This window comes from Ursus americanus, chromosome 9 (assembly GCF_024610735.1).
Source record: "Ursus americanus isolate L20-20 chromosome 9, mUrsAme1.1.p, whole genome shotgun sequence".
NCBI classification, from domain to species: Eukaryota; Metazoa; Chordata; class Mammalia; order Carnivora; family Ursidae; genus Ursus; species Ursus americanus.
In genome coordinates, this window is record NC_142135.1 from 81121015 (window position 1) to 81193103 (window position 72089).

Below are 72089 nucleotides of genomic sequence, written 5' to 3' on the forward strand. Positions count from 1 at the left end.
CATGCTGTCTTGGTGATCACAGCTTTGTAATATACCTTGAAATCAGGCAACATGATGCTCCCAGGTTTGGTTTTCTTTTTCATCATTTCCTTGGCTATTTGGGGTCTTTTCTGCTTCTGTACAACTTTTAGGATTGTTTATTCCAGCACTGTGAAAAATGCCATTGGTATTTTGATTGGGATGACGTTGAAGGTATAGATTGCCCTGGGCACCATAGACATTTTAACAATGTTTAATCTTCTGATCTGAGCATGGATTGTTTTTCCATCTCTTTCTGTTTTCAGTTCCTTTCATAAGTGTTCTCTAGTTTCTAGAGTATAGACCCTTTACCTCTTTGGTTAGGTTTATTTCTAGTTATCTTATGGTTTTTGGTGCTATGTAAATTGAGTCAATTCCCTAATTCCTCTTTCTACTGTTACATTGTTAGTTTATAGGAAAGAAAATAATTTTTGTGTGTTGATTTTGTATCCTGCCACATCATTGAATTTCTGTATGAGTTCTAGTATTTTGGGAGTAGAGTCTTTTGTGTTTTCCATATAATGTATCATGTCATCTATGCTGAGAGAGAGATCAGTGCATCATTTAAGTATCTGTTCAACACATCTAGTAAGAAGTGATCCAAACCTGCTGTATGATTATTACAGAATAGCCATTAGTTCCATTAGCAGAAACAACACTGAGATCAATGTGTCTTTACTTTCTTTTTTATATTTTTTTATTACATTATGTTAGTCACCATACAGTACATCCCTGGTTTCTGATGCAAGGTTTGATGATTCATTAGTTGCGTATAACACCCAGTGCACCATGCAATATGTGCCCTCCTTACTACCCATCACCAGTCTATCCCATTCCCCCACCCCCCTCCCTTTGAAGCCCTCAGTTTGTTTATCAGAGTGCACAGTCTCCCATGCTTCACTCCCCCTTCTGATTACCTCCCTTTCTTTATCCCTTTCTTCCCCTACCAATCTTCCTAGTTCTTATGTTCCATAGATGAGAGAAATCATATGATAATTGTCTTTCTCTGCTTGACTTATTTCATTTAGCATTATGTCCTCCAGTACCGTCCATGTTGCAGCAAATGTTGAGAACTCGCTCTTTCTGATAGCTGAGTAATAATCCATTGTATATATGGACCACAGCTTCTTAATCCAGTCATCTGTTGAAGGGCATCTCGGTTCCTTCCATGATTTAGCTATTGTGGACAATGCTGCTATGAACATTGGGGTGCATATGGCCCTTCTCTTCACTACGTCTGTATCTTTGGGGTAAATACCCAGTATTGCAATGGCTGGGTCATAGGGTAGCTCAATTTTTAACTTTTTAAGGGACCTCCACACTGTTTTCCAGAGTGGCTGCACCAACCTGCATTCCCACCAACAATGTAGGAGGGATCCCCTTTCTCCACATCCTCTCCAGCAATTGTTGTTCCCTGCCTTGTTGATTTTTGCCATTCTAACTGGCGTATGGTGGTATCTTAGTGCGGTTTTGATTTGAATTTCCCTGATGGCTAATGATTTTGAACATTTTTATGTGTCTGTTAGCCATTTGTATGTCCTCATTGGAAAAGTGTCTGTTCATATCTTCTGCCCATTTTATGATTTGTTTATTTGTTTCTTGCGTATCGAGTTTGAGAAGTTCTTTGTAGATCTTGGATACCAGTCTTTTATCTGTGGCATCATTTGCAAGTATCTTCTCCTATTCTGTGGGCTGCCTCTTAGTTTTTTTTATTGTTTCCTTGGCTGTGCAGAAGCTTTTTATTTTGATGAAGTCCCACAAGTTCATTTTTTTCTTTTGTTTCTCTTGCCTTTGGAAATGTGTCATGAAAAAGGTTGCTTTGGCCAATGTCGTAGAGGTTGTTGCCTAAGTTGTCCTCCAGGATTTTGATGAATTCCTGTCTCACATCAAGGTCTTTCATCCATTTGGAGTTTATTTTTGTATATGGTGTGAGAGAGTGGTCAAGTTTCATTCTTTTGCATGTAGCTGTCCAATTTTCCCAGCACCATTTATTGAAGAGACTGTCTTTTTTCCACTGGATGTTTTTTCCTGCTTTATCAAAGATTAGTTGCCCACGAGCCAAGGGTCCATTACTGGGTTCTCTATTCTGTTCCATTGGTCTATGTGTCTGTTTTTGTGCCAGTACCATGCTGTCTTTGTGATCACAGCTTTGTAGTACCAGCTCGAAATCTGGCATTGTGATGGCCCCAGCTTTGTTTTTCCTTTTCAATAGTCCCTTGGCAATTCGGGGCCTTTTCCAGTTCCATACAAATTTAAAGACTATTTGTTCCAGCTCCTTGAAAAATGTCATTGGTATTTAGATCGGGATAGCATTGAAAGTGTAGATTGCTCTGGGTAGCATGGACCTTTTAACTATGTTAATTCTTCCGATCCATGAGCATGGAATATTTTTCCATCTTTTTGTGTCTTCTTCAATGTCTTTCAAGAGTGATTTATAGGTTCTAGAATATAGGTCCTTTACATCTCGGGTTACGTTTATTCCAAGGTAACGTATGGTTTTTGGTGCTATTATAAATGGGATGGACTCCCTAACTTCTCTTTCTTCAGTCTCATTATTCGTGTATAGAAATGCAACTGATTTCTCAGCATTGATTTTGTATCCTGCCACATTACTGAATTGCTCTATAACTTCTAATAGCTTGGGAGTGGATTCTTTTGAGTTTTCCATCTAGAGTATTATGTCATCTGCGAAGAGAGACAGTTTGACTTCTTCTTTGCCAATTTGGATATCTTTTATCCCTTTTTGTTGTCTGATTGCTGTTGCAAGGACATCTAGTACTATGTTGAATAATAGTGGCGAGAGTGGGCATCCTTGCTGTGTTCCTGATCTTAAGGGAAAGGCTTCTAGCTTTTCCCCATTGAGAATGATATTTGCTGTAGGCTTTTCATAGATGGCTTTTATGAGCTTGAGAAATCAACCCTCTATTCCTACACTGTGAAGGGTTTTAATCAGAAAAGGATGTTGTATTTTGTCAAATGCTTTTTCTGCATCTGTTGAGAGAATCATATGATTTCTGAATTTTTGTTTCTGAATAAAATCTAAGACACTGATACATTTGCGAATGTTGTTCCACCCCTGCATCCCAGGGATGAATCCCACTTGGTAATGATGGCTAATCCTTTTAATGTACAGTTGGATTCTATTAGCCAGGATCTTGTTGAGGATTTTGGCGTCCATATTCATTCGGGAAATAGGTCCGTAATTCTCCTTTTTGATGGGGTCTTTGCCTGGTTTGGGGATCAAGGTAATATTGGCCTCATAGAATGAGTTTGGTAGCTTTCCTTCTGTTTTTTTTTTAAGCAGTAGTATTTTTTTTAAAGATTTTATTTATTTATTTATTTATTTATTTATTTATTTATTTATTTATTTGACAGAGACAGCCAGCGAGAGAGGGAACACAAGCAGGGGGAGTGGGAGAGGAAGAAGCAGGCTCATAGCAGAGGAGACTGACTCAGGGCTCGATCCTATAACGCCGGGATCACGCCTTGAGCGTGAAGGCAGACACTTAACCACTGTGCCACCCAGGCGCCCCATTTCCTTCTGTTTCTATTTTTGAAATAGCTTTAGGAGAATAGGTATTATTTCTTCTTTGAATGCTTGGTAGAATTCCCCCAGGAAAACCGTCTGGGCTGGAGTTTTATTTTTTGGAAACTTGTTTATCACTGACTCAATCTCTTCATAATTAATTGGCCTGTTTAAAAAATCAATTTCTTCCTGTTTCAGTTTTGGTACTTTATGGGTTTCCAGGAAGGCCTCCATCTTTTCCAGATTGCTTAATTTATTGGCATAAAACTGTTGATAAAAGTGTCTAATAATCCTTCCAATTTCATTGGTGTTGGTTGTGACCTCTCCTTTTTCATTCATAATTTTATTAATTTGAGTCCTTTCTCTATTCTTTTGGATAAGTCTTGCCAGAGGTCTGTCAATTTTATTAATTCTCTCAAAGAACCAGCTTCTAGTTCTGTTGATGTGCTCTACTGTACTCCTGGTTTCTAATTCATTGATTTCTGCTCTAATCTTGGTCAACTGCTTCCTCGTGCATGGATTAGGCCTGTCCCTCTGTTGCTGTTCCAGCTTCTTGAGGTGAGAATATAAAAACTGCATTTTAAATTTTTCTATTCTTTTGAGTGAGGCTTCGATGGCTATGTATTTGCCCCTTAGGACTGCCTTTGCTGTATCCCATAGGTTTTGGACCATTGTGTTTTCATTCTCTTTGGTCTCCATAAATTGATTAATTTGATTTTTGATTTCCTGGTTTATCGAGTCATTCCTGAGCAGGATGGTTCTTAGTCTCCAAGTGTTTGAGTTTCTTCCAAATTTTTCCTTGTGGTTGAGTTCCACTTTCAAAGCGTTGTGGTCTGAGAATATGCAGGGAATCGGTTGAGACCCGTTTTGTGTCCCAGAACATGGTCTGTTCTTGAGAATGTCCCATGGGCATTAGAATAGAATGAGTATTCTTTGGTTCTGGGGTATAATATTCTAGGTATGTCTGTGAGGTCCAACTCGTCGAGTATGGCATTCAAAGCCTTTGATTCTTTCCTTAGTTTTTGCCATGGTGTTTTGTCTATTTCTGATAGTGGGGTAGTGAGGTCCCCTACTATTAATGTATTTTTATCTATATGTCTCTTTATTCTGGTTAAGAGTTGGCTTGTGTATCTTGCTGCTACCCTGTTGGGGGCATATACATTTATAATCGTCATATCCACTTGTTGAATACTTCCTTTAAGAATAATATAGTGCCCTTCTGCATCTCTAACTATAGTCTCTAGTTTAAAATCCAGTTTATCTGATATGAGAATTGCTACCCCAGCTTTCTTTTGAGGTCCATTTGTGTGAAAGATGGTACTCCATCCCTTTACTAACAGTCTGAGTGTATCTTTAGGTTCAAAATGAGTCTCTTGTAGACAGCAAATGGATGGGTCATGTCTTTTTATCCAATCTGCAATGCTGTGTAATTTTATGGGAGCATTTAAGCCATTCATATTGAGACTGAATACTGAGAGATATGATTTTAATGATGCCATATTGCCAGTAAAGTCTTTGTTTGTATCGGTTGTGACTTTCTGTTCTGTATCACTCTTGGGCATTTTTACCTTTATAGAACCCCCCTTAATATCTCCTGTAGGGCTGGTTTCGTGGTTATGAAATTGGTTAATGACTGGCGATTCTGGAAGGTCTTCATTTCTCCATCAATTCTGAATGACAGCCTTGCTGGATAAAGGATCCTTGGCTGCATGTTTTTCTCTGAAAGGGTTTTTTAAATGCCCCCCTCAACCCTTTCTCTCATTCCAGGTCTGTGTAGACAGGTCTGACGTAATTCTGATACCTTTGCCTTGGTACGTGAGAAATTTCTTTGCCCTGGCTGCTTTCAATGCTGTATCCTTGGCTTTAATATTTGCGAATGGCACTATGACGTGACGTGGCGTAGGTTTGTCGTGGTTGAGCTTGGGAGGGGTCCTCTCTGCCTCTTGGACACGAATGTTTGTTTCCCTCGCTAGATTAGGGAAGTTTTCAGCCACAATTTGCTCAAATATCTCTTCTAGACCTCTGTTTTTCTCCACCCCCTCGGGGATGCCAATGATTCTGACCTTGGATCGTTTCGTTAAGTCAGTAATCTCCCGTAACCTACATTCGTGGGTGTGGTTTTTTTTAAGTCCAGCTTCTATTTTCGTTTTTTCTTCTACTAACCCATCCTCCAATTCACTAATACGTCTTCTGCCTCATTCACCCTGGCTGTCAGAGCCTCTAGTTTTGACTGCATTTGGCTCATAGACTTTTTAATTTCTGCCGGATTCGCTTTCATTTCCACCCTTAGAGATTCTATATTCTCATTAACATTTTCCTTAATACTTTTTTCAAGTCTTCACATCATCTTGACCATTGTTACTCTGAATTCGTTTTCTGATAATTTGGTTACATCCATATCCATTAGTTCTGTGGCAGAGGCCACAGACTCATTGTCTTTTCTTTTTGGGGGACATTTCTCCTTCTTGTCATTCTGATGAGGAGATGTTGCGGGGTTGTCCAGAGCCCAAATTATTGACCAGAAACCAGGCCGTGCACCCTTGTTTTATAGGGATCTTAGGGATGTGGGCTTCTTGATTTTTCAGCCTGCCTTCATTGGGAGGGGCCTGCCGCGCCGATACTCAGGCAACCCTGTTTGGGTAGAGTCTCCGTGTCCCCTGCGAGGGAGATGGGGATGGGAACCCTGTGAGCCGGTGTTTCCAGGCTTTTGTTCTCCGGTGGCTTTCCCTGGAGGTCTGCTGTGCCTCTTCTGAGAGACAGAGCAAGAGTGGCCGAATCTCAGCCTCTGTCACAGAACAGAGGGGATCGCGCACCATTCTCCACTGATGATCTGGCCACTTTAACTCTGTTTCTGTTGGTGCTGCTCAACCCTGCAGCGTCCCGGGATGTGCGCCCCACACCCTGCGTCCCAGCCCTCACTTCCAGGGCCGGCCCGTCTCTGTCCTTTGTGTTTCTAACACCGCCAGCCGCCAGCCGCCCCCATGCGCTCCCAGAGCTCCCTGTCTCAGTCTGGATCCAGTGAGCACTCAGGAGTTCCATGAGAAGTCTGGTGGCACACGCTCCCCGCTCACGGTCACAGTCTGTTTTCTCGCGGGTGCCGGTCTTAGAGTCCGCCAGCTCCCCCGTGCAGGTGGCTACAGCTTCCCGGCGCCCGAACGCAGCGGCTCCCTCCCCCTTCCGTTTATCTTCCAATATCTGTGCGCCCTTTCATGGCTCCCCAATTCGTACCTCAATACTCAGCGCTGGAGATGTTCATTTGTACAGATCCAGATGTATCTTCCTGCGTCTCAGGCTGATTCAGTGGATGTTCAGGCTAGTCTGGTACCTATCCAGTTCGACTCAGGGGACCAGCTAAAAAAGGGGTCCCCTACTCCTCTGCCATCTTAACCCTCCCCCAAGAAATATTTTTAACATTATTCTGATAGAATTTTTAAACCAATAGTTAAAATCTGATTAGATGACATATCAAATCAGTAATATAAGAAGGAAGGCTGTAGTACTGTTTCAATCATATGATATAGTCAAGATGATGAAATCAAATAATATTACTGAAAGGAAGGTAGCAAAATATATTCATTCACAAATCACACAATTGTCTACCTCAAAAACTTAAGACAAATATTAAGAAATATTAAATTTAATGAGATCCATTTAATTAATGTAGTGTCAGTAATAACCTGTTAAATACAAGAGAAACCTTATTTATAAATGAACCAAATGTTCAGTGTATGAATTCTACTGAAAAAACATAAATTTTTCTGAAATATTTGAAACCCTGTATGATATAGGAAATGAAACCATGCAAATGGAAGGAAAAGACTCCAAGTAATAGAAATATCAATTCTCACTGACCAATCTGTGCAGTAACTGCAATGCTCATTAAAAGTCCAGTGAAAATCTTTTAAAACATTAAAAACTAATTCCAATGTCCATTTTAAAGCTTGGAAAATTTTGCAAAGGAAATGAAATGGAAATTGGAGAAGAAATGATAATGCTTTTTATGAAGGATATTACAATATATCCTAAACCTATACATATTAAACTGATTAATTTGACCAAAGTTGAACAGATAGATATAACAAAACACAGTTAAGATTGTGATACAAATAGAGTATTTAGTATATGATAGAAAGTCATCACAATTATGTAGGTAATGAAGAGTTATTCAATCTAATACAGCACTCTATGTTAAAATACACTGGAATTAAAACAATAATAAATTGAGAATATTCGATAGTTGTTAAACATGTACCTCAACATTGGGAATATAAAATTTAAAGTATCTTATCATACATTTTATAGAAAGTTTGAAGTAAGTTCTGGATGATTAGAAGACTTAAATGTACAAGTAAAAGTATACAATTTTAATAAAATATGTATGAATTAATTTTAAAACTTGAGGTTAAAGAGGTCTTTCTAGATTTACTCCAAATTCAGAAAGTAGATTCCATTTTTGTATTTTCTCCTCAACAGAATGAATAAGCCTGTTGCTGCTATAGAATTGGGGAAGCAGTGCTACTCATTCTCAGCCTATGGGAAATGTGAAGTGGTACAGTCATTCCAAAAGGCAGTTGAGTCATAAAAGTAAAAACAAACAAACAAAAAGCCTCAGTAATCCTATTGGAATGATTTTGAAAGGAATTAGACAAATGAGCACAATGTATTTGTAACATTATTTTACTTATGAGCATTTTGAATAATATGAACTAATTGGAAACATATTGTTTAAGAATAACAGTGATTAAGTAAGTGGATACATTCATATAAAGCAAGTTGAAAAATGAACATTAAATCTACTGTAACTAGTGTGAAAAGATATCAAGAAGTCAAGGAAACGTTTATAGAGAAAAAAAAATCCTCTTATTTTGGGGGGAGTGGCATTTTCCATGAGTAAATGTGTCAGACTCTTTCCAAATTTCTACATGTGGTGGGATTTTAAATAACCTTATGCTTGTTTCTTTATCCCCAACTTGATTTGCTCTATTTTTAGAGGTAATACTGATTTTTTAAATTTGAAAATAAATGTGTCAAAATAAATTGAGGGGATGGAAACCTTTATATAGGAGCCATTTCCAATACACAGTAAAACACAGTGTTTAAGGGCACAGACACAAGGTCCAAATGGTTTCCATCCCCAGATCCCCCATTTACCTGCTGTGTGTTCTCTGTGAGTTTCTCAGCTGCCAGAAGCGTTCGTTTCTTCATCTGTTAAAGGCAGATACTAATAGTCACTATCTCCTATAGGTGTTTTGAGGACGAAACGAGTTGAAACAAGAAAACATCAGAAAGTGCTTGGACATACACTAAGTGCTAAATAAGTGTTATCTATTACAATAATTTTGACGATTTTCAGGAAACAGACCTAGAGTTTTCAGACTGGCAACAGTGGTTGAATAAATCTGGCAGACAGAAAGCTAGCATGCTTTTATCATGTTGTTTCAGTAGGAATAGAAGAGCAAAGATATGATATTGCTTTTTGTTTTTCTGATCTCAATATTCAGAGAAAAAGGAGATGGGAGACCCAATATACTTCACATACTATTTTCAAAAAGGTACTAGAGCTTTGAGGAATATTTTATGTTCATCTATCATACAGTTTTAAGTCTGAGAATAAGATCAGAAGGATAGAAAACAACATGAATGAAAATCATTCAAATAAAGTGAGTTAACAAAGGAAAAGGGTGACTGGAAGAGAAGTAGATGGTGGGGAACATAAAAAAGGAGGTGATTATGGAACCAGATGCTGGAGAATTAAAGATGGGGTTTCTACCTTCCTGCACAGGCTCTGGTTTTCACCCTCAGCAGCTTCAAGGGATTGAGAACCACAGAGAGATTCACTTCCTTTTAGATTCATCATTATTAATTAATACATATAGTTATAAATAGTTCTTACCATTAGGAATGAAACCAATTACAATACTGGGTATTAATAACTAATATCTATTCCATTATTGGCTGTCTATAGACATTAGGAGTTTTAGGAACATTGGCTTTTTTTTCCAAGGGTCAAGTTACCTGAGAGGGAGAACAGAGTAACAGAGAAATTGAACAATCTGGTGCGATGAGTAGCAATTGTGTGGTTTTGACAGTATTTTTTTCAAATTTGAGGTTAGAGATGTTATGCATTACAGATGTTTTATAAATTATAGAATTGTTGAAAGTTATCATTATCATGAATCTCTGTTTATATCTGTTTGGCATCAATATCATGTAACAAAATAAATACCACTATACTCTTTTTTTTTTAAAGATTTTATTTATTTATTCGACAGAGATAGAGACAGCCAGCGAGAGAGGGAACACAAGCAGGGGGAGTGGGAGAGGAAGAAGCAGGCTCATAGCGGAGGAGCCTGATGTGGGGCTCGATCCCAGAACGTCAGTATCACGCCCTGAGCTGAAGGCAGACGCTTAACCACTGTGCCACACAGGCGCCCCACCACTATGCACTCTTAATTGCTAATTCCACTTAGAATTTTAAGAAATAATAAGTTGGCATTTCAAAAAATATGAAAGCTTAAAGGATAAGCTCAAAAATGTCACTTGGAGTTTTAATACCTAAAATTATTCTATATAGAGTTCTAGAGACAAAGAAATTTTTGTTTTTTGGAAAAAATTTTGTTCATGTGTTAAATATACCTAAATGCTGCTTTCCAGTCTTCACAAACCACTTAATAAGCAAACAGAGTATCCTACCTAGGGCTTCACTGTAGGGTTGCTTGGATTTCCATCTGTACAGCTATTACTTGGGATCGCTTTTGTGAAGAAATTATTTTCTGTTTAAAGGAGACCCAGAAGCTGTTTAATTAAGGTGAATCTATTTTCTAGAGGGATTAGCTCCAGAACACCAGTCGTTTTTAGCTAAAGTTGCAAAGCTTTTTATAGCAAATATATTGGCTAAGTCCCTATACATAGAGCTCGAAAAATAGCAGATAACAAAATAAGGAGAACATAATGAGTCTGAGAATAATAAGAATACAGTCTAGTTTATGAAGTGTGAATTGCGTAGATGAGGAAGGATCAAGACAAGGTAACAGTGCAGAAACAACTTGCAAAAGCCTGAGGATCTTTTTTCTGCAAAATTGAATCCATAAATATTTATTGTTTCAGGCAGGACTGATTGAAGAGTGGGAAGGCAATAGGTTCAACATTAAAGAATTAAGGATATAGTCCCTAGTGACTACTTGTTCTCCTCCTCATCTCAGCAATATAAACTACAAGGAAAGGGGAGGCATTGTGACTATGCAATGGCATGATGTATTATCTGTACTGACTTGACGAAAGTCTGAAGAAGTGATCCATTTTGTGGCCAGTTGTTTAGAAATATCAGTATTTTGGTTCATATATTATTAATAAATAAAAATCCCAACTTGCCTTATCATTTTACCTTTTATTCTTAATTTCATAGTATTGACTTTCCCAGGATAATAATTTACCTTACTTACAATACATTTTATCATCATAGTATTATAATGGGAGCGAAGTAGGTGATTTGGTGTCTGAGGCAAACTTGTTTGCTACCTGACTGGGCAGTTTTGGGTGGTAACCCTTAAAGTCTGGTATTTAGAATTTTGATCACAGACACTTCAGTGTTCAAAACCAAGTGTTAGTGTCAGTTCTGGTGCTCTGTGAAGCAGGGACCATGACAGAATTATATGATACTTCTTGGCGGAAATGTCCGTAAAGGGGAAGAAGAGCAGTAGTGGTAGGGAAAGGCTTCCTAGCAAAATGCCATGTGGCTCTTGTTTTTGTTTTGTTTTGTTTTAATTTAAATTTTATTGTTATGTTAGTCACCATACAGTATATCATTAGTTTTTGATAGTGTTCTCTGATTCATTGTTTGCAGGTAACACCCAGTGCTCCATGCAATACGTGCCCTCCTTAATACCCATCACCAGGCTAACTCATCCGTCCCCTCCTCCCTGAAACCCTCGGTTTGTTGCCCAGAGTCCATAGACTCTCATGAATTGTTTCTCTCTCTGATTCCCCCCCTTCGTTTTTCCCTTCCTTCTCCTAATGTCCTCAATGCTGTTCTTTATGTTCCACATATGAGTGAAACCATATGATAATTATCTTTCTCTGCTTGTCTTATTTCACTTAGCATAATCTCCTCCAGTTCTATCCATGTTGATGCAAACAGTGGGTATTCATCCTTTCTGATGGCTGAGTAATATTCCATTGTATATATGGACCACAGCTTCCTTATCCATTCATCTGTTGAAGGGTATCTCAGCTCCTTCCACAGTTTGGCTGTTGTGGACATTGCTGCTATGAAAATTGGGGTGCATGTCCCCCTTCTTTTCACTACATTTGTATCTTTGGGGTAAATACCCAGTAGTGCAATTGCTGGATCATAGGGTAGCTCTATTTCTAATTTTTTGAGGAACTTCCACACTGTTTTCGAAAGTGGCTGTACCAACTTGCATTCCCACCAACAGTGTAAGAGGGTTCCCCTTCCCCACATCCTCTCCAACATTTGTTTTTTCTTTCCTTGTCAATTTTTGCCATTCTAACTTGTGTAAGGTTGTATCTCAGTGTAGTTTTGATTTGAGTTTCCCTGATGGCTAATGATGTTGAACAGTTTTTCAGGTGTCTGTTAGCCATTCGTATGTTTTCTTTGGAGAAGTGTCTGTTCATGTCTTCTGCCCATTTTTTGCCTTGATTTTTTTTTGGGGGGTGTTTTCTCTTTTCTTTTGGTTAAGTGTAGCCAGTGGTTTATCGATCTTATTAACTCTTTCAAAGAACCATCTTCTAGTTTCATTGTTCTGCTCTACTATATTTCTGGTTTCTAATTCATTGGTCTCTGCTCTAATCTTAAGTATTTCTCTTTTCTGTATAGCTTAGGGTTTATTTGTTGTTCTTTCTCTAGTTTTTTAAGGTGTAAAGTTAGTTTGTGCATCAGGATTTTTCAATTTTTTTGAGCGAGGCTTGGATGGCTATGTATTTCCCCCTTAGGACTGCCTTTGCAGTATCCCACGGATTTTGGACCAATGTGCTTTCATTCTCATTGGTTTCCATGAATTGTTTAAGTTTGTCTTTGATTTCCTGATTGACCCAAGATGGTCTTTGGCTTTCAAGTGTTTGAATTTCTTCCAAAGTTTTTCTTGTATTTAAGTTCCAGTTTCAAAGCATTGTGGTCTGAGAATATGCAGGGAATAATCTCAGTCTTTTGGTATCAGTTGAGACCTGATTTGTGACCCAGTATCTGGTCTGTTCTGGAGAAAGTACCATGCGCGTTTGAGAAGAATGCATATTCTGTTGTTTTAGGGTGGAATGTTCTGTATATCTCTCTGAGGTCCATCTGGTCCAGTGTGTCATTCAAAGCACTTGTTTCTTTGTTTTTTTTTTCTGCTTAGATGATCTATTGCTGAGAGTGAAGTGTTGAGGTCTCCTACTATTAACGTATTATTATCAATATGTCTCTTTATTTTGGATAACAGTTGGCTTATGTAGTTGGCTGCTACCATGTTGGGGGCATAGATATATACAATTGTTAGATCCTCTTGTTGGATAGACCCTTTAAGAATGATATAGTGTCCTTCTGTATCTCTTACTACAGTCTTTAGCTTAAAATCTAATTTGTCTGATTTGAGAATTGCTACTCCAGCTTTCTTTTGAGGTCCGTTGACAGGCAAAATTGTTCTCCATCCCCTCACTTTCAACCTGGAGGTATCTTTAGGTTCACAATGAGTCTCTTATAGACAGCATATGGATGGGTCATGTGTTTTTATCCAATCTGCAACCCTGTGACATTTCATGGGAGCATTTAGGCTGTTCATGTTGAGAGTGATTATTGAAAGATATGATTTTATTGTCATCATGTTGCCTGTAAAGTCCTTGTTTCTATAGATTGTCTCTGTAAGTTCCTTTTTTTTTAAGATTTTATTTATTTATTTGACAGAGAGACAGCCAGCAAGAGAGGGAACACAAGCAGGGGGAGTGGGAGAGGAAGAAGCAGGCTCCCAGTGGAGCATGGAGCCCGATGTGGGGCTCGATCCCAGGACCTTGGGATCACGCCCTGAGCCGAAGGCAGACGCTTAATGACTGAGCCACCCAGGCGCCCCTGTCTCTGTAAATTTCTGTTCTGTATCTCTCTTGGGGTCTTTCTCCTTTTATAGAATCCCCCTTAATATTTCTTGTAGGGCTGGCTTGGCGGTCACATATTCTTTCAGTTTCTGCTGGTCTTGGAAGCTCCTTGTCTCTCCATCCATTCTGAATGACAGCCTTGCTGGTAAAGTATCCTTGGCTGCATGTTCTTCTCATTTAGTACCCTGAATATGTCTTGCCAGCCCTTTCTGGCTTGCCAGGTCTCCATGGACAGGACGTTATTCTGATGTTCCTCCCTCTGTATGTAAGAAATCTCTTCTGCCTCACCACTTTCAAGATAGTTTTCCTTGGATCTAAGATTTGCAAATTGTGCTATTATATGTAGTGGCATCAGTCTGTTCCCATTGAGCTTGGGAGGGGTCCTCTCTGCCTCTTGGACATGAATGCTTCTCAGCTACATTTGCTCAAATATATCTTCTAGAACTCTCTCTCTCTCTCCACCCCTGCAGGGATCCCAATAATTCTGATATTGGAATGTTTCATTGAGTCAGTGATCTCTCTCAGTTTGATCCCTTGGGTTTTAATCTGTTTTTCCCTATGCCAGCTTGGTTTCCTTCTTTACTATCATCTTATCCTCTAGCTCACTAATTTATTCTTCTGCCTCGTTTACCCTGGCAGTCAGAGTTTAGACTGCATTTCGTTCATAGCATTTTTAAGTTAGGCCTGATTAGATCTCATTTCTGCCCTTAGAGATTCTATATTGTCATTAATATTTCTCTCAAGCCTGGATATTGCCTTCATAATTGTCATTCTGGAGTCTATTTCTGATACCTTGGTTATATCCACAACCATTAGTTCTGTGGCCAAGGCCACAGTCTCTGCTTCTTTTCTTTGTTGGAGGTTCCTCCTCTTAGTCATTCTGTTGAGGGGTGGTTGAGGGAATGTACAGAGTCCAAAATATTAATCACAACCCAAGCAAGATGCACCTGTTTTATAGGAACCTTAGGGTTGTCAGCCTCTTGTTCTTCCAGCCTGTCTTCTGGGGGAGGGCTCTGCCGTGCTGTCACTCAGGAAACCCTGTTTGGGCAGAGTTGCCCTGCCACTGTGCGGGGGGGTGGGTGGGAATGGGCTCAGTGAAAATCGGTTTTGGGGAGATTTTGTTCTCTGGTGGCTTTCTCTGGTGGCTTTCACTGGCAGCTTTCCGTGTCTCTCCCAAGAGTCAGAGCAGAAGTGACCACATCCAAACCTCTGTCTCAGAACAAAGAGATCGCAGTCTGCTCTTCACTAAGCTCTCCAAGCCACACTATCTCCCTTTCTGTCTGTGCTGCTAAAAACCACAGTCTCCTGGGTTGTGTGCCCCACAGCAGTACTCCCAGCCCTTGCTCCCAGGGCCAGGCTTGTCTCTGCCATTTGGGCTTCTAAAACTGCAAGCCGCCCCTGGTTTTCACGCATGCACCTGTAGCTCCCAGTTTTAGTCTGGGGGGCTGCCTTAAAGTCCTTTCCCCACCACTCCTCGTGTACAAATCTGTACCTGGTCCCCGGGGCGGAAGATTTTTGCCTTCCCAGCACAAGTTCATGGAGGCTCCCTTCCCCTTCTGTTTATCTTCCAATATCTGCCCAAAGAATCATGGCTCCCCGCTTCATACCTCGAGACCAACCGCTAGAGATACTCTGTTTGTAGAGATCCAGATATATCTTCTTACATCTCAGGCTGATTTTGTGGGTGTTCAGAATGGTCTGGTAGATTCCCAGCTCAATTCAGGGGACCAGTTGAAATAGGGTCCTCTACTCCTCCACCATCTTTTTTCCTCTGTCATGTGGCTCTTGTGAAAAAAGAGGGGAAAGGAGGGTGAGTGGGTGTAGTAGCCTCAGACTGCAGTGCAGCTCTGAGAAAACCTCATTTCAGGTTCATGGGAGGCTCCAGAGCAAAGATTGCCCATTAGAAGAATTCCACATGGGGCAGGAATGTCCTAGCTCTGGTATGCCCACTGTTGTCCATCATTGGCTGGGAGAAGCCTGGGCAGACTGTGGCTTCTGTGAATGCTACATTGGAATCTGAAATTGCAACAGCTAGAAGCTATCCGTTAAGTTCTTTCCATGAAGCCAGTTTTGTCTTGAAGGGAGACATGAGTGGTGCACTCCTGTGGCTAAGTACAGTGTTAGAGATTCCCTCCCTATTATATAGCAGATTTCACAACATTTGAAGCCTTTGTTTGATTTTTTCATTGTTCTGGTACTTTTGGTTTTCTTTCAAAAGAAGCTCATTTTTCTTTACTAATACCTATTTGCTTCTAAAACGCTATTACATCTGCCTTTATATTACTCTTTACTCCAGCAATTCCTATTCTCATGAAGTTTACCATCTATCTAGAAAAACAAATGAAACAGGCAATATTGTATATTAAATGCTATTTTAAGTAGGTAGACTGTCCTAGATTGAGGAATCTATAGAAAGGATATGTAACTTTTAAACAAAAATATTGTCCAGGAACAATAAATTTATTTCTGTCTCTTTTCTGTGTGTGTACTCTTAATCCCCATTATGTCACACATCCCCTCATTCACATTTCTATCTTTTTATGCATTTTATTTAGTGCTCTTGCCTGATTGAACTGATCAGAACTTCCAAAAAAATGCCAAATATTAGTATTAAGAGGAAGCATGTTTTTCTCATTTCCACTTTTAGGCAACTTGTGCTGGAGATGTTATTAGCTCAAGTAATTTTCATTATAATTCCTTTTCTAAGTTTTATCATGAATGTGGATTGGATTTTTTCAAATGCTCTTTCTATATCTATTCAGATATTTGTATGACCCCCCCCCCCATTTTTAAACTTGGTGATCGACTTCCAATCAACCTTGAACTTCTGGTATTAAATTAATTTGGCATAATGTTTTCTTCTTATTAGATATTGTTCCAGTTTCTTTGCTATGGTTTTGGAATTTCATGTGTATGTTCATGAGAATGAATGGCCTGTAACTTTTCCTTTTTATGTCTTTATCTGATTTCATGTCAAATTTATGTTGTCTTCATAAACAAAATTGGAGAAAGTGTTTGCATTGTTCCAAAACCCTTTCTTCCTAGTCTGTGGACATCTTGGAGGAAAAAATATAGAAGGAAAGATAGAAATGACCTGGTCAATCTCCTTGCAAGCATGCTAATTGGACCAATTGATAGTATTTATTATTGGAAAGAAAATGGGGAGTCTTCACATAGGGAGTCCTTTTAGCAGGATACACTTGACCTGTCTAGGTTGCTAGTGGTAAATTAGCCTGCAATTTATGGATTTATTGGATAGAGTCAGCTAATAAATGTCAGCTATCCAATTATCAGAGTAAACGTTGAAGATGTTTTATGACCAAAATAAGCTCCTTTTCTGTAAATGATGCTATTCAGGCATTATCAGAGCCGAGTCTTCATTGTTCTCTCTGGTTCAGGTACTTCCTACAATACCGTGAACAAACTTGGAGATTCAGGTTAGTGGTCTCAGAAGACTCCATTTTTGACCTTTGTATTTTGTGTCCTTTGAGTTACTAGTAAATTTTGATACTGGAGAATATTTTTGATTATCCAACTTTGTTATTTCAGCCTAATACAAGGTGTTTCTACTTTTTCTCTTCTCAAGAGAACTTTATGTAAAAAACACTTTTTTTTTTCTTTCTTAAATGTTTTGCAGTATTTACCAGGAAAGCCATTTAGGCCTGTGCTTCTCTTTGTGGAAAGCTGTATCAGTCAGGAATCAGACATCAAAGAGGACACACACATTATTTGAACAGAGTTTAAGATAAAAATTAAGCATGTATCAAGTTGTTAACTAGGTATCTGAAAGTGTATAAAGATAGCTCTCTATTGTCATGGAGTTAGGAAGTGGCTACCATTCCTAAGGGTGAGGGAACAAAGGTAAGAAATTAGAATTACTGAAATTTTGTTGTTTAGAAAAAGGGTCCTATGGAGCTGAAAATCCTTTTTTGGAGGGAGCGTGTCTTGGCTATTGCTTGTTACTCTGAACTCAGAAGAGAGGTGTGATAGCCCTGGGACCCAGAGTTTTTGAAGATAGAGTACCAGCATGCTGGTGTTATCGCTTAGAAAGTACAATAAGGCTAGTCCTTGAAACTGTTGGAGAAACAGCAACCTGAATTCACCTTCCGCCATAGAAAAGAAACATCACTGTAGTAGGTATGGCAATGTTCCCACAGCACAGCAAGCAGAGGGGAAGCCCAAAGCTTTCTCTGCCTTTGCAACCTCCCTCTAGCATGCTCTATCATCGGACCATAAAATGCAGCTAGATGGCAAAACAGGATTGTGGTTTGCAGAGTCCCAATATAAGAAAGCAGAGAATAAAAGGGTGGGTTTTGAGCTGGGAGACATTAATAATTAGGACAAAATGTTTTAATTAAAGGTTCAATTTGTTTAATAGATACAGTTGCATTGAGATGTTTTTGCTTTAGTAGCTAGTTTTTTATAGGAATTTTCCTATTTCATGTAAAATTTTAAATTTACTGGTGTAAAGTTGGACATAATATCATCTTATAATATTTTTAAAGACTGCAGCATCTGTAGACATGTCTCCTTTTTTATTTCTGGCATTGGGCATTTGCGCCTTTTTTTCTTCTTGATCAGTCTTGCTAACATACTGTCAATTTTGTTGGTCCTTCGAAACAATCAACTTTGGGTTTTTTGAGTCTTTGGATTTAACATTTTTTTATTTAATTAATTTTTGTTCTTATTATCTTCTTCTTCTAGTTTCTTTAGGTGAATTCTCTTGAAATGAACACTTGGATCACTCATGTGTGTCCTTTCTCTTTTAAAAATATGTTCATATATATATACATAAATAAAAATCTTTAAAAAATGTTCATAAATTAACATCCCCACAAACATGGCAGTAGCTATATTCCATATGTGCTCATGTAGGTATTGTTTTTTTGTTAGTATTCAGTTAAACACTTTTTTCTTAATTTCCATTGTAGCTCTTTTTGAAACATGGATCACTTAGAAGTGAATTGTGTGGAATTGCTGATGTGTTAAATGAAATGTGTATGCTTAAGAAATTAGATGGACAGTATGACCTCATATTGTAGTGTTTCAGTTAGACTACTAATTATGTTGTCTAACAAGAATTCAATGCAGATTCAGTGTTGTTATATTCCTCCAATAAAGAAGTATGAAAGGACATTATGTATGGACGTTATATATAGCCTTCAAATCACTTCTGAATAATGGCTCCTAAAACTAAAACTAAAGACTTATTATCAATGTGTACAGCTGAGATAATTTCATCTTAAAAATATCCCAAGAAGCCATATGTCCCCATGAATGCCTGTAGGCAGATCTGTGTACTGTTTCATGATTATGTGGTTTGGGGAAACATCCAGACTTTCTTTCTGCAAACAGCTCTTGAAATAGTTTGTACTTCTCTTTTTAAAAATATTATCAGAAAGTAAAAATTATAACTGTAATTATTTATATATTTTTATTAGTTTAGTTATGTCATCATCACTTTATTTTATTATTTTTTATAATAATATTTTTTTATTATATTATGTTAGTCACCATACAGTACATCCCTGGTTTTTTATGTAAAGTTTGGTGATTCATTAGTTGCATACAGCACCAGTGTACCATGCAATACGTACCCTTCTTACTACCCATCACCACGCTATCCCATTCCCCCATCCCCCTCCCCTCTGAAGCCCTCAGTTTGTTTCTCAGAGTCCATAGTCTCTCATGCTTCATTCCCCCTTCTGATTACCCTCTCTTTCTTTATCCCTTTCTTCCCCTACCGATATTCCTAGTTCTTATATTCAATAGATGAGAGAAAACATATGATAATTGTCTTTCTCTGCTTGACTTATTTCACTTAGCATTATCTCCTCCAGTGCCGTCCATGGTGCAGCAAATGTTGAGAACTCGTTCTTTCTGATAGCTGAGTAATATTCCATTGTATATATGGAGCACATCTTCTTAATCCAGTCATCTGTTGAAGGGCATCTTGGCTCATTCCACTATTTAGCTATTGTGGACAATGCTGCTATGAACATTGGGGTGCATATGGCCCTTCTTTTCACTACGTCTGTATCTTTGGGGTAAATACCCAGTCATCACTTTATTTTATTGGTATAGAGATTGATATGGTAATATTAATTGGTATAGGGATAAGACACAAGAAATTATGACTTTTCTTCTTCTATTCACAGGAATGAGCTAGAAATTAGGATATTTTAAGGGTGTGTCAATTTAATTTTATTCAGAAAATGGCATGCATCATCCAGGGCTATAATATATGCTCTATTACAATAACAGTTTCATTTAAGAAGATTATAAGATGCTGACATGACTGGTCTTGCCCAGTCTAACCCTACTAACACCACAACACACACATTTTCCTTCTGTATATTTTACTATTTATGTATAATACAGCATACACTTTGGGGGGTCGTTGGTTGAGGGCTTCCCTCAAAGGCAAAAATTGGTTAGGTCTACTGCCCAGAACATGCCTAGTTTGAAGCCTGCAGGAAAGAAAGATTGTGTGGTATGTGGGTTTTTGTTCTTACTGTTTTTTGAAGGCCACAGAGAAAGCCTTTCCTTTATTTTTTCATTAATATTGCAATCTATAATACTTGAAGTATACAAAACAATGTAAGTAAGTTTTGAAGAAAAGCATGCAATGAACAGTGGTAGGATGGTAGATAGAGCATACCAATTCCATTTTAGTTGTCTCAGCTCCTTCTGGAGTCCATCTGTCTCCTGGCTGGAGTATTAGTTCTGCTCCTCTCAAGTTGGAGCTTTCGTTAGTGACTCCAAAGCATCTGCTCCAGTTGTTCTGTGTCCCAGCCACTGGGACAGGGGAAAAAGGAAGTGGAGTCTTTCAAGAGATGGCTGAAGTTGCACAAATTACTTCTTATATTCTGTTGCCAGAACTCAGTCCTGTAGCCACATTTAGCTGTGGAGATTAGGAAATCTCTGCAGCTGGGTGGCCATGTGTCCAGATGAATCTTGGGGCTGTTCTGTTGGGGAACAAGTAGCAGCCAGTTACTGACACACAGTGTATTCACATGTTTGGTTTTACAGGACAAAACCAAGTTGTTTTTCAAGGGTTAAGTCATTTTCACCCACCAGCAGGGCATAACATTTCCATTAATACACTTCAGTATATGTTCTCAAGAATAATTGTTACTGTCAGATTTTTTTCTCTTACCAATTTAACAGGTGTAAGGTGGTATTTCATTATGATCTTTTTACATTTTCTTGATTACTAATGAGGTTGAGTGTGTAGCGTCCTGTGGTATTTCTTTTCAGAAATAAATACCTCTTCGAATTCCTTGCTCCTGGTCTCCCCTTTCAGGTCATCTTTTTTATTCATTTCTAAGAGGATTTAAGATCTTTGTATAAAATTATTGTGTTGTTTTCACTGATGGTTGCTTTTCGGCTTTCTTCTCATCACTTAAAATTTCTTTTGCTTTGAAGCAGCACATTCTTGTCTTTCCCTATCTTCCCAGCTTTCTTTTCTTTAATGTAAGGTAAAATTATAATCATAAAAATCATTTATTAACCTGAGGAAATAATGTTTCAAGGGATTGCGAATACTTCTTCCTGTGTATTTAACAACAAAAATGTCAAGAGAAACTCCACCTTTATATCAACAATGAAGACCTGGAAACTTGAACTGTAGGGTTGATGCTATGGAGTACATGGGCAATACCATTACACTAGATTCATTTATTTTTAAGTAGATGCAGACCACTCAAATATCCTTAGTATCTTCTCTAGCTAAGTTAGAGTTCAGGTGAGTAAAACGTGTAATTTTAGAAATGAGAATAATGATAATTAACCCAGAGTGGTTTTGTACTAATACATAAGCTTGGTAAAATGCTTAGCATGCTGTTGGGAACATCAGTAGTGTTAAATAATGGTAGCAATGATCATTTTTATAGTTATCATTGTTATCATCTGGCAACCTTTGAATAAATACAAAGGCATATTTATGCAAATTATGATTATCAATTACTATCTTCTCCAAGTGGTAGGAATACAAGTGTTGGATTTTTTAAGATTTATTTATTTATTTATTTATTTATTTATTTATTTATTTATTTGAGAGAGAAAGGGGATAGAGAGGCAGGGGAGAGAGAGAATCCTCAAGCAGAATCCCAGCTGAGCATGGAGCCTGATATGGGTCTCAATCCCATGACCCTGAGATAGTGACCTGAGCCAAAATCTAGAGTCAGATGGTTAACCAACTGAGTCACCCAGGCATCCCCAGTATTGGAATTTTTGAACATATTTTTGTAATGGAATAAACACAAACTGTATACATCTGGGAATACTTCAAGATTCTGGATATGAATAAGTCACATTTCCAGTTTAGTTTAGTGGTCAAAATGTGGCCAAATTGGAATGTGTTTTGTGATTACCTGTAAAAACTAAAAATTATCCCCTATACTGATTTCTCAGTCTCTTTATGGCATTCCTAATCTCTTTATTTCTCAATGTATAAATGGCTGGATTTACACTGCATAAAACACTGCAAGAAACTTGTCCACCCAAGTGATGCTAAGTGGCCACAGATAGATGAAGATGCAGGGTCCAAAGAATAGCAGCACCACTGTGATGTGGGAAGTACAGGTAGAGAGTGCCTTTGATGCTCCATCCTTTGAGTGAATGCGAACAGTTACTAGGATATAGGTGTAGGAGATTAGTAAGAGAATGAAGCAAGTTGTTGCCAAAACCCCGCTGTCAGCATTTATCAACATTCCCAGAGAATGTGTATCCATGCAGGCCAGTTTGATCACCAAAGGAATATCACAGAAAAAACTGTCCACTCTTCTGGGTCCACAGAAGGGCAGATCAAAAATCATGGCTAGTTGGCTCATGGCATGCACAAAGCCAATGATCCATGATATCAAAACTAGCCGGATGCACTTTAGTCTGTCCATGATGCTGGAGTAATGGAGTGGTTTGCAGATGGCCACATAACGATCATAGGCCATTGTCACAAGCAGCACCATCTCACCCCCTCCAAAAAAATGCACACAGAGGATCTGGGTCATGCAGCCGCCAAAGGAGATGATCTTATTATCCTTTAGGAGGTCTGTGGTCAGTTTTGGGGTAGTGACTGAGGAAAGGCAGAAGTCCACAAATGAGAGATTGGCTAAGAGGAAGTACATTGGGGAATGGAGATGAGGGTCAGTGATGAATAAAAGCACGACAAGGAGGTTGCCCACAACAGTCAGCAGGTAGAGCATTGAAAAAGGCAGTAAGAGGAAGGTCTGGAGCTCCCTTGAATCACAAAGTCCATGAAAAATGAACTCAGACACCACGGACTGATTTGCTTCCTCCATTTAGTACATGGTGTTCTAATGCAGCCCAAAGAAAGAGATGAACTAAGAACTTCTAGAATGGAAAGAAGAACCTCATCAAAGCTCAGGTGCTAGAGAGCAGGCAAGTTCCTTCGGCTCAGGGCGTGATCCTGTGTGTGTAAGTGTGAACATGGCAGGGAGGGGCAGGAGGAGAGGGAGAGAGAATACCAAGCTAACTGTGCATTGAGTGCTGAGCCTGATGCTGGGCTCCATCTCAAGACCCTGAGGTCAGGACCTGGCTAAAACTGAGAGTCTGGCCCTTACCCGACTGAGCCACCCAGGCACCCCTTGAATGTAGTTGTAATTTCTTATTGTGAGATTAAGTGGTTTTCCCATTTTTAAGAATTAAATGCCTTTCCTTTTCTTTGAACTGCATACTCCTCTTTTTTTGTATGTTTCATTCTTTGGGGTTTTGCTCTTTCTCCTTCTAAGTTTTTATTTTCGTCAAAAAAAAGACTTTTTTGTTTTTTGTTTTTTGGGGTTTTTTATTTTTATATATTTATTTTTTTTAAGATTTTATTTATTTATTTATTTGACAGAGAGACAGCCAGCGAGAGAGGGAACACAAGCAGGGGGGTGGGAGAAGAAGAAGCAGGCTCCCAGCGGAGGAGCCTGATGTGGGGCTCTATCCCAGAATGCCAGGATCACGCCCTGAGCCGAAGGCAGATGCCGAAATGACTGCGCCACCCAGGCACCCCGACTTTTTTGTTTTAAAACAAAAGCAACATGTGGATGTGATATCCTTGCCACTATCATCTCACTACTAATTCTAATTATTTTATTTATATTATGTATTTATTTTTGGTAAGAATATTTAACATAAACATCACAAGCTATATACACATATTTCAGAAATTACATATTTTCCAAGTTGTAAAATAACAAATAATAAAGCTTGAATTTAAACTGAGGTCTGGGGCTGCCTGGTTGGCTCAGTTGGTGAAGCATCTGCCTTCAGCTCAAGTCATGATTGTGGGGTCCTGGGATCAAGCCCCAAGTTGGGCTCCCTGCTCGGCGGAAAGCCTGCTTCTCCCACACCATCCACCTGCCACTCACCCTGCTATAGCTCTCTCTCACAAACAAACAAATAAATAAATACATAATCAATCAATCAATCAATCAATCTTAAAAAATGGAGGCCTGTCTGACTCCGAACTTCTAATATAACTTCCCTAGGAGAAGATCACTTGTGGTAGAAACCATGATTTTGACAAGACTAAGAAAACAAATAAGATTTCTGAAATAAGACATTTTGTTCAATGAAGAATTATAACTGACTAATAATGATAGGAATGAAATATGCAGGTTCACATTAAAATCAACGCAGTTTCATTGTTTGATTTTTAATTTTAGGCACTTTGGCTTATTAATTTTTTACTGAAGCACTTCTCCATTTGCTACCTTGAGGAAAGGTAATGAGAAACAAACTGAGGGCCTCAGAGGGGAGGGGGTGGGGGATTGGGATAGACCGGTGATGGGTAGTAAGGAGGGCACGTGTTGCATGGTGCACTGGGTGTTATACGCAACTAATGAAGCATCGAACTTTACATCGGAAACCGGAGATGTACTGTATGGTGACTAACATAATAAAAAATCATTAAAAAGAAAAAAAAAAAAAGAAAGAAAATATCAGGATAAGTTGGAAGTGTTTTGAGAACCAGTCTCCCCCAACCTGGACATTTGGGAGCCTCTAAGAATGTAGATAGGCCGTGCTTTTGTTAGTGTGTGAAATGCTGTTAGGAATTCAGAAGTCCCAGGGATTTGTTGGGAGAGAAAACCCATAATCTTTCCCATAAGACATTCACTGAATAACACATTCAGAACTCTAAACTCTATACAGATAGGTATGGAAAACCATGCTTCAGGGGAAAAGAGAGAATTTAGTCTTAAAATAGGGGGAAGATATTAAAAATGTGAGTTCAAACATCAGTTATCTGGGATGTACTCACCTTACACAGATCACCCTCTTACTGAGAGGCCTTGCTCTAGAGTCTACCTTATGTGAAACGAAGTCCAGTTAATTTTCTGCTGTGAGCGGTATGGGAGGATTGTGTCCTCCTCAGCGTGCCAAGTATACAGTGTGAGGAGTACCTCTGAGCTTGGAGACTTTCCATCTCTGTGGTTTAAATAGAGCCAAGTATTTGGAAAGGTTTTATCTGTCATGCTCTTGAGGATCCTTCACTTCCAACTTTCCCTGAGGAAAAGTTGGGCATGGAGGGCATCATGCAATAATCCATGCTTTTCAAAGCTAGATCCAAGTTAGTCCAGTTAAATGCAAGTAAAAGTGTAAGAGAAGTAAGTTCAAATGTTTAATTACTTTGTTTATTAAGAGGCTATAACTTTCTTTCTTTTGCTTTGTATCTACCATGCCATAAAGTGAACTAAGATGTCAGTTCCAGTCCCACCAGAAGCCAGATGAGTTATGTAGATGGGCAGTCGACAACTAGCTCACCTTTGGCATGTTGCAACTATGCTCATGATTTAAGGGCCTACTTGAACCTTGCTTTCTTGGATTTCAGAGGAATATTAGGTCTCGGCCTTCACAGTTCTTCCTTGAGCCAGGTCCTGAATATTTACAGTTTGAGTGTAAACCATATTAGAGGCATTTCTCTAAGCAATGGAAAGATAATGAAAGGCTACTTTTTAATTCATTCATTTATTAAAGAAATAATATATGCATGCAATCTAACTTAATAAGAGTTCAACTATTAATAGTAGATGTATTTGGAGCAAAGAGTGAAGGCCCCCTTTATCTGTGCTTTCCCAATGTCATGCGCTCTGGGAGGTAACATCTACCATCTTGCAGTGCATCCTTCTGTTACTGTTCCCATCAATGATGAGGAGTGTACATATCACCATAGACTTTTGTCTTTTATCATCCTTTTGTGTATGTTCTTAATTTTGATTTTAAATAAATTAGATGTGAAAGGCTATTAATAAAATTCTCCATTTCTTTCTTTTTCTATTACCCTTGATAGGTCAGAACATCCCTGATGTCACTCCTGGGTTTCTGACTGCTGGATGTGCCATCCATCCGCGGACCCCCCATGGTAAGTCCCTCTGGGAACTTCGATTTCATCAAATGAAATGAATCACCAAGGTTGGAAATTCCAACTCCTGTGTCAACTCCAAACCGAGGCCACTTTTGATGATTCAGGCACACGACTTGGAGGAATTACTACGTATGCCCCAAATTAGAACTGTGTTCCCTTTGGTGGGAAGTGCATAAATAGAAAAAGCCTGTAAGAAATCTATCTCTAATGTTGGCAAAAGCGGCTGATAACTCTTGGCATGTCACTTAATCTCTCTACGTTTCAGTGCCTCCCACTAGAATATGGCTTACAGCCCCTGATCTGCCCCCACCCACCTCAATAGGGCTGACCTGAGGATTACAGGAGATGGTAACAGGTATTGTCCACGAGCAGTAAAGCATCCTTCCCATGTAAAGCTAAGAGTGAGCGTCCATCCTCTCTTGCTGTGGAAGCCACATTCTTCTCTTCTGTATGCAAAGGCAAATGATCAAGTCAATCAGTATCGCTGTAACTCCAGCAGTCAACATGTATTTCTAACTCAAGAATGGGCTCACCTTTACCAGTAAACAACATCTTTAGCTAATGTACAGACCTTTAGCTGATGTTCGAACCAATACTGGCTGAGACAGATCGCTCCCTGAAAGAGTGTTCTTGGATTTTAAAAAATTAATAGGCATTATTGACAACAGGAGGTTTAGACAAATCTAACAGTTGAACAGATAATATAGAAAGTTCCCATAACCCATGCCCCCCGACCCCAATTCCTCCACTAATAACATCTTATATGGATGTGGTGCATTTGTTATAATTAGCAAAACAATATCGATACACTTTTATTAACTGGAGGTGTATTAAGGAATTCAATTTTGAAATATGCCCCAACATGGACGGACCTTGAAAACATATTATGCTCTGTGAGATAAAGCACGGGGAGAAATACCAATATTGCATGATTCCACTTCAGGGCCCTGAAACCCTGCCACTCCAAGGACTTTGCGGGGAGGCCAAGACAGATGCCTTCCAGGTCTCCAGGGAGTCCAGGGTCTCATCAAGGCATGTGGCCTGTAAACAAGTAGGTGGTAAGCGGAACAGAGAGTGGAGGGCACTTCTCGCAGTTTGAGGGGCTGAGGAATTTTTCCTAGGTCAGTTCTGGGATTGCAGGTCCACCAGGAGTTGGCTGGATGGACCCGAACAGGCTCCTGCCTGTTGGTGATGAACAGAAGGGAGGAGAGTGCAGAGAAGAGAGGCCCAGGGGAGGCAAGCTGCTGCGGGTCTGACTGTGGAGCCATGGTCCTCAGGAGGGGCAGTGTGTCCCTCAAGGGACATTTGGGAGAGACTGACTGTGATAGGTGGCTGCAGAAAGGGACCCAGGAGGTCTGGAGGCTGACTGAGCACAGTCCAGGGGGACAGTAACCATTGTCACCACTCTGCCCTTGCTGTCACGGACCCAAGAAGCCCCTCTGCTGATCCAGAGCTTTCTGGGTTCGTGGGGGCACACATCTATTGAGTAAACACAAGTTCTTTCTGGACCCCACAATTTCCCAACTTTGAGGTCCACGTCATCTGTCAATGAGCAGGTTGGCTGTCTTCTGTGTTTGTGGATGCCACCGCACCCCACCAGCTCTGGTTTTAATCAGGGCAGGAACACAGCTGGGTCCCGGGCTGGGTCTGACAGTTGGCATTGCCTCTTCAGACATGCGTGGAGGTGGTCTGGCGCAGCCTGGTTGGGAGGCTTGGTCATTCATAACATCTCATCAACTGCAATCCCTTGAAAACCAAGGAACTTCAGGAGCCATTCAGAGCTGCAGAAGCCCCCCAGAACTGATAACATGCACCCCACTGCTTCCTTGGCAGGGGGGGTTTATTTGCAGGGGAACCCCCAGGATGGGGGCCACGCTGGGGTTTCCTGGGGGTGGGTGCAGAGGAGGGGCCGACAGCAGGGGACAGTGCTGAGCTGGCACCAGCTCCCATTCCCAAAGCTGGGATCTGTGGACAGACGGGGAGGATGACTGAGGGGAAAGACATGTAACCGTGGGAGAAGGGCGCACTTGAAGGAACATTCTAGGAGGAGGCACTGCCCTTGGCCCTGGGAGGATGGGGGGTGGCAGGAGGGGTGAGGAGGAAGAGAAAAAGCAGGGAACACTGGGCCTGCCCCTCAGGAGCACTGGTTGGTTCCTGCCATGTTCTCTCAGCTCCAACAGCCCTGGGGAAGATGAAACTGTGTCCACATCTTGGTGGCAGGAAGGATGAAGAGGAACGAGGGTCATGGGGGCCCAGCACTCAGAGTCTCCATCCATTACCATGGCTGTGCCCTCCCTCTCAGATGCTGGCAGAGGAGGAAGAATGTCGGGGAAAGAAAGTAGAGTGGTGGTGGCAGGGTGGCGGGAATGCGGGGTCCGAGGGGGGTGATGTGACCAATGTGTGGTCCTCCTGCCCTGTCCACAGGGTACCAGATCCCCTACCGCCTGGCCAGCAACAGCCCCAGCACGTTCACGATGGTGGAGGTGGGGACCACAGTGAGGCAGTTCACAGCAGCCAAGCTGGCCCTGGAGTCGGCATACATCTTCAGGCTTTTGGCCAAGACAAAACACCACTAGGGTCTGCCGCTGGTGGCCACTGTCATCACCACTGAGAAGAGACATATGACCCCGGGGCCCAAGTTCACTGTTGTGGTGCTGTGGGGAGGAGAGCTGGGCCTAAATGGGAGCCGTGAACTTGCTGGGTCCACGGCTTCCTGGGTCAGGCCCTGCACTGTTGCATGTCTGCACAGCCCGACATTTACCAGAAAGACAGGAATGTCCCAGGTTTAAAGCTGGAGACGCGGCTCAGCGAGGTTGTGTAACTGGCCCAGGGTGGCTCTAAGTCATCCTGTTGGAGCGCAGCTCCCTGAAGCCGGACACTTGATCGCTGATGGTCAAAACCAGGTGCCCAGCTCAACAGGGGCTCAATAAACAAGTTTTCTACCCAGCAGTCATAGGGAGATCTGTCTCCACGGACGCTGCTTCCGTTCCAAGCACTGGTGAGATGTTTATTGTACATTGTCTTGGTTTATCCTCACAAAGGCCTGGGGAACAAAGCGCTGTGAGCCCCAGTTCTATAGAAGTGGGGCCCAGACGGATTCAGTCATTTGCCGGGGACACAGCTGTGAGGCCGTGACATGGACACCCTTCACAGACACTCAGTCTCCTCCACCTACAGAAATCTGCTGTGGGGGGCGCCTGGGTGGCACAGCGGTTAAGCATCTGCCTTTGGCTCAGGGCGTGATCCTGGTGTTGTGGGATCGAGCCCCACATCAGGCTCTTCCACTATGAGCCTGCTTCTTCCTCTCCCACTCCCCCTGCTTGTGTTCCCTCTCTCGCTGGCTGTCTCTATCTCTGTCAAATAAATAAATAAAATCTTAAAAAAAATCTGCTGTGGGTTCCCATCTCAGTGAGTGCCTGACATGCCCTCTAGCCTCACTCTGGAATCTGCCTCAGCAGACTCCCTCCCCAGGGCCGCCCCAACTCCAGGTTGGGAGATCAGGACCAGAACCAGAGGTCTCAGGGAAGAGGATGACAGGAAGGTGCTAGCGCACAGAGTAAATGGGTGGGCTCTGGGAGTCCCCAAGCATCAGGCTCTGGAGCTGTGTGACCTTAGGCAAGGCCCTTCTCCTCTCTGTTCCCTGCACTCACCTGGTGGCCTCTTGGGAAGCCTGAGGGCCAGCATGGTCCGCAGAAATCCAGGGACAGATCTGGTGCCATGGCTGCACTCAGAATGTGAGCCAATGACCCCATGGCCTGCGGGATCACTCTAGGAGATCTAGACAGTCTTAGGGAGGCATGAATTGAGCCCAGAGTGCTTGGAAAACCATCCCAAGGGCCGATCTGAAACCTACAAAAGGTAGAAGGCAAAGGAGCCTAGCATGCACTGAGCCCATACCACGCTCTGGCCACCTTCCAGGCACTGCGGCTCACTGATCTCTCAAATTCCCTCACAAGCAAGCTGAGCACCTGGGGAAGCTGATGCCCCACAAGGTGGAAGGGCCCACTGAGCTCTGGCATCTGCTGGGAGGCCGCCCCGGCTGGAACTCCCAGCTGCTCAGGACAGGGCTGCTCGGCCCAGACACATGGCTGACCCTTGTGATGGCCAACGGGGGGATGCTGGTGTCCCCCATCTGTGGCTTTGGAGCTTCCAGGGCTCCACACATTCCAGGGGAAGGCCATAGTCTGCTGTGAGTCCCCCGACCTCAACCACCGAGCCTCAGTCCCCCAAGGATGAAGACAAATGCACAGCCCCTCCTCTGACAAAGGTTACCTCTATTGCTAACTGGAGGAAGGAAGCCTTGAAGTCACTGGAGACGCCAAAGCTTGAGGTGGGTGGAGAGACAGCCATGCATAGTTGGCCCCTGGCTTTCGGCACATAGCACTGTCTGACCTGCAGCTGCCAGCACAGGGGTGGGGTTGGCGAGACCAGGGACAGGCACCAGGAGAACCCCTCCTGCAGCTTTGGCCCAGGTCCTCAGGCTCCCTCTTGTCCGGGGCATGCTCAGGGCCCTGAGTGCCTCTCCCAAAGGCTCTTGCCATCTTCCTCAGATTTGATGCAGCTCCGTAGGGAAATTCAGCACTTTCTAAGGCACAGGGAAAGCCAGGTTTGCTAAAGGTGTGACGTGACTTAAATCCAGATGGAAGCACTATCAGGAGTGCCCTCCAGGAGGCACCCTGGTCCACAGCAGGGCTGCTGCTGATGGGGCTGGGGAATACATGCCCACACCTCCGCCCACATGCCAACCACCCGCACCACCTGCCTTGGGCCCATAGAGCTTAGGGGATGTCTGCCAGGGCCTGCAGACCCCCCCAGCAGAGCGTCACTAATTGCCAGTATGCCCAGGAGGGTGGTCCTTGTGGCTGGTGAGGGGATGCAGGGCTCTTGCTTTGAGGGAGGAGGACCCCAACAGCCCAAGTGTGTGCTCCCAGAGGAGTGCCGACCACAGTCAGGTGGAAGGGCTCCTCCTGCCATCACCTCAGGGTCGGCGATCATCACTGCTTCATTACCCACCACACATTCTCAACAGGACCAATCATCTTCATGATAAACAATCAATTATTCCTTCCTCTGTGGGGTTCGTCTGCTGCAATTGATGGGACGGGGAGGTGCATGCTGGGAATGATCCACGCTCGGGAGCCAGGTCCCTGCTCCCTGCACTCTGCACTCCCAGTCGCCAGCACTGTGGGGACAGAGTGGCGGTGACACGCCCCAGAGGAGCTGAGTGGGACACTGTCTGTATTTCAGGCTCGGGTTGGCTTCCAGGAAGAAGGAGTCAGCATGACAGATGCACTGAGCCTGAGATCACAGGGAGAGTCCAGAGGGGCCTGGATGTGCTCAGCAGAGCCCAGGTGTCAACTTTGAGATGTTGTAGGGACGTGTGGTTGCCACGGAGCATGTGTGGGCTCATCCTCCTGTCTGTCTGACTGTCTCTGGCAGGAGAGAGCAGCGCTTTGGGAACAAGCCAGGGTCTCCCGTGAGGTCCAGGCTGGGGCAGGTCCAGAATCGGCCGTGAGGGAGCCGCAGGTGCCTGCGGAACTGGGAATGAGCTCCCTGTTCTCTGCCCTCATGGGCAGCCCGCGTCCTCATGCTTGAGCTCACATGGTGCCTTCCTGGAGAAGCAGCCGGTCACGTGTCCCTAGTCTGTTCTGTTTTGGTTGCAGAGCATCCAGTGCCCCCCCCCCCCCGAGAGCTCCTGGTGTCACTGGCAGAAGTGACTGCGCACAGCCTCTGGCTCCAGTGGGTCTGGGCAGTGACGCCCCCCCCCATCCACTACTTCACTGTGCAGGTGCGAGAGCTGCCCTGGGGAGAGCAGCAGACCTACTCCTCATCCATCCGCCACAAGGCCAAAGCCTGTGCTGTTGAAAGGTACCCAGAGCCAGGCATGCCATCCCCAGGGAACAGAGTAGGGAATATGTGTGGGCCAGAGACGCACCCGGACAGCTGAGCTCTCTTCTCCTAGTGCACAATCCCTGTACCAGGGACCAGGACTCCCACCTCCTGGAGCCGCTCTGGCCTCTGCCCTGGGTCTGTCCTCTGGGCATGCCCTGTGCATGTCATGTGCATACCCCAGGTCCCAGAGATGGATGAGGCACAGATGACGGGGCCAGGGAGCCTGGAAGTATGGGTTCTAGTGCCCTATCCCCTGAGAGGCAGATGTGGAGGAGGGGGAGGTGGGGGGAAGGGGTGTCACAGGCTGAGAGAGTTGCATCTTCTCTTTGTGCTCTCTGTCCTAGTCAGCAAGGCAGACTTGTTCTGTCATCCATTAGTGATGGCTGAGGAGGGAAATGGGAGAGGCATCCCCACTGCAGCTTGAGAACCCAACATTTATCCAGCTGCTGAGGGAACCACCAAGCAAAGCAGAGGGGAGTGGTGCCAACCACCACAGCTAAGTTCTTGGCACCTACAGCTTCATTGGGGCCCCTCCTCATGTTCCCACCCCCTTCTACAGTGAGGGACCAGAGCACCCCTCTGTAGTGAGGGACCAGGACACCCTCCCCTCTGCAGTGAAGGACCAGGGCACCCCCTCTCTATGGCGGGAGAGCAGGGCACCCCCTCTACAGTGGGGGACCAAGGTAGCCCCCTCTGCAGTGGGGGATGAGGGCATCCCCCCCACACGCTATGGTTGGAGACCAGGGCATTCTCCTTTATGATGGCTCATAGGAGACCAGGGCTATCTAACCATCTAGGTGAGGGTTCTCAGAAGTGCCCTCAGACCTCGTGTCTCCACAAGCAGGCCTGGGCTGTGCAGGCTCACACCACCCTGTAGAAGCCCCCTGGGTCTTTCTGGTGGGCAGGCCTGTCTGGGGAGCTGGCCTCGCATCTTTCCTGTCCTCCTCCTCTGGCCCTGACTGTGGTCAAATTCCCTGAAGCTCACGTCAGGCTGTGAGGGGGCCACGAAGGAGTGTGTCCCACCTGCTCTGAGGGTTCCAGGACCCTGGCCAGCACCTCTCATTGGGATGATGGAGGAGGCCTATACCCCATTCCCAGGCTGGCCAATGTTCCTCTCACCTTTCAGATAGAACACCATGTACTGATTCCCCCCCGCCCATTCTGAGCACTGTGCTGTGAAATCTCACATTTCTCATTGAACCCACATGACAGCCCAGTGGGGGGAGATCATCGTCCCCATTCAACAGAGGAGAGCTGAGGATCGCAAAGGTCATATTCGCCTGCAGCCCCAGCACCACCCACAGGTGCACCTCCTGACCCTCCTCCTTTGCAAGGCTGCCCAGCTCAGTTTCTGCATGCTGCTGAACCTCAGCCAAGGGAAAGGAGCAGCCGGGGTGGGGGAGCTCCTGCACCAGCCTTGATCCTCAGGCACCCTCTCCCCAAGCTGTGGGGGAGGAGTGGGGACTGGCATGTGGCTCTGTCTCTGCCTCTGACATGTGGCAACAGCAAAGTTTAGAGAGAAAAGGAGCTCCCTCTCCTGGGTTCAAGGTGTAAGCATGTGACTGGGATGCCACGTGATGCACACGTGGGTGTGGTCAGCACTGGGCATCACAGGGAGTCACGCCTTTGGGTAGCCATGTGAAAGACAGGAGAAAAAGGAACTCCAATGGCCTTTTCTGTCCCGGAGCTTCCTGAGATCAAACAGACAATGGTGAGCAGGGGACGTCACGTTGGAAAGGAGGGGTCCATGTTTCCCGGCAGACAGTTTGATTTGGTGTGGGAGACGCTGTGGTCCGTCCCCTCCAGGGTCTCTTCCACTCGTCAGCAGACACACGCCGTGGGCCGAGTTTCTAGGAAAGCAGCGCTTTGCACGTGGCCGTGGTGTGGTCTCCCTCCTGTTCAACAGCCTCAGAGCAACGTTATCCTCCTCTTTCTTGATGTTCTTTTTACATTTTACATTTGCCGATTGCTTGAAATCTGCCAATGACCAGAAAACATAAAAGTTTAAACCAAAGTTCAAAGCAAAATGTTTTGACATCTACATCAAGTGGCCATCCCCACATTTAGAGGGTGTGGGTCTGGAGCAGGAGGGAGGTTCTGGGTTGAGGGACATATCGGGGCTGCATCCCGCAGACATGCAGTACCATAGAGGAGAAGACCAGTGGGCCCAGAGCCACACAGACATTCTGGGTGTTACTAGGATGGGACAGCAGCAGTGTGAGCTCAGCTGACAGCTGTGTACCCATTGATAACAGGTCCTGCTGTTCCTCTGCGTGTCCCCAGGGCGACGCGATGGACCCAACCAGGAGGGCAGGAAGGGGATTACTGTGTAAAACTAGAGGGATTCAGTTCAAGTCAGGATGCTGGCCCCATCTCCACGGGGTTCTTTCTTTTCTTCTTCCATGCCATTTTAAAAAATAAAGCCATGTGAAAAGTCAGGTTAATTTAAATGGCCAGGGATATCCTGCATGGGTTCAATATTCTTTGATCTTTGTGATGCTAATCACAAGTTCTGAATAGATGAGGCATAAAGGCAGCGGTAGGTAGCCTCTAAAATGATCAGGACTCAGGCTTTATTTTCATAACCAAACCGTGCAAATGAATGTAGGGAGCTCCTTCTGTGTATGAGACTCTGCCTCCAGCTCCATGGCAGGGACAGGGACAGGAAGCCGCCTACATGCCACCCTCACCCGAGTACTTTGGCTGTGGAGCTGAACAGCAGGTCAAGCACAAGCTTGGTTTCTAACTGTGCTTCCTTCCTGTGAGCTTGGACAGTGAGCAACCTGAGCCACCGACCTGTTCCCTCCCCAGACAGCTGGAGTTTAAGAAAAGGTGTTACCTCAAACATTTACTTAAATCCAGCCAGTTTCAAGTGTGGGTGGCAGAAAGCTGGCAGGTAGAGGGTGCTGAGTGGGAAAAGGCCAAGGGAGTCTGTGCGTGGGAGATGCATCTGGGGACAATGAGGTCACTGTGGGCAGGGGTAGAGGAGGACTTTGGGAAGACAAGAAAGAGGAGGTCACATGTAGGAATTGCCTATTCCATGAGGGGGTCATGTCCTGTGGCTGTCATGGCAGCCCTGGGAGGGCTGGGTACCGGTACCGCCATTCTCACAGATGAATAAAGGGAGGCTCAGAGAAGTTTGAGGACTTCCCCAGGCTTGGATGCCAGGACCAGACTCTGGATTCTGGTTGGGCCAACCCTGATGTGGGCCTGGCGTGTGAACAGGGAACAGAACTGGGGGAAATGAGAGGGGTTGAGGAAGAGGGTCCAGGATGGTTTGTGCCTTTCTTCATAGGTCACCAGCCCTGAAGTCCTGTTCTGCCTCAGGGGGGAGCACGGCAAGAGCCCGGGGGCAGGTGGAGGCCAGTTCAGGACTGGGAGGTAGACCAGGGGTCTAAAGGACTGGCTATGCAGGGATGAGGAGGAAGGGCTGGGTGAGCTTGCAGGGGCCGGGGCCCAGGAGAGGGGACACTGGAACTGTTGTCACCTCCCATGAAGCTCCCTTCACTGCTGCTGGGTCCCTCTTGGTCTATTTTTAGGGCACCTAGTGGGCTTCCTACCCCGAGGAGAGGGTGCTCCTGCAGCTCAGCCTCTGGGTGTGCCCTGTGGCCCCCGAGACAGCTAACAGTCCTGTAAATGACACGAGCCCGGGAAACAGGCCTAAAGCTGGGAACTCTGCTTCCTGCTCTCCGTGAACCCTCCCCTTGACCTCAGACCCTGGAGGACGCTTCCATCTGTCTGAAGTGTGTGAACTGCACCCCTGCTGTGTGTGCTGGGGTGGGAATGGAGGAGGCGGCCCTGCCTCAGATTCCAAAACAAAGCGTTAGAGAACAGTAGGTGCTAAACATGGAGGGATCAATGACACGTCTGACACATGTCCTCAATGTAACATGCTAAGTGAACACGAGCACTAAATACAAGGACGAGGGTCGTTTCTGGCACGCTGACATGTGCCAGACACCATGTTGATGGTGACGAGCGTCCTCTCATTCACCCCTCCTGAGTCCTACCCCCATTCCTTCCTCCCTCCTTCCCCTTCCTTCCTCTCTTCCTCCCTTCCTCACCAAGCGCCTCCTAGGTGCGGGGCCTTGTTCTTCGTGCTCAGGGCACAGCAGTAAAGGAGACCACCTTGGTCCCTGTCCCTGTGGGGGAAGGCAGACACTCGTCCAGGAGGGGAACGGTTACTTACAAATCATGGTGGGGTTGGTGAGGGGATGGATGGGCCTAGAGGACAGTGTGCAGGGCACAGGCTCTTCCTGGAGCCACTTGAGCTGCTGCCAGAGGGTCCTGATGATAAGAAGAGCAGCCAGGATGCAGTGAGTGCGCCTTGGGTACTAGAGTCTCTTTCCTGTGCTGCTTCTGAACGGAAGCTGCATGACCGCCTCATGATCTCAGTGCTTCTGTCAGCCCAGGTGAGATGCTTCTGGCTCACTGACCTGCCCAAGGCTATGTGGGGGTTAGCATGTAGGCTGTTGGGCTTCAGAGTGCACATTCCTGACAACCGCCCTGGGCCACCATCTAATCTAAGAAGGAGAAGCTAATGCAAATATGGGGCCTCAGGTGGTTGAGGCAGGAACCCAAGGAGAAAGCCATGTGGTTGTCACCAGAATTAGATAAAATAGTTCCTAGGAAGCCAGAAACAGATAGGAAACAATTTGCTTTAACTTTATAAAGGATAGCTCCCCCAGAAACCAAGAACAAAGAGCATTCTTAAGGATGGAACTTTGGAAGCACCCCCAGGACAGCCAGGGCCAAAGTAAGGTCACCTGGCATGCCTTCTCCAGCTGTGGAATGGGGCATAGAGAGGTCAGGAGACAGACCTGCGGTCATGGACCAGCCATAGTAGGGCAAGCTGGCACGAGAGCATCCTTTGAGGTGCCGGCCAACAGAGAACCACTGTACTTCCATCTTAGGCAGGAGGGCATATGAAAACAGTTAGAGGAATATTCTTCTGATCCAGTGTCCAAAGATAGTTATCAGTCTTTGAAAACACAGGAACTTTCCTCTAGGCAAAGGATTACCCAAACCCCATTTGCAAATCAGATGGAAGTGGGGCTGCTGTTGTCTGACTCGGGGGGCATGGAAACCCTCTGGTCTCCTAGAGGATCCCTCAGAGCCTCCAGGCATTCCACGGTGCTCGGTTTGAAACCCACGAGTTTACAGGTTGGCCTGGGAGGGAGGACAGAGGCCCAGCATAGAGGCAGTGAGGGTTTGCCCACTGGTAGCTGAGGAAGCAGGCAGAGTCCAGAGCCACTCCTGCTCTCCTGGTCTGGGAGATGGACACAGGGGCAGAGCCTCACCTGAAACAGAGCTGTTGCCAGCGGGGCAGGGGTGGGGGGTCTCCTCATCTGCTCCTTCAGAAGTAATGGCAAGGAAAGCCACAGGAGCAGGCCAGCCAGTGACCCAAGGAAGACTGGAACGTCCTTTGCTTAGAAGTCTGTCTGGAGTGTGTGTGGTACAGGGCTCAGCACAGGAGACCATCAACATGGACCTGCTCAACGGAGGGAAGGTGGGAGGCCTGAGCGGTGGCAAAGAGCCACGCACCCAGAGTATCCGTGCCCCTTAAATCCCCATCAGCAGGCAGGCGGGGACGTTTTCCCCCACGGACAACTGGCATTACCTCTGTCTCAGGTACGGCGGAGAGGTTGCCCCAACACAAGATCCTCTTCCAGCCCCGGCCAAGCCTCTGGCCAGTCCTATGGTAGGGGGCAAGGGCCTTAATGGGACTGGGCCTCAATTTTCTCGTCCTTGCAATGGGAATCACAGAAAGTCCAGCAGACAGAACTGCTGTGCAGTGAACCCGGGCACTGCCTGTCCAGGGCGTGGCGCTCTTGCCAGCCGGACAAGTGCAGAAACGAGGGGCAGGCAGAGATGGTCTTTGGAGCCAGGAGGGCCTGGCCAGGGCAGACCCCCACGAAGGGGCACTTCTGGGTGAGCAAGGAAGTGGTTAGGCGGGCCCTCTTTTCTGGCTCTGAATCCTGGGAGGGCTGGGTAATCAGCTCCTCCTGAGAAATTCTCGCATCCCTCAGAGAGCGGTCATTTGCTTTGCAGGAGAAACACTAATGACAGGGTGGGCCCTGAGTAAAACTGCCAGCCTGGGTCTGCCTGGACGTTCCCCACTCCCCTCCACCCAGAAAGCCCTCTGTTCCTGGGGGCAGGCTGTGAGGACAGCGCTGGCTGCCTGAGGTCCCTCCCTGGGCAGGACAGATTCCGTGGTCACTGAGTGCCTCTTCCTCCTGGCTGCCCGCTCCCTGTGGCCAGAGCTGGGAGCAGGACAAAGACAAGGGGCTCAGGCCCTCATGGCTCTTCTGTGTTTCAGGCTGAGGCCCTTTACTTCCTACAAGCTGAGCCTGAAAGCCACCAATGATATCGGGGACAGTGACTTCAGTGCAAAGATGGACGAGGTGACCATGCTGCAGGACGGTGAGCCAGCTGGGACCCAGGCAGGCATGCAGACACAGGCATCTTCCATAGCTGCCGCCTTTGGACCCGCAGACATGGGCTCCCACAGAGAGGCCCCGCTTCATCCCAAGCCAGGAAGGGGTCACCCCGGGGAGAGAGGGCAGTGGCTGCTGAGCAGTGGGGTTCCGTGAGCAGCAGACAGCTCGGAGCACTCCGAAGCCTCTCGCTGTGAATCTACTTCAAGGGCTCACAAGTGGAACAGAGGTTCCTTTGATTGGCTTCCAAACCCCTACAATTCATTAGCATCCTAGAACTTGAATAATTTATAAGGTCAAAGGGTAACCGGGTGTTTTTTTTTTTAATAAGAATAGTTTTTTATTATATTATGTTAGTCATCATACAGTACATCCCTAGTTTTTGATGTTCCATGATTCATTAGTTGCATATAACACCCAGTGCACCATGCAATACGTGCCCTCCTTACTACCCATGACCAGCCTACCCCATTCCCCCACCCTCCTCCCCTCTGAAGCCCTCAGTTTGTACTGGGTTTTGAGAGGTTTCCCCATTTTTCTCATTCACGAACCACTCCTCAGTTTTGCTGTTTGACAGAAGCACAGGGAAGTGATTGAGTTGAGATACCCTGAAAGCTCCAGGTGATTCTTACCCATTGTCTCCCACCTCAGGAGCAGACCCCAAGATCCCTTGTGCTTTTGGGTGCCGATCCTGCCAGGCCCAGTGGCAGGCCAACTTTTAGGAGAGGAGGGTCGCTCTTGCTTCAAGATGCTGGGGCTCAGATCCCAGGCTGCAAACCTGAGCCCTCAGCTCACCCAGCAGTGCTGGGTACTCATTCCCCACGTTTCTGTCTTCCTCTTTTATAACCTGGGAGCATGGGTCCTAACGTGAGTCCTTGGGTGAGCTGGGGACCAACAGAGAGGTTCAGGGGGACCCTTCCAGCTTCTCGGCCTTACGTGGAGATTCCTCTTCTGCACACGCAAGGCGCCTGTCGCCAGGACAGGCCCCCAGAGAAACTGTGGTTGTCTCTGTGGCTCATATTTTAATCTTACATTTAACACAACTGGGGTTCTGTTTGGGAGTAGTACTGATTTTTAGCAGATGGAAGCAAACACAGCAAGCTGATTTTGTTGGCGAGTCTTTGAGGAAATTGCAAGCCAGTGAGCAGGACACCACAGACTCCCTTTGCCCTTACAAGGCTCAGGCTCCAGCAGACCTGGCTTGTTTTGGAAAAAACAAAAACAAAAACTAAAACATTCAAGGGCCTATCCAGGTTCCTAAAGCCTGTCTCAATCCTTTGATATTTAAATCCTTTCTTTTGATGCACCTATCCTGTTACCTTCCTCCTTTGAGATTTGCAGTTTCTCTTCACAGTTGACTGCCTTGTGTTTGCATGGTACCACCCCCAGAACCACAGAGCCACTGAGCTGCACAGACTCCGGGGCTTGGGGGCCCTGGGCTGGGGTGGGGCGGCGGGGGGGGGGCTTTCCATGTGTGGGTGGTTTGCTGATAAATATTTTCTTGTTATGGTGGTTGGGATACTGAGAGGCCATCAATCCAGTGTGATCTGGAAAGCTGGGTAAGGGTCTACCATGGACTTCAGACAGACCAACAGGAGGCCAGAGAACATGCAGTAGAGGTCTCCCCAGAAGGCAGGATGGGGGGCTGCAGGTGTACTGATACCACCATGTCCCCGGTGCTGGGTGCCCTGGCAGGTGCAGAGAAGACTCACAGAGTAGGTGACCAAGAGGCCAAGTCTCAGATAGTCAAGTGGGTATGGGGTGGGGAGAACAGCCTCAGTCATTCCACTCAGTGACTCTTGCCAAACATTTGATATACTGTCTCAGGATCTTACAGTGGGCAGCCATGCAAGGGCCAACTCAGTATGCCTTTTGGGTTCAGTGGGAGCAGGGGTAGGGAAGGGGTGTCTGAGGAGGCCCGCGGGACAAGACGGATGGTGCAGGACTGAGTTTCCAGCGTGTAGGGCACGGCCAAGGCAGAGCCAAACTGACCTTGGCCCTCCAGAGAGCAGAGCTGAGCCCCACCATTGCCTGGAACATGCAGCTGTCCCTGCACCCCCAGAAGTCAGCCTCCCTCCCTTAGAGTCTGAATCCAAGAGCACTCTGGCCTGGGTTGACCCTCTATCCTGTTCAGAGCCTCTTTGAATTAAGTCCCTCCAATAAATTATGCCTCTCCTCCAGGGATTGGTGTGTGTCCCTGAGAAGATGTGGGAGAGCAGGAAGGCTCCCCAGGCAGTGTTCCCAGGGAAGACAGCCAAGCGCCTTTGTTTGTCTCCATGTGGGTCTGCTGGGGGGTGGGGGCGATAAAGGCATGATGTTATCTTGTCATCTACATCAGAATCTGGTCCCTTCTATCCTGGCAGAAACAGGCTCCACAGGCAGAGAAGGGCATCCACAGGGAAGGGAGGCCAAGGCTAGAATGTTGGTTTGCCGGCTTGCTTCCCCAGCAACCCCCTGAGCAGTCACTGGTCCTGCCTCCTCACCAGAACCAGGAGGGAACTGGCATTCCTGAGGAGTGGTAATGCATCCTCCCGCGTAAAGGACAAGAAGTACACCTCTACCCTCCCTGCTCTGTGGCCGTTGAAGCCCCCTCTCTAGAGGCAGCAGCTACTTGAACACTTACAGAGCACTTATTTTTTTATAAGAATATTTTTTTATTATATTATGTTAGTCACCATACAGTACATCCCTGGTTCTTGATGTAAAGTTCCATGATTCTTTGGTTGCGTATAACACCCAGTGCACCATGCAATACGTGCCCTCCCTACTACCCATCACCAGCCTATCCCATTCCCCCACCTCCCTCCCCTCTGAAGCCCTCAGTTTGTTTCCCAGAGTCCATAGTCTCTCATGCTTCATTCCCCCTTCTAATTCCCCCCTTTCTTTATCCCTTTCTTCTCCTACCGATCTTCCTAGTTCTTCTGTTCCATAGATGAGGGGAACCATATGATAATTGTCTTTCTCTGCTTGACTTATTTCACTTAGCATTATCTCCTCCAGTGCCATCCATGTTGCAGCAAATGTTGAGAAATCGTTCTTTTTTATAGCTGAGTAATATTCCAGTGTATATATGGACCACAACTTCTTAATCCAGTCATCTGTTGAGGGGCATCTTGGTTCCTTCCACGCTTTGGCTATTGTGGACAATGCTGCTATGAACATTGGGGTGAATATGGCCCTTCTCTTCACTACGTCTGTATCTTCGGGGTAAACACCCAGTAGTGCAACTGCTGGATCATAGGGTTGCTTAATTTTTCACTTTTTAAGGGACCTCCACATTGTTTTCCAGAGTGGCTGTACCAACTTGCATTCCCACCAACAATGTAGGAGGGATCCCCTTTCTCCACATCCTCTCCAGCAATTGTTGTTTCTTGGCTTGTCAATTTTTGCCATTCTAACTGGCGTAAGGTGGTATCTTAGTGTGGTTTTGATTTGAATTTCCCTGATGGCTAATGATTTTGAACATTTTTTCATGTGTCTGTTAGCCATTTGTATGTCTTCATTGGAAAAGTGTCTGTTCATATCTTCTGCCCATTTTATGATTTGTTGATTTGTTTCAGCCCCAGGGCACGAGTGATGCAGCACCCGCGTGCAGCCCAGAAGCCCTGCTTTGTGCAGCCCGTGAGCAGAAATGTCTATTTCTCCACGAGAGACAGCTGTAAGACTTGCTGGAGCTCCTCCTCCTCCCCCCAGAGCCGGAGCTCCCACTCCTCCAGCTCTTTGGCAGACAGCTCCATGGCCAGCTGCGAGTCGCTATCAAAATGGCTCCTTTCACTCGAGGCTCCAGGGCACAGGCCTTCTGAGCTGGTGAGCAGGATCTCCTGGATGGCCCTGTGGGGAAAAAGAGGCAGAAAAAAGCAGCCCATTACCAGCAGCATCAGGGCGAAAGCCGCACCTGCATTTACCTGTCCCCTGAGAGCACACCATGCAGGGCACATTATATGTGCCCCACGGCCATGTTGCCATTCAGTCCCCTGTGGCTCTGGAGGTGTGGGTGCCATGTATAGGTGAGAAATCCGAGGCTCAGGGAGGTGAACAAACCCGCTCAGGGTCTCCTCCCAGCTCCTCCTCCACTGTCTTCCCATTGATGTGTCCTAGGGCTCAGCCCAGGAAACAGGAGCTCTTTAAGGCCTGGCGTCTGTCTTGTCCACCTCTGGGTGATCGGCACCCTACACAGGACCTGGTCTTCTGCAGGTGATGTAGCCCACATGAGAGAAGAAACAAACCCCAAATACATCCTGAAAAGGCCCCGCTGCTGCTCCCCCCATCCAGGTGGCAGTCGTGCTCCTCTTAGGAAGGTGCCTAATACAACACTGGGTCCACCCTCTGCTGAGGCCAATGTGCGTGATGTGATCTATTGCTAAGATTTTGTTTTGTTTTGTTTTGTTTTTTGGGGTTTTTTGTTTTGTTTTTTTGGGTTTTGTTGTTGTTATTGTTGTTGTTGTTGCTGCTGCTGCTGCTGCTGCTGCTTAAAAATGGCCTCAAAATTAACTTAGGAGAGTCTATAGCCACACAAAGGGAACTACACTTGAGTGACAGACTGTATGAGCCACTGCAAGTTTCAGAACAGCCAGATTAAATGTTGTGACCAATTGAGAAACACTGGTGTCTGTTATGAGTTGTACTCAGTGTGACCACAATACCGCCACTGTCTAGAAAACACACTCAAATCCTTAGATTTCAAATAGTGCTGGGCCCCATGAAAGGCAGGGATTGACTATCCTACTAGGAAAAATCAAACTTAACATTTTCTAATGGAGGAGACATTTAAGTGGGTCAGCAGCCTTGAAATTAGAAGTGACGTTCACATTTTTAAACAAATTACTGGAAAGAAGGGGGTTTACAGGTGAAGCATTTCATTTGGAATGCAAATCTATATTTAAAAATAGTCTCTTCATTTTGTTTGCTCTGATTTAGTAAATTACTCATATTTTTTTTATACTTCAGTTGCCCAGCAGTTGACAGGTATTTATTTCTACAATATATCCTATTGACCACCTCCTGCTCTGGGCTTCTTGCAATTAGTTTGTTCTACTGGGCTCTGAACGGGGACAGCTGATGGACACGCATGCCAATTTCCTTTGGTACAGCCGTCCGCCAGTCACAGAGCTGTCCGACGGCAACCACGGGGCTCCGAGCCCCATGTGTTTGGGGGCCAGGACGGCACGGGGCAAAAGCCACTTTGTAGAGGTGATGGGCTGTTCCAAGGCTCTGAGATGTCTTTATAGAAAAAGAGCTTACTTAGTTACTGGCAAGCCAAATGCCACATCTACAAAGGAAATGCTAAATTTCTGGTAGAATTTAGCACAGTAGAGAAGACCAATCTTGGGGTTGATTAAGTAGTGGAGGGTGGGAAACAGAAGCTCTTGGGACCTTGAATCTCCGTTTTGAATGTCTCCCACCTCCCACCAAAGGCCCTACAGGAAGTTGGGGTTGTGAGACCTAATGGGCCTTACATCAGAGATCTTGAAGTTCACCTTTAACCTCCTATTTTTACAGAGGAAGAATGGGGAGGCAGCGATGCCTAACAGGGACACGTCATCCACTGGCAAACTGGGGTCCACAGACCTAGAGCCGGTGGGGGCCCTGAGACAAGCTCAGGGGATACGGCTACCCAGAGGCAGGGGTGGGAGCCAGTTCCCATCCTGTCCCCACACTGGTGAGGCTGGAAACTACAGAACACCAGGCAGCAAACTTCCATGTTCATTGGAAGACATTTGGAACTGTCACCTTTAAGGGTTCCTTCACTTCTTGAGATGTGTCACTTGGCAGTGGAGTGAAGGAAGGGTCCACAGCCACTCCGTCAATTCCTGCACATTCTGCATGCCTCACAGAGCCCAGGCTATGAAAGCCCCACTCTCGTCCCTCCTGGAGCGACCGTGTCAAGTCTGTCTGTTTAACCCTCATAGAACCTCTAAACGTGCTCCTCACTCATGGGCAAATTGCACGCGAGTGGAGCTAATACCTACTGATGCCACTGAGCTGTCACATAAGGAGAGGCAGCAGGAACCTTCAGCAGTTAGGGGCCACCACTTGAGAGTTCAGGAAGCCCCCTCATCAGCCATGTACACACCCCAACTGTGGCCTTCCTGTCCTGACTTCCCACCCAGCACCCCTGCTCCATTAGCAGTGCCAGGATGGCCGGGGAGTGCCCCTGACCTGGCTCTTCTCCCCCTTGCTCCTTGCTGGGCAGCAGCTCTAGCCTGGAGGGGTCTCCAGCATGTTCTGTCCTGGCCTACAAGTCCCATGCAGGCAGTCCATTTAGGACAGGGACCCCTAGAGCCTCCTCTGGGTTTCCTGGCATGCCCACGCATGCCCTTCAGCCCCTCCCTCTCTAATGGAGTCCCTTCCAGTCCTCCCCTCTTGCCAGGCTCTGCCCCCAGCTAGGCATGGCATCTGCCTCTCCAAGGCCATGTCTAGACCACAGTTTGCTTTGGATTCCATCATCACCAGGGCCCCTACATCTCCTGACCTCAAACCATCCCCTCTCTCCTGCCTGGTCTGGATGTGATGCTGGCACTCTCCTGGACAATCTTATCAACCTGGAGGAAGAAGATCAGCTGCACAGACCCCTGCATGGACCACTAGCCCAGTGTGGCCACTTCTAGGGAGACCTCACCTCACTGTGTCCATGAACACAGACCAGGGCTCTTGCTCCCATCTCCTTACCCCATGACCCTCTGCTCTAGGCACTGCCCTCTCCCTCTCCAGGAAGGCTGCCCCATTCTGGCCTCAGGAACTTCCCTTGTTGACCAGAGTTCCCACGATGTTCTCATCGCTGCCCTTGGCCCTGCCTGTTGCTGTGTTGTGCCTCTCTGGCCCAGCTCCAGCTGGGCTTCTGAACCCAACCCCCCGGACTGGCTGAGCCCTCTCCACAGACCCGGTGAGCACCCTTGCTGGGACAGGGCAGCCTTCCTTGCCAGTTCTCCCCTCTGTGACTTTTGTCTTCAATGCATGTTGCTGTTGGCAAAAGTACGCAATTTGGAAATAAGGCAAAGAGAGGTCAGAGTGTCCAGTGCTGTCCATGGCCCACCAATACTACTTCATTATCTAGGATAGAGGTGCCTTGAGCGGACTTTCACTGAGGATTAGCACCTGGAATGTAGGGCGGACACATGTAACCCTGTGGGTATTCTGTCTGATAGGAGATGATCACTGTAGAAGAGATCACTCCCCAGGCTATGGTTTCTTGGCCCTGTCGTATGACACCTAGTTCTGTGTGTACCATGGAGGCCTCGCTGGGCCGCCCTTCCCCAAATGCCTGTAACGTTCATCCCTGGAGGCTCTGCACCAGCCCCACTGTCACACTGGCCCTCCTCAGAGAGCTGAGCTCAGGCTCCTTCCCACAGCTTGGCACAGGGGGTCCATGGTGCTCTCCCTAGGTGGGCACACCAACCATGTCATGTCCTCTGACCTGCCACCAACCCTCGGATGCTGTCACGTGGCCTGGCAGGCAGGTCCCAGCTCCCGACACCAGTTCAGGAAACACCCCGCCCTTCCCAGCCCTTATCTGCCACTGGATCAGAACAGAGGAGGTGGTGTGTGGTGTCACCAAGACGAAACTTGGAGGCTCTCCCAGACCTGTAATACAAGAAAGAAGAAAGCGAGGATTACCTGGTTCTGCTTGTACTTGGCTGCCAGTCTGGAGATCTGTTCTCATCTCCTGCAGTCCCCACGTCAGCCCTGTGGATTGTAACCCACATCATAGAGTTCACAGCATTGAAATTTAGAGATTTTAAGTGGCTTGTCCAGAGTCACAACACTGATGTGTGATGCATCTGGGACAGGAATGTAGTTGGTTCCCTGAGGACAGAGGTCCCTGAACACCTGGGACCACTAGGTCATGCCCTGTACAAAAACCAAGGGCTCTTCTCACTCTTTCTCAAAATATCCTGCCCCAAGATTTCTGCAGGAGACAGTTGATGCCCAAAAGAGTTTCCTGGGCTGAGAAAAGACCTCAAACCCTGACCTAGCCTCTTGCCTCTAGATTTTAATCCCTGACCCAAAATCCAATGCAGATGCTCCCAAAGTGAAGCCTCTCCAAAGGGCCGGGGGAAGCCCAACTGTGGCCGTCCTCCCCCAGCATCTTTGCACTGTTGGCCTCCTCACATGGAGCCTTCCTGGTGACCAGCTGACCACCCTCAGTGACCAGCGAGTGGTCTGCTCAGCTCACAGGTTGACTCAGAACCCAGGACATTCCTAAACAACTCTCACATGTCAGCTCTGCCAAGAATTATCTTCCCTTCAACTGACTAACCCTGGCTAAGCAGTTCCTGTCAATTAACTGGGAAAATGGCCATCTAGGCTGGTGCTCTGATAACTTAATGAATGGAGTCTGGGACCCTCAATGTCTGACTATTGATCTGAGCAGCCATCTGAGCAGCCTGGACTAAGATCTGACTGACAGTGGACAGGGGCTGCACTGGCTCTGAGTGGTCACCTTCTCTGCTCCTTCCCTCCCCTCCAAAATCCAGGCTCCATGGGCTCCTCATGCAGTGGCAGGGGACAGAGCCCATCTCATCTTAGAGCAACCCCTCCACACCACCCCAGGACTCTGAGAATCCTCCAGGCCCTCCTTCCTCTGTCACTACTGAGTATTTTTCCAAAGAAAACAAAAATACTAAATCAAAAAGATGTACGCACCCCCTATGTTCATTGCGGAATTATTTACAATAGCCAAGATATGGAAGCAACTCAAGTGTCCATCAGTAGGTGAATAGATGAAGATGGGTTACACACACACACACACACACACACACACACACACACACACACACACACTGCAATATTACTCCGGCATAAAAAAAATAATGAAATCTGCCATTTGCAACAACATGGATGGATCTAAAGGGTATTATGCTGATTGAAATAAGTCAGTTAGAGAAAGACAAATGCCATGTGATTTCACTCAGGTGTGGAATATTAAAAAACAAAAGAAATAAACCAGACTCAAATGCAGAGAACAAACTGGTGATTGCCAAAGGGAGGCGGGTTGGGCATGGGTGAAATAGATGAAGGGGATTAAGAGGTACAAACTTCCAAATATAAAATAAATAAGTCATGGAGATGAAAAGTACAGCATAGGGAATACAGTCAATAATATTTTGGGAGGCCTGGGTGGCTCAGTCAGTTAAGCATCTGCCTTGGGCTCAGGCCATGATCCCTGTGTCCTGGGACCAAGTCCCGCATCCGGCTCCTTGCTCAACAGGGAGCCTGCTTCTCCCTCTGCCTGCCACCCTCCCTGCTTCTGCTCTCTCTACCTCTCCTTCTTCAACAAATAAATAAAATCTTTAAATAAATAATAATAATATTTTAGTAACACTGTATGGTGACAAATGGTGACTGCACTCGTCATGGTGAACACAGTAACATATAGAATTATCAAATCAATATGTTGTGCACCTAAAACTAATATAACATCACGTATATATCAATTATACTGGATGTATCTCAATTATACTTCATAATAAAAAAAGAAAAAATATACGACGATGAATTATGGTCAGCTCAAAAACATTTGCTAAAAGCAAGATTTCAAATTAATCATTTTCTTGATACTGGAGTAGAAAGAATAAAAACTGGAAAAGACGGTGAGCTGGCGATCTCTCTCGATAGTAAATTCCAACAGCTGCTCATTAGCTCATCTTTTATGTCTTTAACCCTAGCATCTGAATGTGTTTCTGAATACTTGCATGATCACAGACTGTAGTGTTTATCTGTGATATCCAAGTCCCTACATTTCAGGTAATACATTTCTATTTATAGTTTTTCCCTGCAGAAGCCTCAACAAAAGCAAAAATGACAAATTTTGGGGTGTTGCCAATTAATCAATCAATCAACTAATATTGTGGTTAAATGTACATAACATAATATTTATCATTTTTACCATTCATAAATGTACAATTCAGTGGCATTAAATACATTAATAATGTTGTATAATTACCATTACTGTTATCTATATCCAAAACTTATTCGTCATCTTCCACTAAACCACTCTACCCATTAGACAATAACTCTTCCTTCTCCCCTCTCCCAGTCACTCTATTCCACTTTCTGTCCCTATGAACTTAACTATTCTGGGTACCTCATGTAAATGGAACCATCTAATACTTGTCCTTCTGTGTCTGGCTCATTTTACTAAGCATAATGTTTTCAAGGTCCATTCATATGATCACATACTTCAAAATTTCATTCCTTTTTGTGGCTGAAAAATATTCCATTATATATATTTCTTTTTTTAAAGTCTAATTTATCTAAGTAATCTCTACACCCAACATGGGGCTTGATTCCACAATGCTGAGATCACGACCCTACTTGAAATCAAGGGTCCAACACCTAACTGATTGAGTCACCCAGACACCCCCATCCTAGTAGTTTTAAAGTCATATATCATTGTGGTTTTGATTTGCACTAACAGGCACCAGTTTTTTTTAATTGTATTTGTTTTTTAATTCCAATATAATTAACATACAGTGTTATATTAGTTTCATTGTATAATTTAACAATTCAACAATTATTTATTTTTTTAAAATAGGCTTCATGCCCAGCATGGAGCCCAATGTGGGGCCCAAACTCATGACCCCAAGATCAAGACCTGACCTGAGACCAAGAGTCAGACACTTAACCAACTGAGCCACCCAGATGCCCTACAATTCAACAGTTCTGTACATTTCTCAGTGCTTGTCATGATAAGCTTACTCTCCATTACCTATTTCACTCGTTCCCTGCCCTCCCTCCCCTCTGGCAACCATCAGTTTCTTACCTGTACTTAAGAGTTGTTTTTTTGGGGGCGCCTGGGTGGCTCAGTCGTTGAGCATCTGCCTTCGGTTCAGGGCGTGATCCCAGAGTTCTGGGATCGAGCCCCGCATCAGGCTTTTCCTCTGGGAGCCTACTTCTTTCTCTCCCACTCCCCCTGCTTGTGTTCCCTCTCTCACTGGCTGTCTCTCTCTCTCTGTTAAAATAAATAAATAAAAAATCTTTGAAAAAAAAAAGAGTTGGATTTTTGGTTGTCTCTTTTTTTTTTCTTTGTTCATTTGTTTTGTTTCTTAAGTTCCACATAGGAGTGAAATCATATGGTATTTGTCTTTCTCTGACTGGCTTATTGCACTTAGCATTATACCCTCTAGTTCTACCTGTGTCATTGCAAATGGCAAGATTTCATTCCTTTTTATGACTGAGTAATTTTCTGTTGTATATAAGTACCACATCTTTATTCATCTACTCATGGACATTAGGGCTGCTTCCATAGCTTGGCTACTCTAAACAGTGCCACAATAAACATAAGGGTGTGTATATCTAATTCGGAAAGATACATACACCCCCATGTTGACTGCAGCATTGTGGTACAATAGCCAAGATATGGGAGGCGCCAGTTTTAACTTAGGAAAGAAATGTTTTATGACTGTGATTTAGGAAAATACTTCAGCGGCCTTTTTGGTTATGAAAGGCAAAGCCCAGAGCATAGCCTGGAATGGAGAACTGGAGACAAAAGAAGCTAAACTGCTCAAATAATAAAATCATCTGAATTTCTGATTTTCACCTGGTGCCTGAAAAACACATGGCAGAGGCCTTGAGATGGGAGCACGATACAAGAGCTGGGAGAATGGCTGTGTGGGAAGGAAGTTGACCCCAGCCTTCTGGCATCAGAAGGCTCATAAGATGGACTGTCAGTGCTATCTGACATTTGGGGTTCTCTGGTTTTCTGTGATATGCTCTAATTCCAAACCCACTCCCTGCCCAAGTCCTTAGTCCATACCATAGCCTAGATAGTTTGTAAATAACAAAAATGTTTGCTCACAGTTCTGGAGGCTGACAAGTCCAAGATCAAGTCAGCATTTTAGTGAACCCAAGTTTGGCTGCATGTCACCTGAAAGATCATCATGGAAGAGATGAGTTTTGATTGGAAAGGAATTTGAGCTTTATTCAAGAGACTGGCAACCTTGGGAGAAGGTGGGCTCCTATCCAAAAGCCAACTCTGAGGTTTCCGCCTGGCCCAGGCATTTTTAAAGGGGTTTAGGGTCATTCATCAGCAAAGGAGGTGCAGTGGCCTGCAACATTTCTTCATCATGTGCAGACTCCATGCCAGCTACAAATGTTGCTTCAGTGCTCCGGGGTTGTGCAAGGGGATCTGGTTCTTGTTCCATGATGTGCAGGAGTCCTCTGTTCTTTCTGCAAAGGAGGGCATGCCAAGGGAGGTCAGTAAAGTCATTTGTGTGACCTAAAAGAAAGAAAAACATTTTGGTCAAAAAAAAATTGCTAGGCTGATCAGAAAACCGAGGTGGCTTCAAACAGACTTGCTGACCTCTGTGGCCTGTGAAAGTTCTGGTTCTTCATTCCTTAAGGTGAGTGGCCTGCAAATCTCAAAGCAAGGCAATTAGTTCTGTTACAGGTCAAGAGTCTTAGGTCAGCAAGTAAGGACTGTGTTCACTTGAAGCAAGTGACCCCTTAAGCCCAGAAGGAGTGCTGTTAGGGCATCATGGTCATTTTCTGGTGAGCTCTGCCTTCCTTGTTCATAGCTGGTACCTTCTTACTTTGTCATGGTAGAAGGGACAAGGGAACCTGTGGGATCTCTCTTTTTTTAATTTAATTTAATTTATTTTTTTAAAAGGTTCTATTTATTTATTTGAGAGAGAGACTGAGAGAGAACACAAGCAGAGCAGAGAGAGAGGGAGAAGCAGACCCCCAGCCAAGCAGGGAGCCCAGTGTGCAGCTCAATCCTAGGATTCTGGGATCATGACCTGAGCTGAAGGCAGATGCCCAACAGGCTGAGCCATTCAGGTGCCCCTGTGGGATCTCTTTTGTAATCCCATTTATGAGGGCTCCACCTTCATAACCTAAACACCTCCAAGACCCCACCCCCTAATGCCATCACATTGGGAGTTAGGATTTTAATAAATGGATTTAAGGGGCCACAAACATTCAGACCATAGCAGGGATTATGCACAATAATGCATAATAGGGGCATCTTGGACAATAAAGGAAGGAGGTCGTGTCAGATATTTGAGGTGATTCAGCCTAAACCTATAACCCCGGCCTCAGGAGTGTTGAGGAAATTACCAAGGGTAACAGGAAAACATATGGGAGAAGTTCTGAACAAGAAGTGAACATTCGAAGAATCACTGGAGATGTGCAAGAAGGCTCAGGACATCCCATGGTGAAGATAGAATGAATTCTGCTCTTGCCTGCCCAGGATCTATTCCCCTCCTACCAGTTATAGCAGGTGACCGGCGGGGGGGGGGGGGGGAGGGGGCGGAGTCACCATCCTTCCAGGTTTATAAGGTAACACACCTCATTCCTAGCACCACCAGTGAACACGTGCCCCAGATGTGACCAATCAGCATCAGCCATCCCTCTGGCTACAGTGATTGGTTCAGAACCTGGAGCATGTGACTCAGAGCTAGACCAATGGGAATTATACCAAAGCCTTTTTTTTTTTTTGCCTGAGTTGTTGAAGGCCATTTTGGGTCTCTGTTGGGATGATGAAGTCAACACGGAAGGAAAGAGATCTGAGAGGACCACGGTGATGGAAACAGTGGAAGTCTCGTGACACTGAGCATCTAGCCTGGGACTCCTGGACTACATTTTGCAGTCACGTGGAACTCACGTGCAGTCATGCAGTCATGTAAGCCAATCGATTTCATTTCTTGCTTTAGCTTGTTTGTTGAGTTGGGTGTCTGTGATTTTCACCCGAAAGGGTCCTGACACGTGGTGGATCCAGAGAAACCTAAGTGGAAGAAGTACTCCAGTTACCTAAGCAAATGGAATGGCTGTCTCTGTTGTTCACCTGTCTGGTCAGCTAACACAGCCATCTGCTCTCTCTCCTCCTCCCTCTGACAGGGGCAATTCATGGCAGTGTGCGTTGTCATCAAACAGGGATCCCCCCCAGGGATCCTTCATGTCCTTTAGACTCTTTTTCTTGTTTGGGCTTTGAAGATTATGTTTTGAAAATGTTAAAGCTCCGGCAGAAGTGGACTGTCAGATTGATGACAAGGGACTGGCTTCCAAAAATGTTATGTATTTTAAAATACAGCTGCAAAATGTATATTTTCAGCTACATTTTGAGCAGAGAAACAAAGGTCTTCTCTTGCACCATTTGTGCCTTCCATTGTTGATGAATGTTCCGATGTTGCCTTTTTTATTTCCCTCAAACAGAATCATGTTTATGCTCTTGTGTCCTGAGACAAGGTGAAATTTAGTTCTGTTCACATTTTAAAACCATCAACTCTGGCAGCTTTTACCTTCTGCCCATCTGAGCACACCTACTTTGAGCGCTTCCAAAGTTACATAGTTTGTTTGACACCAAGTCACAACTGTATTCCAGAGACTTGTGTCCCTGGCCAGGGAGTTTTTTGTGCAAATGAAGCTGCTGCTGCTTTGTTGTTGTTGCAATAATGTCCTTTCAGAGTTGGTGTTAAGACCAGGAACTAACTCCGGCAACAAGTAAACCATTTGGAATCTGCCACCAAACACTTTTCCCCAATCTACAGGAAACAAACACAAGTTCATTTGTCTCATTTTCTAGGCTTTGGAATTTGTGTGGAAAGGGCACACTCTTGCCCAGGGAGAGGGAAGGGTGGGGTAAAGGATCCTTGAAAAAATTACCCTGATATTTACATTAGCTGGATGATCAGTATTTCCTTAGGGGCTGTGGCACGTAATTTGTCTTTGCCTCAAGAACCTAGTATTGACACTTCCACTGAAATGGGGACTGAAGGACACACTTAACTCTAGATCTGAAGGGGTTAAATGAGACATTTGCGATACAGCAGAATTCATAAGCAATTGCTTCATGCTTGGATTATGTGACTTGAAGCCACAGTTTTTTTTCTCTGTACATTCTAGGGTCTGGAAAAGCGCCACGACCCCATCATTTTCCTTACCACATGCTTCTAACTTTCCTTTTGGGAAATCTGTTTATTTTCCTCTCTCTGTACCCTGAACTGCTCCAGGCAAAAGTAGAATGAGGTAGTTACAAGCATAGATGCTTGAGCCAAGATGCTTGGGGTCAAGTTCTCATTCTGCTTCTTTCTAGCTATGTGACTTAAACTCTGTGGGCCTCAGGTCCGTTTTCTGTAAAATGGGTGTGATAACAGATATTCTGCCCTGTTGGGTTGTTGCAAAGGCTAAATGAGATGATGCTTCTGCATGGCTAGTACTTCCCAAACCTGGAACTCACTGCTGGGCCAGTGGTATGCTTAGCCTTCCTCCAGACTGTGCAGTTCGTTATAGTAAGGATGTGAATTTGTATTGATGTGTGTTAGTTTCTATGTGATGACAAAGACTAAAAACACCATGTGTCTCACGTCTGCAGAGCGAGGCTTGATGCAAGTCCTCTAGGAGTCTAGTAATTTGGTAGAGTCAGTCCAAAGAGAAAGAGGCACTGCCTGTTCGAATGGCCTGGACATCTGGCAGGAGGGTGGGTCAGGATTAGAAGTGCAGTTATGGAGACTTGCCTGTTCTCTCTGCCTTACTCAGTCCTTGAGCTCAGGCACCAGAGTATATCTCTCTCCACTAGGGGACAGGAATTTGGCAGACTGACTCAGGCTTTGAGCCCTCGTTTGGCTTCTCTGAATAAGCAACAAATATGATATCCCATGCAATATTAGGAATGTCCTTTTACTGATTGTTATTCATTGTTTATGTGAAATTAAAATTAAATGAATGTCCTGCACCCCTGATGGAAGAAATTTATAGTCCAGTTAGAGAAATAAGACATTCACAAGTCATCAGAAAATGAAGTAAAATAAGCTGAGCATCAGTAGTTCAAGGGTGTGTTGCCTGGGTGGCTCAGTCAGTTAAGCATTTGCCTTCGGCTCAGGTCATGATCCCAGGGTGCTAGGATCGAGTCCTGCATTGGGCTCCTTGCTCAGTGGGGAGTCTGCTTCTTCCTCTTCCTCTGCCTGTTCTCTCTCTCTCTCTCTCTCTCTCTCTCTCTCTCTCTCTCTCTTAAATAAATAAATAAATAAATAAATAAATAAATAAATAAATAAATAAAATCATTTAAAAAAGAAGGGTTGTGAGCATTTGGAGGTAGAAATTATTATATTTAATTGTAAATGGCCTGCTATTTTAGTACTGTACAAATATATGTGAAGTCACTAATGGGAGAAAACAGGCTATTTTCAGTATTTTTTTTTTAGATCTTACCCATTCATTTGACAGAGATAGAGACAGCCAGCGAGAGAGCGAACACAAGCAGGGGGAGTGGGAGAGGAAGAAGCAGGCTCCCAGCAGAAGAGCCCAACGTGGGGCTCAATCCCAGAACTCCAGGATCACGCCCTGAGCTGAAGGCAGACGCCCAATGACTGAGCCACCCAGGCGCCCCCTGTTTTCAGTATTTTTATTGTTTTTCTTCCTCCCCTGGCCCTTTTGCGTACTCCACATTATCGCTCCACCTCCACCTGACAGACATTTGAGAAAACTTTTCTGTTCCCGGGACTGTTCCAGGCACCAGGGGCAGAGTGGTGAACCAGATAGACATTGTCCTGCCTTCATGGAGTTCACAGTTTGGAGGGAAGACAGGCAACGGCAGGGAAACATCAAAGAACAGAATCACTTGATATAGTAATGACATCTATAGGAGAAGGTGGGCTGAGTGTGGAGGCTGTGTCAGGGGCTCCGGAAAGGGCACTCTGAGGAACAGACACTTGAGTGGAGGCCTCAGTGGTGTATTGCTGCCTTCCATGGACATGCCCCAGGGAAAAGCATGTCAGGCAAAGGGAACAGTAAAAATCCTGAAGCAGAAAAACAAAAATGAGGCCGAAGTGCCTGGGGCATTATTACACACGGTACATTAAATAATAGCTTATTCTCCTTTTTTTCCTAATCCTTTTATTGAAGGGTGTATGCATTTAAACTGAAATGGTTAAATGATAGGCAGCTAAAGAAAGAAAATAAAGCTAGGCATTGCAATAATCCACGAACTATTAGGTAGACTATAATGACTTTTAGGGTCCATTTTAAGCCCACTTTTCTAGGATGTATTTTCCAGAATAATTCCAGAATAATCCCAGTCACTCATAATGCATCATGTCATTTACATTCATTATCTCATTCAACCATCTACCAATGTAGAAGCAAATGCTCTTACTATCATCCCCAGTTTATAGATGCAAACACTGAGACCCAGAAAGGTGATCTAATGGGCAGGAAGACTGAGATTGGAGGCCTTGTCACTATGCTGTACTACTTTTTTCTTTTTTAAGATTTCATTTATTTATTTGAGAGAGAGAGAGAGAGCACAAGCCGGGGAAAGGGAGAAGCAGGCTACCCTCCAAGCGGGGAGGCCAACACAGGGCTCAATCCCACGACCCTGGGATCATGACCTGACCCCGGGATCATGACCTGAGCTGAAGGCAGACACTCAACCAACTGAGCCACCCAGGAGCCCCAGCTTCTTTCTACTTTTAAAGACAGCAGGTACCCATGGATATTAGGATGCACTCACTAATTGACCCACCATGAAAAATGAGTCAGGTCCCTGATCTTGGCTAAAGAGAAGCTTTCTCCTTCCTTCTTGCAGGCAGAGGTTTGTTGCATGCCCTACATTCCAGCATTTCCCAGGGCAGATATCTACAAAAGAACTCTGCCAGCCTAATGGCAATATTCTTTGTGGATGCCTAAACTCAGTATTATTGTTGTTGATTATTATTATTGTTGCTGTTATTACTTATGTCATCTATAACAATTTTGAATTCTGTAACTGTGATTGTTGAATATGTGTCTTTCTAACTAGTATAAAAGTTATATGAGAGCAGGGGAGTGAGAGGCATCTACTATTTGTTCTTTAAATAAATGAAGACAGTTCCCTTTGGGACATCCTGAGTTTGAATGGTTCCACCTAAAAATAAAACAATCAGATATTTTACCAGCAAAAATGCATTTATTTGGGATTAACAGAGATTACAATTCAGGACCTGCAAGCTATGGCAAAACCATAGCCAAGTTCAACAAACAAAGGAGAGGGACTTATTTTATGGCAAAGAAGGAGGAAGTCAGGAGAGGTTGTTTTGAAGGAAAGTCCATTGCAGAAAAGCAAGAATTGGGGGTGATGACAGTTTCTCATTGTCTGGGTTGCAGGGGTAGTCAATTTCTTATAGGACATGCAATGTACATCTTTTCCTGCTGGGGCCTGTAATTGATGATTCTTTCCAGTTGAGGATTCTTCTGTTGGGTATATAATTGACAATCCTTCCTGTAACTGACACTGAGTGCTGTGATTGTCCCTTCCAGCTTCCCCCGAGTTCGCTTTGACAAGGCTTCTCTTTATTTTCACAGGCTATGACAATAGAGAGTTGAAAGAATGCTTTTCCATCTCTTTGCATCACATATCCATTGTGAGGTAAACAGTGTTAACCCCACTATAAATTAAGCCTTAAAAATGAGGTGTAGCATTAAGGCAAACACTTAACTAAGCTCTGTTTGCTCATTTCTTAAGCAACCCTTCACGGCACATGTTATGTTATTGTTCTAAGCTCTGGGACAGAGCAACGAGCAAGAACGAAATCACTGCCTTGGGGCACCTTACATTCTAGGGAGGATAGCAGGTACTCAGGAAATAGCAAGTGTACATTAAATGCATAAGGTAAACAGGGATGAGTTAAGAGGGAGGGGGGATGAAAGAGGGAACAAGAGTAAGGAGAGTGTATGTATGTTGAGTGAGTGGGAGGGCACATATTGCATGGAGCACTGGGTATTATATGCAAACAATGAATCATGGAACATTATATCCAAAACTAAGGATGTACTGTATGGTGACTAACATAACACAATAAAAAATTTTTAAAAAGATTCAAAATGAAGTAAGTTTTGCTAAGAGAGCCACTCCAACTAGAGTGGAAACGAGGACACAGAAGTAATGCATCTGCACATCTCCTCTTTCAGTTTCCAAACACCATGAACTGTGGACTCCTGGCACTTGTAACTCCTCAGCTACAACCGGACCACCTCCTCCAACACAGCCTTCTACTTTGGACTGAACTAGAGACAATGTAACAACTGTTAGCAGCCAGCCCTCACCACAGTTCTTTCAAAACAAGTGCCTGTGTTTTTCCTTCATAGACCTGCTCTCCCTGCTGAAAATAAGGGGCACACCGGATTTCTTGCCAATCCTTGTCTCCCAGATGACCATTCCTACTTCTCCAAATTGAGGTTTCAGGTGTTTTCCAGCATCTACTCTTGATGGACACGAATGATGTGCAAATGCAGAGCCCACTCGAGGCTATTGACACATCATCAGGTTATGGCAAATACCAGAGGAAACATGAAAATGACAAAGTACACTTCAAGTTAAATTGAGGTTCCTGAAATTGCGTTGTTTCCATTTAAATCTTTTTGGAGGGGCACCTGGGTGGCTCAGTTGTTAAGTGTCTGCCTTCAGGTCAGGGCGTGATCCTGGAGTCCTGGGATCGAGCCCCACATGGGGCTCCTCCACTGGGAGCCTGCTCCTTCCTCTCCCACTCTCCTGCTTGTGTTCCCTGTCTCACTGGCTGTCTCTCTCTCTGTCAAATAAATAAATAAAATCTAAAAGAAATAAAAATAAAAAAATAAATCTTTGTGGAAACTTTGGTTCACAAGAATCAGCTCTGGGTGTTATAAATGTAATTTATACTTTGACATCACTTCAGAAATCCATTCATTGTGATCCATCACAGCCTATAAGGTACTCTGAATACCTATACTTACATTCACACCACCACCAACAACAAAAATCCTCTCAAAGGCATAAACTAAGAATAGTTGTTATCCGACATTTGCCAAAGTGACAGCGATTACTTGATGATATTATCTAAAAATTAACTTCTTAAAAGTATCCATTTAATGATATATTTCATAAAGGTTTACAAAACTGCACCAGAAAAATGATCTGTTTAGGTATCAATTGGATAAAATGGCATGATTGCATTACCCCTAGAAGCAAAAGGATGGCTTCGTCATGTGTAAATTTATGCTGTTACTCATGGATTCTTTAATCCTATTATGTTATCTAAGCCATAAAATACTTTAAAGAAAATCATTTCTATCTTTCTTGCCTAGAACTGCTTATTACCTCTAGCTTTCTGCCCACGGGGTTCTGAATTTTCATTTTGCAAGGGACCACACAGAGCATGTTGCTGGTCCGGCAGATGGTTACAATTTATGTGGCCCCCTGCATGACAGCTCTAGGGAGTGGATGGACAAGGGGTGAAACCAGCAGAGAGGTTTGGGGTCCAAACACTCAGAGTGCACAGACTGACCTCAGCAGCCAGAGGGTCCTGCCCAGCTGGGACCTGCCTCATCTTATGAGTCCATGCAGGACACCCACTGCAAGAGTAGCCTGGCCCCATGACCTGCACACACACCACGGGAAGCCCCATCCGGTGGTGGGGAGGACCCGCTGTCCACACAGAACTATCCACATTACACAACGGAAATTCAGGATGGAGGGCAGGAGAGAGGGAGGTCAATGCATTAAGGACCTTTATAATCTGAAACACAGGAGAAATCCAGTGTTTCCAAGAATGTTTTTCTATCCCTTGCAGAAAGGAAACTTGGAATCCAAATTAATGAAATTTATTGGAAAATGAGGGAGATATGTTTGCCTACTTAGCTTGTGGCTCAGGCAGTCCTCCCCTGAGACATTAGTAAGTGTCACTCTTGGCTTCAACGGGCTCCTTGGAAGGAAAACAGGGACATCCTGGGGATCTTATTTATTTGAGAGAGCAAAAGAGAACAAGACAGAGTGCACGAGTGGGGTGAGGGGCAGAGGGAGATGCAGACTCCCCACTGAGTGGGGAGCTTGATGCTGGGTTTGATCCCTGGAGTCCAGGAGCCTGACTTGAGCTGAAGGCAGATGCTTAACCCACTAAGCCACCCAGGAAACCCAGGAAAGACTTTTTTAAACAGTGTTTTACTAATAAAAGTTTTATAGAATAGCAGATGTAAAAAGAAAATTTAAGTCTCCTATGTGTCCCTGCCAGGGGTATTTTTTTTTTTTTTTTAGTTAGTTAGTTAACATACAGTACAGTATTTGTTTCTGGAGTAGAATTTGGTCATTCATCACTTACATACAACACTTAGTGCTGATCTGTGTCCTCCTTCATACCCATCATCCATCTACCCAACCCCGACCCACTTTCCTCTATCAATGTACAGTGTGCAGAGCTGCCTTGGGCTCTGAAAGTTCTAGCATGAGCCATCGCCACAGCAACCTGATGATGATGCACACCTTCCCTTCCATTTCAACTGTCACTCTGTGAACCCAGCCCTTGCAGTTTGGTTAACAGGTGTGAAGCTCCCCACGATGGGAAACCTGAACTGTTTTTCTACAGGTATGTTCGTGTCAATTTTCTGAATTCCTTCTCTCAAGTTGGCTGCCTCACTTTTAGAGAAATTTGTTTCTTTTTAAAATTTTTCTTTTCATTTCCACATTCAAATTTGTCCACAGTTTCAGATGAAAATTCTAGGTTTTCCGTATTAATTTTGATTTTTCAATGAAACTGGCTTCCTTAAATAGCTTCTAAATTCAGAAAAGTGGACTGTTTCTGAATGACAATTTTGTCCATACTCATACAGAGAACACACGAAGGGAATACACCACACTGCTCTCAGTGGATCAGGAGGATCTTGATGCCATCCCAGCAACCCGTGATAGGGAAAGGAATTCCAGGGCAACTCTTCTCAATGTAGATGATAAAATCTGAAAGCAAGTGTGAGCAGTCCAAATCCAGAGCTTTACAGAAGGAGAAAAAAAACCAGGGACATTTGACCGCCCCCTGTGCCCCAACACTGGGGGGCACACTACCCCTCCCCCACGTACTCACCTCAGCCCGCCGCTCTGCTCCCCGCACAGCCGGCGGATCGGGCCTGTCAGGCTCCTGGGGCCTAACCCTAACCCTAGGTCAGTCGACTAGGGGTCCCTCCCCAGGGGCCTGGAGCCACAGCGCCGGGTATAGGGGACCCCTGACCCCAGCGCTGGACTCAGCTTGCCCACCTGCAGCCAACTGGTCCCCTCAGGGCACTGCTGAGCATTCAGGACTCAGCATTCAGAGGAACATTCAGGAGAACCGGCAGGGTCCCCGAGCCCCCAGCAACTTTGACGGCCTCCAGCGTCACAATACTTGGGACCATGCTACCACTACCCCGGGTCATCTCCTCCGCCCACTGCTCCGATCGCCGCAGAGCCAGGGGATCGGGCCTGCAGGCTCCTGGGGCCTAACCCTAACCCTAGATTTGTCGCCAAGGGGAGCCTCCCCAGGGGCCTGGCGCTGCAGCCCCAGGGATTGGGGACCAATGAGTCCAAGCGCTGGACTCAGCCTGCCACTGCACAGCCCCCCTGGGGCCCTCGGGGTGCTGCCCAGCATTCAGGGCGGGAGAATGGGCAGGGACTCCCGAGCCCCCAGCAAAATTCAACGCCCCCCCCCACCACAACGCTTGGGCCCACGCACCCCCTCCCCCACACCTTCACCTTGGAAAGCTGCCTTGCTCACCACCCAGATGGAAGATCAGGCTTGTTGGGATCCTGGGGCCTAACCCTAAACTTTGGTCGGGGGCTGAGGGGCCCTTTCCTAGGGGCCTGGCACAGCACCTCCTAGGACTGGGGAACCCCGAGCCCCAGCGGCACTCAGCCTACTGCCACAAGGCCACCCAAGTCCTTAGAGGCGACGCCGAGCATTCAGCGCAGGAGAACCGGCAGGGCCCCCCAAGACCCCTGCCACCTTCGACAGCCCCCGGCACCACAATGCTTGGGCCCATGCTCCCGTGCCCCATGCCCTCCCCTTGGCCCACCGCCCTGCTCGCCCCTCAGCCGGCATATCGGGCCTGCCGGTCTTCTGGGGCCTAACCCTAACCCTAGGTCAGCTACCAAGGGGCCCACCCCCGAAGGACCTTAGTGCCACAGCGCCTAGGATTGGGGACCCCGGAGCCCCAGCGCCTGACTCAGGATGCTGCCGCGCTGCCACCCGGGCTCCTCAGGGCGCTGTAGAGCATTCAGGGGGGGAAACAGGCAGGCCCCCCTGAGACCACAGCGACCTTCAAAGGCCAACCTGGGCCACAACCCTTGGGCCCATGCTCCCCCTACCCCGCACCCTCACCTCGGCCTGCTACTCTGCTTGCCCCGCAGCTGGTGGATCAGGCCTGCCGGCCTCCTGGGGGCTAAACCTAACACTTGGTCGGCCCCAAGGGGACTATCCCAAGGGGCCTGGTGCCACAGTGCCGGGGATTGGGGACCCCAGAGCCCCAGCGTCAGACTCAGCCTGCCACCGTGCCACCACCCACACCCCTCGGGGGGTCGCCGAGCATTCAGGGAGGGAGAACGGGCAGGGACCCCTGGGCCCACGGCAAACTTAGATGGCCCCCATGCCAAAACCCTTGGGCCCACGCTGCCCTCCCATGTGCCCTCACCTGGGACCGCCCCTCCACTCGCACACAGCTGGCAGATCTTGAACTACTGGCTCCTGGGGGCTAAACTTAACCCTTGTCTGGCATCAAGGGTCCCCTCCCAAAGGGCCTGGCGCCACAACGCCAGGGATTGGGGACCTCCGAGCACCAGCGCCAGACTCACCCTGCCGCCCCGCTGCCACCAGGGCTGCTAGGGTTGCCGCTGGTCATTCAGGGCAGGAGAACGGACAGGGCCCTCCGAGACCCCCGGTGACATTCGAAGTCCCCCCGCGCCAAAACGCAGGGGCCCACTCTCCCGCTTGCCAGTGCCCTCACCTTGGCCTCCCCCTCCGCTCGCCGCACATCCTGCGAATCGGGCCTGCCGGCCTCCTGGGGGCTCACCCTAACCCTAGGTCGGCCAGCGAGGGGCCCCTCCCAAGGGGCCTGGCACCACAACACCGGGTATTGGGGACCCCCGAGCCCCGGAGCCGGACTCACCCTTCTGCCCCTCAGCCACCCGGTCCACTAGGGGTGACGCCGGTCATTCAGGGCAGGAGAACGGGAAGGGCCCTCCGTGCCACCAGCGACTTTCAAAGACCCCCACACGAAAACGCTTGCACCCACATTCCCGTTTGCCAGCGAGCTCACCTCGGCCCACCCCGGCAGATCAGGCCTGCCGGCCTCCTGGGGGTTAACCCTACCCCTAGGTCAACCCCACGGGGCCCCTCCCAAGGGTCCTGGCCACACAATGCTGGGGATTTGGGACCCCCGAGCCCCAACGTATGACTCACCCTTCCGCCCCACCGCCACCTGGACTGCTAGGGGCGCCGCCGGTCTTTCAGGGTGGGAAAATGGTCAGGGCCTCTGAGCCCATGGCGACCTTCTAAGACCCCCTGAAAGAAAACGCTTCAGCCCACGGTCCCACTCGCCAGCACCCTCACCTCGACCCGCCCCTCCGCTCGCCGCACAGCTGGCAGATCTTCCCTGCCATGCTCCTGGGGGCTAACCCTAACCCTAGGTATGCCCTCAGGGGCGCTAGGGGAGCTGCCGGTCATTCAGGGTGGGAGAACGGCCAGGGCCCCAACGAGCCCCAGTTGACCTTCGAAGGCCCCCTGCGCCAAAATGCTTGCACCCACGTTTCCGTTCGCCATTGCGCTCACCTCGGCCCACCCTCCGCTTGCCGCACAGCTGGCGGATCTGGCCTGCCTGCCTCCTGGGGGCTAACTCTAACCCTTGCTCGGCCCCCGAGGGGCACCTCTCAAGAGGCCTGGCGCCGCAACGCTGGGGATTGGGGACCCCCGAGCCCTGTCGCTGGGCTCACCCTGCCGCCCCGCCGCCATCCGGGCCGCTAGGAGCGCAGCCGGTCATTCAAGGCGGGAAAACGGGCAGGGCCCTCTGAGCCCCAGGTGACCTTGGAAGACCCCCTCGCCAAAACGCTTCTGCCTACGCTCCCGCTCGCCAGCGCCGTCACCTCAGCCTGCCCCTCCGCTCGCCGCACAGCCAGCCGATCAGGCCTGCCGGTCTCCTGGGGGCTAAACCTCAACCTAGGTCAGCCCCCGGGGCCCGGCGCCGCAACACTAGGGATTGGGGACCCCCAAGCCCCAGCGCCGGACTCACCCTACCGCCCCACCGCCACCTGGGCTGCTAGGAGGGGCGCCGGTCATTCAGGGCGGGAGAACTAGCAGGGCCCTCCGAGCCACCGTCGACATCCGAAGGCCCACCAAGACAAAACGCTTGGGCCCACGCTCCGGCTCGCCGATGCCCTCACCTCGGCCTGCTGCTCCGCTCGCCGCACAGCCGGCGGATCGGGCCTACTGACTTCCTGGGGGCTAACCCTAGCCCAAGGTCGGCCCCCGAGGGGCCCATCCCAAGAGATCTGGTGCTGCAACGCCCCGGATTGGGGACCCCCGAACCCCAGCGCCAGACTCACCCTGCTGCCCCGTCGCCACCCGGGCCGCTAAGGGTGCCGCCGGTCATTCAGGGTGTGAGAACAGGCAGGGCCCTCCAAGCCCTCCGCGACCTTCGAAGGCGCCCCATGCCAAAATGCTTGGTCCCACACTCCCGCTCGCCAGCGCCCTCACCTCGGCCCGCCCCTCCACTCGCCGCACATTCAGCGGATCGGGCCTGCCAGCCTCCTGGAGCCTAACCCTAACCCTAGTTTGGCCCCCGAGGTGCCCCTCCCCAGGGGCCTGGCGCCGCAATGCCGGGGATTGGGGACCTCTGAGCCACAGTGCCGGACTCACACTGCCACCTTGCCGCAACCCGCGCCGCTAGGGGTGCCGCCAGTCATTCAGGGCGGGAGAATGGGCAGGGCCCTCTGAGCTCCAGTGAACTTCGAAGGCGCCCCGCGCCAAAACACTTGGGCCCACTCTCCCACTCACCAGCCCTCCGCTCATCGCACAGCCAGCGGATCAGGCCTGCTGGCCTCCTGGGGGCTTACCCTAACTGTATGTCGGCCCCCGAGGGGAAACTCCCACAGAGCCTGGCGCTGCAACGTGGGGGATTGGGGCCCCCGAACCCTGGCGCCAGACTCACCCTGCTGCCCCACTGACGCCCGGGCCCCTAAGGGCGACGCCGGTCATTCAGGGCGGGAGAATGGGCAGGGCCCTCTGAACCACCAGCGACTTTCAAAGCCCCCCTCGTGAAAACGCTTGCGCCCACTCTCCCGGAAGCCAGCGCCCTCACCTCGGCCCGCCCCTCGCTCGCCTCACAGCTGGCAGATCGGGCCTGCTGGCCTCCTGGGGACTAACCCTAACCCTATGTTGGCCCCCGAGAGGCCCCTCCCAAGGGGCCTGGTGCTGCAAAGCCGGGGAATGGGGACCCCGGAGCCCCAGTGCTGGACTCACCGTGCGGCCCCGCCGACACCCGGGCCACTAGGGGGCCGCCAGTTATTCAGGGCGGGAGAACAGGCAGTGCACTCCAAGCCATCCGCGACATTTGAAGGCGCCCCGCGCCAAAACGCTTGGGCCCACGCTCCCGCTCGCAAGCGCCCTCACCTCGGCCCGCTCCTCCGCTCACCGAACAATTGGCAGATCGGGCCTGCCGGCATCCTTGGGGCTGACCCTAACACTAGGTCGGCCCCCGAGAGGCCCTTCCCAAGTAGCCTGGCACCGCAACGCCGGGATTGGGAACCCCCGAGCCCAAGCTCATGAGTCACCCTGCCGCCCCGCCACCACCCAAGCCGCTAGGGGCGCCGCCAGTCATTCAGGGCGGGAGAACGGACAGGGCCCTCCGAGACCCCAGCGACATTCGAAAGCCCCCCGCGCCAAAACGCTTGGGCCCACGCTCCCGCTCGCCAGGGCCCTGACGTCGGCCCGCCGCACCGCTCGCTGCACAGCCGGCGGAACGGGCCTGCCGGCATACTTGGGGCTAACTGTAACCCTAGGTCGTTCCAAAAGGGGGCCCCTCCCAAGGGGCCTGAGACCTCAATGCCGGGGATTGGGGACCCCCGAGCCCCAGCGCTGGACCACCCTGCCCCCTCCGCCACCCAGGCCGCTAGGGGCGCTGTCGGTCATTCATGGCGGGAAAATGGGCAGGGCCTCGGAGCGCCTGGCAACCTTCGAAGGCACCTCGTGCCAAAATGCTTGGGCCAACGCTCCCACTCGCCAGCGCCCTCACCACGGCCCACCCCTCCGCTCGCTGCAGAGCAGCAAATCGGGCCTGCCAGCCTCCTGGGGGCTAACCCTAACCATAGGTCGGTCCCTTAGAGGCCCCTCCCAAAGGGCCAGTCGCCGCAACGCCGGAGATTGGTGTCCCCCAAGCCCCAGCTCCGGATGCACCCTGCCCCCCCGCCGCCACCCGGGCCGCTAGGGGCGCCGCCGGTCATTCAGGGCGGGAGAACTGGCAGGGACCTCTGAGCCCCAGGGGACATTCGAAGGCTCCCTGCGCCAAAACGCTTGTGCCCATGTTCCCGCTTGCCAGTGCGCTCAATTCGGCCCACCCCTCCGCTTGACGCACAGCTGGTGGATTGCGCCTTCCGGCCTCCTGGGGGCTAACACTAACCCTAGGTCGGCCCCCGAGGGGACCCTCCCAAGACGTCTGGCGCCGCAACGCCGGGGATTGTGGACCCCTGATACCCAGCGCCGGACTCACCCTGCTGCCCCGCCGCCACCCGGGCCACTCGGGGTGCCGCTGGTCATTCAGGGAGGGAGAATGGGCAGGGCCCTCCGAGCCCCCGGCAAACTTCGAAGGCCCCCGCTCCAAAAAGCTTGGGCCCACGCCACCGCTCGCCAGCACCCTCACCTCGGACCGCCACTCCGTTCGCCGCACAGCCGGCAGATTGGACCTGCCGGCCTCCTTGGGGCTATCCCTAACCATAGGTCGGCCCCCGTGGGGCCCCTCTCAAGGGGCCTGGTGCCGCAACGCCGGGACTGGGGACCCCCGAGCCCCAGCACCAGACTCACCCTGCCGCCCCGTTGCCACCTGGGCCGCTAGGGGCGCCGCCGATCATTCAGGGCGGGAGAAAGGACAGGGCCTTCCGAGCCCCCGGCGACATTCGAAGGCCCCGTTCGCCAAACTGCTTGGGCCCACGCTCCCGCTCACCAGTGCCCTTACCTCGGCCTGCCACTCTGCTAGCCGCACAGCCAGCGGATCGGGCCTGCTGGCCTCCTGGGGGCAAACGCTAACCCTAGGTCGGCCCCCAAGGGGCCCCTCCCAAGACGTCTGGTGCCGCAACGCCAGGGATTGTGGACCCCCGATTCCCAGCGCGGGACTCACCCTGCTGCCCTGCCACCACCCGGGCTGCTAGGGGCGCCGCCGTCATTCAGGGAGGGAGACCAGGCAGGTCCCTCTGAGCCCCCTGCGTCCTTCGAAGGCTCCCCGCGCCAATACGCTTGGGCCCATGGTCCCGCTCGCCAGCGCCCTCACCTCGACCCGCCCCTCCGCTCGTCGCACAGCTGGCGCATCGGGCCTGCCGGCCTCCTGGGGGCTAACACTAACCCTAGGTCGGCCTCCCATGGGTCCCTCCCAGGTGGCCTAGCTCCACAACGCCGGGGATTGGGGCCCCCGAGCTCCAGCGCCGGACTCATCCCACCGCCCCGCTGCCACCCGGGACGCTAAGGGCGCCGCCGGTCATTCAGGGCAGGACGGGCAGGGCTGTTCAAGGCCCAGGAGACATTTGAAAGCCCCCTGCACCAAAACGCTTTTGCCCACATTCCCGCTCGCCAGCGCACTCACCTCGGCCTGCCCCTCCACTCAACGCACAGCTGGCGGATCGGGCCTGCCGGCCTCCTGGGGGCTAACCCTAACCCTAGGTCGGCCCCCAAGGGGCCTTACGCCTCAAAACTGGGGATTGGGGGCCCACAAGCCCCCACGCCGGACTCACCCTGCCACCCCGCCACAAACCCCGCCGCTAGGGGCGCCGCAGGTCGTTCAAGGCGGGAGAACAGGCACAGCCCTCCGAGCCCAGGCGACATTCGAAGGCTCCCCGCGCCAAAACGCTTGCACCCACGCTCCCGCTCGCCAGTGCCCTCACCTCGGCCCGCCCCTCCGCTCGCCACACAACCGGCTGATCGGGCCTGCCGGCCTCCTCGGGGCTAACCGTAATCCTAGGTCAGCCCCTGAGGGGCCCCTCCCAGGGGCCTGGCGCCACAATGCTGGGGATTGGGGACCCCTGAGCCCCAGCGGCAGACTCACCCTGCCGCCACGCCACCACCCGGGGCGCTAGGGGCGCCGCCGTTCATTCAGGGCAGGAGAACAGGCAGGGCCCTCCGAGCCCCCGGCAACCTTCGAAGGCACACCGTGGCAAAATGCTTGGGCCTACGCTCCCGCTCCCCAGCGCCCTCACCTCGTCCTGCACCTCCGCTCGCCGCACAGCTGGCAAGTCAGGCCTGCCCGCCTCCTGGGGGCTAACCCTAACCCTAGCCGGACCCCGAGGGGCCCCTCCAAAGGGGCCTAGCGCCGGAATGCCAGGGATTGGGGACCCCCGAGCCCCAGCGCCAAACTCACCCTGCTGCCCCGCCGCCATCTGGGCCCCTAGGGGGGTCGCCGGTCATTCAGGGCGGGAGAACCGGCACTGACCTCTGAACCCCGGCAACCTTCGAAGGCCCCCCACGCCAAAATGCTTGTGCCCACGCTCCCGCACGTGAGCGACCTCACCCCTGTCCACCAAACCGCTCACCGCACAGCCGGCGGATCAGGCCGCAGACCTCCTGGGGTCTAACAATAACCCTAGGCTGTGCCCAAGGGGCCCCTCCCAAGGGGCTTGGCCCCACAACGCCGGGGATTGGGGACCCCCGAGCCCCAGTGCAGGACTCAACCTGACACCCCTTTGCCACCCGGGAAGCTAGGGGTGCCGCCGGTCATTCAGGGCGGGAGAATGGGCAGGGCCCTCCGAGATAACGGCTAATTTTGAAGGCCCCCCGCGCCAAAAGCTTGGGCCCACGCTCCCGCTCCCCAGCGCCTTCACCTCGGGCCATGGCTCCACTCGACGCACAGCTGGTGAATCGGCCCACCCGGCCTCCTGGGGGCTAACCGTAACCCAAGGTAGGCCTGCTATGGGACCCTCCCAAGGGGCCTGGCGCCGCAACGTCAGGGACGTGGACCCCCAAGCCCCAGCGCCGGACTAACCCTCCATCCCGCAGCCACCTGTGCTGCTAGGGGCATCGCTGGTCATTCAGGGCGGGAGAACGAGCAGGGACTTCAGAGCCCCTGGCAACTTTCGAAGGCCTCCCACACCAAAACACTTGGTCCCACGCTCCCACTCGCCAGCGCGCTCACCTCGGCCTGCCGCTCTGCTCCTTGCACAGGTGGCCAATCGGGGCTGCCGGCCTCCTGGGGGCTAACCCTAAACCTAGGTCAGCCCAAGAAGGGCATCTCCCATATGGCCTGGTGCCACAACGCCGGGGATTGGGGACCCCCGAGCCCCAGCGCCAGACTCAACCTGCTGCCTCGCCACCACCCGGGCCGCTAGGGTTGCCGCCGGTTATTCAGGGTGGGAGAACGGGCAGGGCCCTCCGATTCCCCCAGGACATTCGAAAGCGCCCCGCGCCAAAACGTTTGTGCCCACTCTCCCGAAATCCAGCGCCCTCACCTCGACCCGCCACTCTGCTCGCCGCACAGCTGGCGGATCGGGCCTCCTGGCCTCCTGGGGGCTAACCCTTACCCTATGTCGGCCCCCGAGAGGCCCCTCCCAAGGGGCCTGACACCGCAACGCCGGGGATTGGGAACCCCCGAGCCCCAGCGCATGAGTCACCCTGCCGCCCCGCCGCCATCCAAACCGCTAGGGGCGCCGCCGGTCATTCAGGGCGGGAGAACCGGCAAGGCCCTCCGAGGCCCCAGTGACATTTGAAGGCCCCCCGCACCAAAAGGCTTGGGCCCACGCTCCCGCTCACCAGCACCTTCATGTTGGCCCACCCCTCCGCTCACCCCACAGCCGGCAGATTGGGCCTGCCGGCCTCCTGGAGCTAACCTGAACCCTAGGTCGGCCCCAGACCGGCCCCTCGCCAGGGGCCTGGTGCCGCAACGCCGGAGATTGGGGACCTCCGAGCCCCACCACCGGCGTCACCCTGCCGCCTGGCCACCACCCAGTCTACTAGGGGAAACGCCGGTCATTCAGGGCGGGAGAACAGGCTGGGCCCTCTGAGCCACCAGTGACCTTCGAAGGCCCCCCGCGCCCTAACCACTTGGGCCCACACTCCCTCTCGCCAGTGCCCTCACCTCGGCCCGCCCCTCCACTCACCACATAGCTGGTGGATCGGGCTTGCCGGCATCCTTGGGGCTAACCCTTTGGGTTAGGGTTAATCCCCAGGAGGCTGGCAGGCCCGATCCGCTGGCTGTGCGGCGAGAAGGGGGGTGGGCTGAGGTGAGTGCGCTGGCACGTGGGACCGTGGGCCCAAGCATTTTGGTGCAGCGGGCCTTCAAAGTCGCTGGGGGCTCAGAGGGCCCTGCCCGTTCTCCCGCCCTGAATGAGAAAGGTGCCCCTAGCGGGCAATAGGGTGAGTCTGACACTGGTGCTCGGGGGTCCCCAAGCCCGGGCGTGGCAGCGCCAGGCCCCTTGGGAGGGGCCTGAGGGCCCGACGTTGGGTTTGGGGTTAGCTCCCAGGTTGACGGCAGGCCCGATTCGCCGGTTGTGTGTCATGCGGAGGGGTGGGCGAGGTGAGGGCGCTGATGAGCGGGACCGTGGGCCCAAGTGTTTTGGCGCGGGGGACCTTTGAAGGTCTCTGGGGGCTCGGAGGGCACTGCCTGTTATAACGCCCTGAATGACTGGCGGCGCCCCTAGCGGCCCGGGTGGCGGCGGGGCGGCAGGGTGAGTCCAGCGATGGGGCTCAGGGGACCCCAATCCCCAGCGTGGTGGCACCAGGCCCCTTGGGAGGGGCCCCTCGTGGGCCAGCTTAGGGTTAGGTTAAGCCCCCAGGAGGCCGGCAGGCCCGATCCACCAGATGTGCAGCGAGCGGAGGTGTGGGCCGACGTGAATGCGCTGGCGAGCAGGAGCGTTGGCCCAAGCGTTTTGGCGCGGGAGGCTTTTGATGTTCGCCGGGGGCTTGGAAGGCCCTGCCCTTTCTCCTGCCCTGAATGACTGGCGGCGCCCCTAGAGGCCACGGTGGCGGCAGAGTGGCAGGGTGAATCCGGAGCTGGGGCTCAGGGGTCCCCAATCCCCGGCGTGGCAGCTCCAGGCACTTGGGAGGGGTCCCTCATTGGCTGACCTAGAGTTAGTGTTAGCTCAAAGGAGGCTGACAGGCCCGATACACCAGCTGTGCAGTGAGGGGAGTGGCGGACCGAGGTCAGGGTGCTGGCGAGCGGGAGCGTGGGCCCAAGCGTTTTGGCAAGGGGGCATTCGAAAGTCGCCTGGGGCTCGGAAGGGCCCTGCCCGTTCTCCCGCCCTGAATCACCAGCGACACCCCTAGTGGCCCGGGTGGTGGCGGGGCGGCAGGGTGAGTCTGGCGCTGGGGCTTGCGGGTCCCCAATCCCTGCCATTGTGGCACCAAGCCTCTTGGGAGGGGCAACTCTAGGGCCCACATAGGGTTATGGTTAGCCCCAAGGAGCCCAGGAGGCCAGATCCGCCAGCTGTGTCGCTAGAGGGGGGGCGGGCTGAGGTGAGGGCTCTGTAGAGAGGGAGCATGGGCCTCAGCGTTTTGGCGTGGGGGACCTATGAATGTCACCGGGGGCTCGGAGGGCCCTGCCCATTCCCCCACTCTGAATGACCGGCGGCACCCAAAGTGGCCCAGGTGGCGGCAGAGGGGCAGGTTGAGTACATCGCTGGGGCTTGGGGGTCCCAAACTCCAGCATCTCGGCGCCAGGCCCTTTGGAAGTGCCCTTCGGGGGCCGACCTAGGGTTAGGGTTAGCCCCCAGGAGGCCGGCAGGCACCATATGATGGCTGTGGGGTGAGTGGAGCGGTGGGCCAAGGTGAGGGCACTGGGGAGCGGGATTGTGGGTCCCTGCATTTTGGCAATGGAGGCTTCAAATATCCCCGGTTTCTCCAGGGCCCTGTCCCTTCTCCCGCCCTGAATGACCGACTGCGCCCCTAGCGCCCCGGGTGGCAGCGTTGTGGGAGGGTGAGTCTGGCTCTGGGGCTTGGGGTCCCAGATCCCCGGCGTAGTGGCACCAGGACCCTTGGGAGGGGCCCCTGGGGGGCTGACCTAGGGTTAGGGTTAGCCCCAAGGAGACCGTCAGGCCCAATCCGCACACTGTGCGGCGAGTGGAGGTGCGGGCCGAGGTGAGGGCGCTGGGGAGCAGGAGCATGGGCACCAGCATTTTGGCGCGGGGAGCCTTTGAAGGTCACCGGTGGCTCAGAAGGCCCTGCCCTTCTCTCACCCTCTATGACCTGCGGTGCACCTAGAGGCCTGGGTGGGGACAGTGCAGCACTGTGAGTCTGGCTCTGGGGCTCTGAGTCACCAATCCCCAGCATTGCAGAGCCAGGCCGCTTGGGATGTCCCCACAGGGGCGACCTAGGGTTTTGGTTAGCTGCCAGGAGCCCAGCAGGCCCTATCCACTGGCTCTGAAGCAAGCGGAGGGGCGGGCCCAGGTGAGGCCGCTGGTGAGCAGGATCCTGGGAGCCAACGTTTTTGCGCAGGGAGCCTTCAAAGGTCAGCGTGGGCTCGGAGGGCCCTGCCCGATCTCTTGCCCTGATTGACCGGCGGGGCCTCTAGCGGCTCGGGTGGCTGAAGGGCAGCAGGATGAGTCCAGCACATGGGCTCGGGGTCCCCATCCCCAGCGTTGCAACGCCAGGCCCCTTGGGAAGGGCCCCTCGGGGACCGGCCTATGGTTAGGGTTAGCCTCCGGGAGCCCCGCAGGCCCGATACACCACCTGTGCGTCGAGCAGAGAGTTGGGGCGAGGTGAGGGTGCTGGTGAACATGAGCCTGGGCCCAAGCGTTTTGGTTTGGTGCGCCTTCAAATGTCGGCAGGGGTTCGGAGGGCCCTCCAGTTCTCCCACCCTGAATGAATGGCGGCGCCCCTAGTGGCCCGTG

General features: G+C 48.7%; 1 pseudogene; it reads right to left on the minus strand.

Annotated features, from left to right (window-relative positions):
• Nucleotides 1-22018: 22018 nt before the first annotated feature.
• LOC148109509 (olfactory receptor 4K15-like) lies at nucleotides 22019-22929 on the minus strand (annotated as a pseudogene).
• Nucleotides 22930-72089: the final 49160 nt, after the last annotated feature.